At 41.2% G+C, this 72089-nt stretch overlaps 1 protein-coding gene across 1 annotated transcript; it reads left to right on the plus strand.

Moving 5' to 3' along the window:
- Positions 1 to 5600: 5600 nt before the first annotated feature.
- On the plus strand, positions 5601 to 56946 carry pcdh17 (protocadherin 17; the record flags this gene model as incomplete). The annotated part of the gene is made up of 4 exons (XM_079179874.1): positions 5601 to 8096; positions 29114 to 29172; positions 29606 to 29778; positions 56249 to 56946. 4 exons carry the CDS (start codon positions 5601 to 5603, stop codon positions 56944 to 56946), a joined length of 3426 nt encoding a protein of 1141 aa, XP_079036000.1.
- Positions 56947 to 72089: the final 15143 nt, after the last annotated feature.

Raw genomic sequence — 72089 nt, forward strand, 5'->3', positions numbered from 1 at the left:
ATACATTCATCCTGTCCAATCGGCTCTGTAAAAAATAAGCAAAGCATTAGTGGCAGCCTAGGTAAGGATAAATCAGAAATCAACATATGGACACGGTTAAAAGGACACAAAGTGTGCCGACACGCACACAATCGCTGTACATGCAGGGTAACATTTAGTCAACACCTTTGAATAAACCATTGGTTTTTTTCTTGAGGCTTGATGACACTGCTAAGCCGGGTCAGGGATTTCAGCTGCTCTGTTGCAAAGACAGAGCTGGAAGAAAAGAAAGAAAGAGAGGATGCATAGTGGACATATAAATAGATTCCCATGGCTCAAACTGTAAACCGTGACCATGCTCATCAGTACTTACCTCTATTATACCTCTTTCAGACCAACATAATGAGCTGCCTTAAACCTGCCTTGGCGGTCCATCTGGATGGATCAATGCATCCACATCCACATACCAATCGTCCTCTTGATTTGGTTGTTTCAGACACTACTCTGATCTTATGAACAGGAATGACCCTTTCTATTGGCTGTTACTGAGGTGTAAATGACGTTCATAAAGATTTAAGATCTCAAACGACGTGCTTTTGTCTCAAACTCTCTCTTTAGATGCATGTGGACAAGACTTTGTGCATACTGTACTAGTTAATTTGAAGCATAACAAAACCTTTATTTACTAGCGCAAAAGATTAAAGGATTGAAAGACAGAGAAGAAATATCGAAGAAACTCTAAAATCAAGCAACAGAGTGTAAAATAGGAAACTGAAATGAGTCAATTGTTTTGCAATTCGGTTGAGTTCTATGGTTTGGCAGGAACTACAGCTTCAACCATCTCTTTCAGACACCCAAGGATTATCCTGTAATAATATACAGTATAAAAGGTCAAATGCGGGTTAAACTAACTTTCAGTAAAGCGTGTCATATACAGGTCACCTGTAGGAACGAGCATTAATATTAATAGCTTAATGCAGTCAGATGGCGTTATACATACATGCTGTAAATAATGAACAGTACAGAGGGCTTATGCCTTTGAAGAATGAAAGAGACACATCTACTTAAAAATGTCATCAGTGCTGCTGTCTCAGCTTTCATACTATCATAGACAAAGACAAAGAGTTACTCAAACTGTGTTTTCTCTACTGCTGAACCACAGCAAAGTGAGGTAAACAATAAGTTGCTACTCCCCCTCTCCCTCCCCCCAACACAGTGAAGAGTTGAACAGTGTAAAGAAGAACAGAGGCACAGATTAAAATGGCAACATGGAAAAAATGTATGTGGGAGACAAACAACAGGCAGGTAAAAAGTATCTGTGAAGGAAGTGACAGTTTGCTGCCGGAATAAAACTCTCCATGTATAAAAAGTCAAAACTGAATTTGTTTTATTTTTTTTCCGACAGAGGTAATGGAGAAAAAGCTCACACTCAGACTCCACGCGGTCCGTCTTCATGGCTTAAATTTCTTCTAACAGTGTAACATATTTTTATTGCTCGAGGGAAGAAGTGAAATCTGAGAGTGTAGGAAAGGGAGGAAAAGAGAATTAAAAAATGGGTTAAATAGCGTAGGCAGGAAGAGGCCTCCTCTCTCTTATTACCACCTGAAGAAAGGCCATTGCCATTAGATTGAAATTTAATTTAGGAAATCGGGTTTTAATGCAACTGTTCACCAGCAGCCCATTCCAAATACGCTTTCTGTCAGTGCATTTCCTGAGGGCCTTTTAATTGGGCTAATGAAGAAAGCTGCTAATGCTGGGTTTATCTCTGGCAGCACTGGTGACATTTCATCAAGGCAGGTGGTTTTGCAGGCATTGTTTAAGCTCAGTGTAGCACTATGTAGTTGGCGAGGAAAAAGAGCAAACATGTTATTTGGGCAAACGATAAAAAAAGTGGTGGGAACAATGTGGTTTTGAGGATAATACTGTAGATAATTCAACTTCATCGAGAGCAAATGTAATTATTTTTGACACATAATCATATATTCTTTTAAACACCTGGCTCATTGCTACTCAGCATTTTGTCTCAGGCTCTATAAGTCATGGAACACCTACATGACCTGAAGACTTCAGAGGAAGGTTCACTTAGTGAACAAAATATGCATCACATTTGAATAAACACACACACACACACACACACACACACACACACACACACACACACACACACACACTGTATGCAGATAGAGACAGTGATGTGACATTTACCTTCATCAGTTATCATCATCTTGACATTGGTACATCAAACCTGCTGTTTAATAATGAGCTTCGGTCGCCTCCTGACTAACGAATGGTTCTGACACTCGTGTCATTCCCTCCTGTCAGAGATAAAGGTCAGAGGGAAAGTCAAAGAGGTTGGGACCGATGTTTATACATGGATAGACTACACGATTATACCGAACAAAGCTGACATGTTGAAATAGCAATACCAAATGAAGGGCATCGTTAAACTGTGATAAAACCCCATGACAACAGTCAAGTCAAAAGACGACTAAAAGTCCTCAGGGCCGTCATCTGACAGTATGAGTTATGATTTATTTTGCTAAATGATTCAAGTATGGGTGGCATGGTGCCTCAGTAATTGTCAATATTGTATCAAAGCAAGAGGATAAGAAAGCTTTCATCACTGTCTGTACCCTGATGCACTGGCAACCTTTCCCTATGTGATTGATGATTTTCTTTTTAATATAATAATCTGTTGAACATATTCTCTATTAATTGGGTGGCTTCAAAACGCCCATTACAATTTCCTAAGTCCAAGATGACCTCCTCAAAGTCCTTGATTTGTCAGACAAACAGTTGAAAACAAAAATATGTTTAATTTTCCAAAAACATAGGACAAAGAAAAGCTTCAAATCCTGACCTGAGTGTGAAGCTAAATCGGTAATGTTTGTCTTTTTTGCTTGATAGATTTGAATGAATTGATTGCTAAAATAATTGCCAAGTACTTTTCTATTAATCAACTATTCATTTCAGCTTTACTTCCAGTGCTGGATAAAAGAACTTCCTAACGGACAGTTTCTGCTGTTTCTTTTCTTTAGAACAAGAACTATGAAAGACAACATGAAATAAAGTTTCTTAAAGCTATAATTGTGAAAGTATAATAGTGAAAACTACTATGAGTGATATCGTTGTCACTTCGAATCAATCATTTACTCTAAAACTTTCATTAGCTTCCATCATAATTTCCCAGTTATCTAATAACAACATAATGATGCAGGACAGTTGGGACTTAAACGTTAGTTCAAACACAAGTCTCTAAAAGAGATATGCTGCAACACCTTTTAAATGAAGAATACCACTAAAAACGGGGGTGATGTGTGGCACATGCAAACACACACAATCCAATCAGTCCCAATCCTACAGTTAATATTCTTAATTACCTACAAGTATATATCTAAGAATAATCTGTGCTCCTCTTTTGCATTTCCCTCAACGTTCCGTCTCTGCTCTGAACACAGTTGAATGAAGTCCAGAATAAAAGGTTGAGAACTCACACCTTTATTTTGAAATGAATTAATTTCCGTTGAATTCAAACCGTGCTGTCTGTTTGGGATAAATGACCTAACCGACGTTTCAAACGTCTTCAGCCTGGCCCCTGTAGTCTCTGACAAAGCTGCCCAACGCACGGTTTATTGTAAACAACAATGAAGTGTGATATTTGAAAAAACACAGATGCACCACCGGTGAACTGCGAGCTACCAATCATTTGTAGTCTGTACCCGAAGCGGCTTTTGAATCCCTCCTTCTCATCCCACCTCTTCAAATTCATTGGCTGCCAGAGGAGCAGCGACAATGTTTAATGCACCATGCGGTGTCCGGACTTCAGTCAGTGAGAGGAAGCGTTCTGTGTGCTTAGGGCTGTGTTACGTGCAGGGAATACCAAATAACGACTGTGCGTATATATTGAAGAAAATCACCCTTTTTATTCTGACAGCTATAGACAGACTTGTGCCTGAATGCGGGGCTGTTGCTGACCACCTCCTCAGCAGCTGTCTCTCCGTGAGGACTTTGACTGGGTGACGGCGGACAAGGACAAAATGCCACTACGGGAGTCAGTCACACAGCGGTGTTTCGGGACGGGGTAGAAAAACACTGTCCGCCTTTTTAAAATATCCACTTTGGATCTACCTTTCTACACATCTGGATTTTTCCCCCTTCTTCTTCTTCTCCTCCATAGAGTACAGTTTTCCTTTCCTGAAGATCGGTGACTCACTGCAGGGAGAAGGCGAGCCGCTGCATCCTAATCAGACAGCGGAGAGGACTTCAGCTCATTGACATTACAGTCATACTTTTCTGGAGCACTTTTTTTTATTTCCACTGCGCCGCACTGTAGCCTGTGCGTGCAGCAGCGGAGACTTTGTCGCTTTTTTCTTCCTGCACGGCGAAGGGAAAGAGGAAACGGGCGGCAGCCCCACTGAAGTGGTTATAGGGGATGAAACTCTCCCAGAGCCCCGGCTGCAACTGACTGTTTTGGATTTTGACAGTTAACGTCATATCTTCTTTTTTTTTGGACTATTTGACACGCGGCAGTTTCTTTTGGTAAGTTTTCGTTTTGTCCTTTATGTTCTTTATGTGCTGTGTGATTCTTCACTCGAAGCCCCTCCGTCTGTTGCTCATTTCCAAACGGTTGTTATTTCGCATCCATCCCTGTGCATGCGGAAGCAACAGCTTCTTCCGAGGACCGTTGAATCTTGCAGAGAGAGCGAGAGAGCGAGAGACACGGAGGGCATCAGTGGCGAGAATTACACGGCTGTGTTGAGATGCTGGCAGCTCATTTACGATTTTTTTACAAGGCTCATTGTAAATATCCGGATTATGCGGATTTGGTAATGCGTGTAAGAGGCTCATTTTATACACACTTATTCAAATAGCCGCCGCAATAGGCCGTCTTCAGTTGTACGCCTGCGGTGTGACCACATTATTAAAGTTGCCCTATTACATTTCCAGTCGGCATTCTCTTAATGTGCCGTCATCAAGCCAGGGTCAGGTCGTGCATTGCACATCAGAGATTGCTTTTTAAAACTGCATCCTGTCTATAATGGTATGGTGTAAATAATCTACAAGGGGAATCATTATTTCCCTGATCTATGCCGCGCCGAGTGTCTTCCCAAGGTTAACTAATTGACAAGCTTCCCCCATAATTGTGGAGATGAATTACACATGAGCACTGTTTCATTTTTGGCTCAGCGGTGAATCTGATTTCTCACTGGCAGTATGGTTGGTGTACCTTTTTCAGTGTGTTTTTATTTGGGTGACTAATTGACACATATATATATATATATATATATATTATAACAAATATATTTTTTTTCTGTTTTCCTTCTTAGGTGGCATGACAGAACACTTACAATGACTATTCTGTTTGGAGACTGGATTGCGTTTATTGCTCAGATGAGTCTGGGTGCTCAGCTGAATATAAATTAGGTGTTCAGCACCACAGATTGCTGGAAGAGAGAGACAGAGCAAAGACAATCCACAAAGACAAATGCCAAGGCCTCACATGATGAACAGAACTCTTTATTTGATCCCGATTAATAGAAACACCAAATTTGAACAAAATATCAACAGGTCAAAGGAAGCGTAAACACAACACAGATTATAACAGCTTTTACAGAGTGGGGATGTATCTTTCTATTTTCTTTTTCCTCCTGTTATGGGCTCAAGCCCTGACATTGAAAAACTTGAATTACTCTGTCCCGGAGGAACAGGGTCCGGGCACAGTGATTGGGAACATTGCCAAAGATGCCAGACTCGGAATCGAACAGGTTGGGCCGGGAGGACAGGGTAAGAAAGCCAACTTCAGGGTGCTGGAGAACTCAGCTCCGCATCTCATTGACGTGGACCCCCAAAGCGGACTGCTGTACACAAAGCAGCGCATCGACAGGGAAATCTTGTGTAAGAGAAACCCCAAGTGCCAGCTCTCCATGGAGGTGTTTGCCAATGACAAGGAGATCTGCATGATCAAAATAGATATTCAGGACATTAACGACAACTCACCCATCTTCCCCTCGGATCAGATTGATATTGACATTTCTGAAAACGCAGTGCCAGGGACACGCTTTCCCCTGACCAGCGCCCATGACCCAGATGCAGGGGAGAACGGCCTGAAAACCTATCAAATAACACGCGATGACTACAATCTCTTTTCCTTGGAGGTAAAGTCCCGTGGGGACGGGACTAAATTCCCAGAATTAGTTATTCAACGGCCATTAGACCGAGAAGAACGAAACCATCACACCCTTATTTTGTCAGCCACAGATGGGGGGGAATATCCTCGGTCAGGTACCATGCAGATAAATGTTAAAGTTATTGATTCCAATGATAACAGCCCTGTGTTTGATCAGCCCTCGTATATTGTGGAAATTCCTGAAAATTCACCTCCAGGTAAAGTGCTGATCGATTTAAACGCCACTGATCCTGATGAGGGCAACAATGGACAAGTAGTCTATTCTTTTAGTGGCTATGCCCCAGAGAGAATCCGGGAGCTCTTTTCCATAGATTCCAGAACAGGGGTCATAAAGATTCAAGGTGAAATCGACTACGAAGAGAGCCCAGTTATTGAGATTGACGTCCAGGCAAAGGATCTAGGTCCCAATCCAATCCCAGGCCATTGTAAAGTCACTGTTAAAGTGCTGGACAGGAATGATAACTGGCCGTCTATAGGCTTTGTGTCTGTGAGACAGGGAGCCATCAGCGAGTCAGCACCTCCAGCCACTGTCATTGCTCTGGTCCGTGTCACAGACAAGGACTCAGGCAGGAATGGGCAGCTTGAGTGCAGAGTACTGGGTAATGTCCCTTTTAAACTTGAGGAGAATTATGATAACTTCTATACTGTGGTGACAGACAGACCGTTGGACAGAGAGGTGCAGGATGAGTTCAATGTCACCATCGTGGCCAAAGACAACGGCATTCCTCCTCTAAACTCCACAAAGTCCTTCACTGTAAAGATTCTGGATGAGAATGACAACGTTCCTCGCTTTACCAAGTCCGTTTACCTTCTTCAAATACCTGAGAACAACATCCCTGGGGAGTACCTCGGTTCAGTTCTGGCACATGACCCAGACCTCGGCCAGAACGGCACAGTGTACTACAGCATAGTCAACTCCAATGTGAGTGGGGGTGATGTCAACACCTATGTTAATGTGAATGCTGCTAATGGAGCCATCTATGCAGTGAGATCTTTTAACTATGAGCAAATCAAATATTTTGACTTTAAGGTTCTTGCTAGAGATGCAGGATCTCCACACCTGGAGAGCAACACTACAGTACGCATCAGTGTTCTGGATGTCAATGACAACATCCCCGTTATAGTTCAGCCCCTGCTCCTAAACGACACCGCTGAAATCCATGTGCCGCGCAACGTTGGTGTTGGCTACATTGTCGCCACAGTGAGGGCAGTGGATAATGACTATGGCGAGAGTGGGAGGCTCACATATGAGATCTCTGATGGTAATGAGGAGCACCTCTTTGACATTGATCCAGTGACCGGGGAGGTGCGAACAGCCCACCCATTCTGGGACGATGTGAACCCCATTGTGGAGCTGATCATCCGAGTATCTGACCATGGCAAGCCAACGCTCACTGCCGCCGCCAGGCTCTTCATCAAGGCGTCCAACGGACGTCCTCCAGATGGACTGCCACGCACAAATCACAATCAGAACTGGGACATGTCCCTTCCTCTTATTGTAACTCTAAGCATCATATCCATCATGCTTCTGGCAGCCATGGTGACCATAGCAATCAAGTGCAAGCGAGAAAACAAGGAGATCCGTACCTACAATTGTCGCATTGCAGAGTACTCGCACCCTCAGCTCGGGAAAGGCAAGAAGAAGAAGATTAACAAGAACGACATCATGCTGGTGCAGAGCGAGGTGGAGGAGCGGGATGCCATGAATGTGATGAATGTGGTAAGCAGCCCTTCCTTGGCCACCTCTCCCATGTACTTTGACTACCAGACACGCCTGCCACTCAGCTCACCAAGGTCAGAGGTTATGTACCTCAAGCCCACTGCCAATAACCTCAGCGTGCCCCAAGGCCACGTGGGATGCCACACCAGCTTCACAGGCCCAGTCACCAGCACTACAGACACACCTACTAACCGCATGTCCATCATACAGGTAAGATAAATTGCACTCCTCTCCTTCACCGTTATGCCACCATTTCCACGTCACAACCCTCAGAAAGCTCCCATTTTCTATGTCAACATTTGCCCCCTGTTTTGTAAAATGAAAGAAAAAGAATATAAGGACAGGCAGAGGCAGAGAGGCCCAAGAGCATAGAGGGAAAAGAAGGGAGGGAGGGGTGAGCATTAGAAGGATTAAACCGTCATTCTGGTGCTCTCATAGAACAGAGCCAGTGACATCGACACAAATCAGTTGTGCTTGAAATATGTCACGGCAGGCTTTTGAAATCCGTTTTCATGTAGACATTTTTCATTAATCACTCAATCACTGTCATTTCAGTCTTGTGGAACAAAGAGTTTAGCCTGTGGCTGAGTTATAATCAGGTACAAGTTGTTTTTTTCCAGACCAATTCCATTTTAAACTACATTAAAAAGCCCACATCATTTTATATATATGAATTATATTTAATGCTAATGTGATAGGAACTAATACAATATTCAGATAGATTTGCACAACAATTATCCAATGCAATGTTTCACAGCATTTATAGCTACTGCTGATTTCAAATGCCCATCCCTAAAACGGCCTTTAGAATAACAAATATAAAACATGTTCCCACAAAGTTAAACTACATGGTATATTTTGTTGACCTCATAGAAACGGCAGTACGACCTGCTGGCATACTCGTATATACAGTATAAACACAAACAGTGACAGATGCATGTTTACTGTATGAAGCCACCGTTCAAACTAATTTCATCATCGAAGTCTAGAGCTCCTTGTGGTTAATTCTACCGATTTGTTTTAATCCCAGAGATTAGCAGATTGTACCTATTTTCACAGCTACTTTACGTGTCTTTGTGTGGAGTACTTGGCTGTCTAAGCCTCTAACCTGATAACTTCTGTGTCTTTAGCCTTAAGCCCATTAAAAGTCTGTCGTGTCAGACAAGGATTAAGGCCTCCTTAAGACAGTGGTATGTTACACTAGGGATAATGGGCAGTTGATGTTTACCTATTGTTAACATATAAAAATATATGTTCCAACTATATTTACTAGAAATATGAAACAGTACGTTTTTGTTAATAATCATTAGGTTCTGCATATGGCCTTTAACTATTCGGCCCAATTTGACAATGACATTCCTTTCCGTTACATCCCAATGGACCGTAACTATTAGTCTCTCCATTAGGCTCTCTGCTGTGATCTCTATCCCACTCTTTGCGCTGGACGTGGATGTGACGATGACTTTGATCAGATGTGACGTGTTCCCACCAGGGAGGAAGGCCACTGTCTGTTGTTCCCACTCACGGTCTCAGCCCTTCTTCTATTATTATGAGCCAGTTGCAAAGGGCAAGGGTCAAAACAAAGACGGTTAAGGCTTCCTAATCAGAGGGACAATTTAATTGCTGGCCTATTCTGCAGGCTGTTTCCCTGCTAATGCAGTGATGATGAATTATGCTGCGTGAGGCTGTTGCACATCCATTTTGTGCACTTACTTTTCTCACCCCCCACCCCGTCAGACTGTCAAAGAGAAAATAAGCAACAGCAGCAACAACACATCCCTTAGTGTCTTGTTTACAGAGGGACCCCTTGACGCATCAGGCGTGCAGGGTGCTCTATTGTATTATTCAACAGAAACCTGTATAGAGGGAGATGGCCCGAGGCATTACGTTTCCTCAGAATCTGAACAGAGGCATATCACCCCCCCCCCCCTCCCATGCTTTTGCCTCCTCTCTCCGTTCGTGTCGACAGTAAGTAACCTGAGTCAGAGGAGAGTGGCTATGGGAAAAATGTCAGGAAACAAAGACAGAATTCCCCATCCATCGATCCCGAGGCCTCTCAGCCCATCTGTCACTACAGTTGCCACGAGGAGGAGAGGCTGAATAGGAAAAATAAATAAAGAGATGGATAAAGAGGGAGAGCATATCGCCTGCCCGGTCAGTCTCACAAGGGCACCTTAGCGCTGCTGTCTTCATCTGCATCTAGTGGGGCTACTGTAGCTGCCAGCAACTCCCATACTCTCTGCACACTGCTGCTGGCCTCTAATGATGTTTTATAGTGGTGCACTGGTGGACAGTCTGGGCTTGGTCTCGAGCTGGGAGAGGGGAATGATATGAACATATCAGCAGAGCTCTGCTGGCCTTATCATTGTCACCACCGTGCTAGCACCTGGCCCGGTGGTGAGCTTCATTTCATCTCTTCAGAGAATTCCTGGGATAAGGGGATGGATGATACGTAATGATGCCTAATTCCGCTTAAGGCGTTGGCGAAGGGAATTACTTAGTGTGGAATCAAGGTTAAAACCAATCTGCTGCAAGATTCCTCAATGCTCAGGAAGAAGGGATTTCAGTAAATTGCTCCAAAGAGCAAGCCTGCGCCCACTCTGTCTTGAATACATTTTAGGATTTTGTCCCACATTATGTTTAGCTCCAGCAGCTGTGCCAGGCTGTGGCCCACCGACTGGTTCATAAGTTTCTCTGTCGCTACCACCTTTTCTGAGACGCTGCCCTCATTGTTACCAAACATTCAAAGACTCTTGTGTCATTACTTTTAAATGGCCCATAATTTATCATATTGATTTGTTTTGAGTGTGGTAATTTGAATCACCACAAAACTCTAATTAAACCGAATCCTGTCTCGGTGGGAGACAATCCGCGTTAATAAGGTGCAGGTGGTACAGAGACAAAGGGGGAAAGGCTATAAAAGCTGCCTTTAGGTGGCGGCATTCTGCCTTGTGTTGGGTGGCATTGAGATGAGGGTGTCAAGGAGAAAAGGGGCTCTAGTCTCTGCTGACTTGACATTGTCACTTGGTAGGGAGGCTGCTGCTGCTCTAATGAAAAATGTCAGACAGGAATACGTGTAATATTGAATACATTTCTGGATTTGCCTGCATGACACTATTTCGTTAAAGATTTTTAATGACAATCACTGAAGCTGACACGTACATCCATGATATGTAGAATGCGCACACATTTCTGCATGAATTAGAAAAGCAAGGCGGATTTGTCTTGTAACAATTGATAACAAAACCAAGGTCTTTGATGGCGTTCTGAAAATGACTGGCAGCCATATCATATTGAGTGAATTTAAAGAATGCCGGAAAAAGCAGTTAAGAGGCGTGACCTTGATGATTTAAGTGGTGCGTATACAATCTGGGAGATGAAATGTTCACTCCTTTTGATCTGTTTAGGTTGAGCATGTGTATGCCAACAATGTAGCTGGAGCAGATGTTGAAAATTGGTGCTTCCAGGAATGGTCATACTCTGCATAATTTAGGGAGATTGTATACGTGTGTGTGTGTGTGTGTGTGTGTGTGTGTGTGTGTGTGTGGGTGTAACGTCATTGTGTATTCCAGGGATGTGATTTAAGCCTTTAGCTGGCAGGCTCCATGACAGAGCCCCTCTCTTTTATGAGCGGGACAATCTTGCATTTGTCCGAACCTTGAAACACCCTTCCTCAAAGACACAAACACACACACACACACACACACACAAACACACAAACACACACACACACACACACACACACACACACACACACACACACACACACACACACACACACACACACACAGAGATGCACATGTAACCGGGCTTGGGTTGTTTTTAAGGATTCCACCGACAAGTCTTATCAAAGCCTCCGCTGTATATTGTATTGAAATTGCTCCCACACTTCAGTGGCCACTGAGGCAATGAATAGGAAAGCGCTCTTTATTTCATTTCTCTCCCTCTCCCTTCATCTTTAGATAACTGCTTTCCTCTGGAGCTTTCTAGAGAATGAGTTTGGTAAACCTGTATGCACTGAAGCCCGCTTGCTCACAGGATTGAGCAGCTCAGCAAAATCAGTCTCAACAGTCATTTATAGGAATGAGAGACAGTTCAAGTAGCCATTAGTAATTTGTATACTTTTGTCCCCCAGTTGAGCTCTCCTGGGCCACGAGGCCAGATTTGTTTTAGTTGAGCATGCCAGTACATCAAAAATTTAGAATTATCAACTTGCCTTCGGGTGTATCTTCAAATTTCCACAAATAAATCTGTTGCTACTGTACATAACACTACATGCTGAAATTCTGAATTATTAATAGGCAGTTTAATTCTTCGTCTCCCGCAAGCTCATGTGATAGAAACCACTGAGAGGAGGCACAGTCAGACCACACAATGTTGCACTGGAGGTGAACAGTAAATTAAGTGACCTATTCAAACAAAATATAGACATTTTGTCAATGAATGTTTCCTTTATTAGCTGCTATTAGCGCTATTTGAGTTTGCAGAGGGGCTTGTTTCAGTACAGATGCGTCAGTGTGTCTTGAAGCTGTAGCCGAAGAGTAATTCGCAGCACAAAACAGCAGCTATATTTGCATCCTCCTTCATTAATAAATCATAACGTTTAACAAATCAGAGGGAAGCGGAAGATGTCACGATAAACATCAGAGGTCTCTCGCTCCACATTTGTGAACATGGGGGGAAGAGGAGGGCAGTACACAGGGTAAGTGTGAAACAGAAGCTATCTACTTTCTGATATGAGCAGCATTTTCAGAGTATTCATGTACTTTTCTGTCTGTTTGCACTTTGATGATGCATGAGAGAAAGTGGGGATGACTGTGCTAATGTCAAGGAGACCATTCTCCTCTCTTAACATTGACATTTTCAAGAAAAATGGTAGAAATCTTCTCTTGTAGGAATAAAACCCACTGATGTGTTAATATGTAATCTTTACCCTCACTTTTAATGTTTTCTTTGGTCACTGTTTCCATGAAAAACATTAAACGGAGCCAAGCTGGAAATTCTTCAAAGATTTACACAAGTAATAGTTCATTTGCAGAAACATATTATGAGTACCGGGGAAATGTGTTTGAGATCGGGGGCAGCTGTGGAAGTGAATGTTTTATTTATTGCAGGTTCTCAAAAATGCTACTAACCCTGCTAAATATATATATATATATAAAATCATGACTATGCCCACCACTAAACACAAGTTCCCCCTTTAACTTATACAAAAATCCAGTAGGGTCAAAATATAGATAAATAAATAGATTGATAAACTGAAGACAATCATGTATGTATACATTACAATGGTCTTATCGCCCAGCTACTAGAGGTCCTTTCAGCCAGCTGTTGTGCATTCATTTGGAAACAGCACTTATCTCTGCGGCATAATTTCATTATTTTAACAGACTTCCCGATCTGGCAACGCAGGGAAACAAAGCGATTTTTGTTTTTTCAAGTGTAGTGAAAGAGACAGGATATGAGAAGTTGACCTCTGTGATACTATCCAGATTGGCCGGACACATTAAACCAATTTGCTTCATTCAATAAGAGGCAGCCTATTGGAGATGACACGGGCACAATACTATATTGTTATTGTGCGTTTGTGTGTGCATCACTAGGAAGTGGATGATTACAACTTGCAATAATTCACTGGCACCAGAGCTTCAAAATATCATGTCATGCTGTCATGTCATTTAGTTGAGCAGCAAGTGCCATTGTTAGGTGAGCTTTAGCTTCCATAGACGGACTGGCATTTAAAGTGGTTTCAGATCAAGTCAGACTTAGTAATTACTTTTCTATTGTATTCTAACACGGCTCTCGGGAGCCTGACTTGTGTACTTTGCCAGTAATTTGTGTTTGTTGTGTCTGTTTGTGTGACAGTTAGGGCTGCAACTAATGATTATGTTAATAATCGATTAATCTGTCGATTATTTGTTCGATTAATCGATGAATCGGATAAAAAAACAAAAAAGCATTAATTTCTTCAATTATTTAATATTCAAAAACAGAACTGAGCAAAAAATCTTCAGAAAGTGCACAAACAGGTTGCTCAAACATCCCTGAGCTGTTAAAGTAATAATTAAAAAAATAAATGGACTAATATCAGGAGTGGGGTTCAGCGGGTTACCCACGCCTCTCGGCGAAGGGTAGACACGCTGATCCACTCAGTGTGGCGCGCGTGCAGCCCCGGACATCTAAGAGCATCACAGACCTGTTATTGCTCAATCTCGTGCGGCTGAACGCCACATGTCCCTCTAAGAAGCTGGATGCCGACCGCACGGGGCCGCGTAACTAGTTAGCATGCCGGAGTCTCGTTCGTTATCGGAATTAACCAGACAAATCGCTCCACCAACTAAGAACGGTCATGCACCACCACCCACAGAATCCAGAAAGAGCATCAATCTGTCAATCCTCTCCGTGTCCGGTCCGGGTGAGGTTTCCTCCGGCCGTCCCTCTTAATCATGGCTCCAGTTCAGAGAAAAACCCACAAAATAGAACCGGAGTCCTATTCCATTATTCCTAGCTGCGGTATTCAGGCGACCGAGCCTGCTGTGAACACTCAAACATCTCTGCGACTTATTGAGTGGCGTAATAATCGTGCGACACAACGAATCGATAATGAAATTCGTTGCCAACTCTTTTAATAATCGATTTTTATCGATTTTGTCGATTCGTTGTTGCAGCCCTAGTGACAGTGTTTCTTGTTTTCGTGACCCCGCTGATGCTACTAGTTACATATTTCTGTTGCGTTTAAAGTGCACGCCTACGTTAATTGAATCTGTGCATTGTATACCCAATCCTTACTATCCCTACTGTTTTCTCTTTCATCTAAGTTCCTCCAATACACACAGCATTTTTGTAGAGGAAAAAGACGATTTTGCCAAAAATTCTGTGCATGCCCCCGGTACATTTTGAAGCATTTACCTTGGTGCTGCTGGCATTGTGCTCAAACAACTCAGGCACAAGGAGCCAACCTAGCATCAACAGAGGTCACAAAAACAAGAGAACAAAACATAACCTTCACAGTCGAGGAATCTAAGATTCAGCTTGCCATGTCTGTGAGCTCGCGCATGTACGTGCACGCTCACCTGTGCTCCAGCTGTGCTCTGAAGCACCGGTCTCGCTGGTTCTCTCAGATTGGAATGGGCTTCCCTGTGGGGTCCGCCTGCCCCCTGAGGGCTGTTAGATCCCTCCTGGGGTCTTTTAGACTTAACGTTTTGAGCAGCAGGGTGCCGGAGCTGCAGCAATAGATGGAGCTATATATATATATATATATATTAATGTGTGTGTGTATAGGAGTGACCTCACAGTAATGTGCACTGCGATGCGCAGCACACAGAGGGCCACATTGCCGTACATGGCATGGCGATGTATTCTTTGAAGCGCCAGCAGCTGGGTCTCCTTGCTGTATATCAAACACTTTCAAAGTCAAACAAACTGGAACTCGCTCTGCTGGGTCTTGGCGCCAGTCCAACCTGCGAGAGCTTTTATTTCTGCCACATCTTCCTTCACTGTGCCCCCTAGGCATGTGCGGTAGAAACAACACGCTGCTCAAAGAATGAGTTATGTGAATCTGTTCTCACCTTCCATCTCATTAGTATAAGAGAAATGATTTATCCCTTTCTCCCCGAGTCTCTCTCTCTCCTTGTCCTTGCCTTCTACAGTTCAGCACTTCTTCAGCTTCGTCAGTAATGTGATTAATTGATAGGAGAGATATACCATGAAAACCATCTCATTTTCTCTCATTTCACCTAACTACATGTCAAAACAAAGCCGCTGTTAAACGGGCTTCTCTTTCCCCATACATTGCAGTCGCCTAATCCGGAAACAACGGTTTGCTTTGTAATCCCAAACAATGTAATCCTGCCAGTGTATGTTTGTGTGTTTGTGTGTGAGAAGATCCGCCACTCTAATAGGAGAGATCCCACTGTCTCCACTGTTCCTGCTTCTATCTGTAGCGCAGTTTGAAATCAGACTCCCGTGTCTACAGCCCTGTGTGTGTCTGAGGGGAATTGACAGCCATTGTGTTCTGCAGTGGCTGTTATGTTTGTGGCAACGGAGGCGAATGAGTCGGCACTCTCCGATGTTATTGCCTAAACAAAAGGCCCACTAAGTGGCGGGCACACAACATTTGTCATGAAACGTTTGACTTTGTCTGCTCTTCAGAGCAGCATTGGCGACGCTGAGTGCTGATGGCATAATGAAAATGGTATATTTGGCCGATTGCTTCTTTTTCTGTTGTACTACACAGATGTACTCAATTGGCCCCTCGCTGGGTTTAGGTCTTAGAGGAGAAATCTTTTTGGTGCCTTTAGCATTCAGATCAATTGCTGGTTTACTCCGTTCCTTATTGATTTTTCCTCTGTTTGGTACTGAAATACTGTATTTCATTATCTATCGCTCTGAGCATTGTTTAGTAAGAAATAAAGAGGGCTAGGGCTCGCTCGCTTTCTTCCTTGCTTCCTCCTGCTCTTGCTCTGACTCTCTCCCATTTTCGGATTCCCTTTCTTTCTCTCTGGTCTTGTCATCTCAGATAAGCGATGCAATTGCTCATGTTACTGACGACCCAAGCCAAATTCATAACGATGAGATTATCTTGTCAACAGTATAGAGTGTATATGTCTGCCGTATTGATCTGCGCACAGTCTTAATAAATGAAGTACCAGGATGGAAGCGTTGGCTCAATGATAATACTGAACAGATCTTGCAATTTGTACACTCTCAACACTGCTAAGATGATGAATGAAACTTGTGTATTCTGCCCTTCTCGTATTTCTTCCCTTCTACTCTCTTCCTCTGCTCTGCTCTCCTCTCCTAGTTCCAGATTGATGGGGTAAAACAGCCCCTCTCCCCACACACATTGTCTGAAATTCGTCCTCGTTGAGGCCAAGTTGACATGCTGAGTCGATGTACTCCCAGGTGGAGAGACATGGGTGCTGCTGTGGGGGGAGCCAATCAGATAGACTACAGGGGAGGCAGAGCGGGGTGGAAAAAATGACTAGCGCCGGAGCTTGGGCCTGTGTGTGTCTTGAAATTACTTCGGTTTGAAGGGGGGTTTATCAGTGCATTTGAAGAGAAGGTCAGCAGGGTTTAGAGCTTGCGATTATGTGTGATTGTTTCTTCTCTGGGCTAGCTGATTAATGCTAAAGCTGTTCTGACAGATACTTAATGCACCACAGATGCACTTAAAAGAGACTCGGTGCCAACACTTTGACAACGGAGCATTATCCTAAAGCCTTTACTGTCAGTTTTCACCCAGGTGTGTGGACAGTATCCTTCCTGTCTCCTATTCCTCCCTTTCCCAGCCCCTCCTTTGCCTCTATACCTCTGACCTCATACATTTACAGCGGATAGGTCACCTTGAAGTGAAACTACACATAGTCCAGCTGTGTGTGTGTGCGTGTATGTATGTGTTCGCTTGGAGAGACACGGAGGGAGAACCCAGGTGGTGTGTGTGTGTGTGTGTTCACTTGTGCATGTATTGATATTAGACATACAATATGTGTGCTTGCATTCAGTGTGTCTTTGTTTGTGTGTTTATATATCTGCGTCTGGCCTCGGTTCTGGGCTTGGGGGACCTATCTAAAATCCTTTCCACGGAACGGCTTTTGTTTCTTCCATCAATTCAAATGGAATCATTTTAATCTTTTATTGTTTTTGTTCACAAGCCCTCAGCTTCTGTCTTGTAAACCTGCAAACCAGACCACATTTATGGATGGTTTGTTTCAACACTAAATTCAAATTCGATATAAATTTGATATAAATGCTGGATTACAGAGCTTTATAATATCAGTAAGAAAGTGTGTTAAAGATGTGCTTATAACAGCAAGAAAAACAAGTTGATGGCACTCCATATTTAGGATGCAAGGATGCAAACACACTGAATTTCTGAAGAACTTAAGAGTATTGCTTTTAAAGGCAGAATGAGTAGGATTTAAGTTGCGGTTTGTAAACGCAACATTCAAAGCTGGTCCCTCCTCCTCAGCTCAACAACACCAGAAGCACACGCCCCCTTAATTCAATTTAAGGTGCTCGCCAGTGGGTGAAAGCAAACCCCAGATTCACTCTCTCTTTTGAAGGAGTTTTGTCCTCTTGGTGTTCGTCTTGCCATATTTCTCCAGAAATGTCCGCAACACAGCTAAAAATACAGGAATCAGGCAGGGTCATTCTCCCTTTAAATGTTGTTATAGGCTTCTTGCTCAATAAGCATACTACATCTGTGCTTGTTTGTTTGCATTCATGCATGTCTGTCTTAAAATGTACAGTGCGACGGGCTTGTTACCTCTGTAACAGCTCTGGATTTTTGGGCTGAGTTGGCTTTGGATTAATGAGGGTGACGCAAGGTCGTTGCTCACTCAAGACTTCAGTTAACGGCAAAGTTGTTGTAACTATTGATGATCAAGTACTGAATGAATAGTAGCTTACACACAGAGTTAACATGCTGCACCTTTTCCTTTCTTTTTCCTTTTTTCCTCACAGTTTCAACAGAATATGCATAATTTAACAATAATTCAAGTAAAGTCCTCTCTCTCTCTCCCACTCCTCATTCACTTTCTTTCCCCCAATGATTTACTTTTATCAATTATTCTAAAACTGGCCCCAGTTGTAAGATACAGTTTTATAAATACATGTGTTGACTAGAACCATATAGGTTTCTTTGTCTTGCTCTTATCGGATAACCCTTTTTAGTTCCACCTGCAGCCCTTTCAGGGGATTCTAACTATAACCCATTATAAGAGGTTATACTTAGAACCATATGTATTTGGTTCCACAAGGAACCCTCTCTTGAAGTTTGTTCTACTTTCCACTTTGTAAATGTGCTAACAAGAACCTACCAGGCAATTCTTCAGAGAACTCTTTCGTGTTCCAAGGCTTTCATCTAGAACACACCCAGGTTTCCTCATGATACTCCTAATGGGCCAGGACTGATGTGGTACAGCGGAACCCACAACAATCATACTTCACAATCATAAGTTTTGGGGCTGTGTTGACGGGGAGGATCTATAAAAACTAATGCTTTCAATAATCCTTGATGATCTCTATCTTCCAAAGGGGTTCTTTGAATGAAAATGGTTCGTAATTGAACCATTAGTCTTACAAATAACCCTGAAAAGAAAATCAAAGAAGTGTACTTCAGAAGCAAATGGTTCTAGGTAGTACCTCAGCCTTTCAGGCAGAGCCCTTATTTGTAATGCCACGTTCACTCGCCGGGGACCATTTGTGGTCATTCGTGTGAATCACGCCAAACGCGCCGGAGAGGGGGCGTGGCTTATTGCCCTGGAAGCCTTTCAACTGTCCGCCATTTATTTCCGCCATCAACCATGGAAAAAATAACCTATATTTGTGCTTAGTACTTGTTGTGGAAGTCCCAGATATCCCGGGAAACTAAACGCCGTCTTGTCTGGGTTCATAACATAGTCCAGAGGAGCTTCGTGGATTTTATCGAGCTGTATTCACTGTGTCTAGCAAGCCACACGTCAGCTGGTTTACTACAGCTGTATGAACACAAAACAAACTGATTTTGCTGTGATTTGATTGCAATAAACCGATAAAAGGAATGCCGAAATAACTACGTAATAATGCCGATTCGTAAAAAGTCTGAATTCATGTTTTGTTAGTTCTCGCTACAAGACAAGCAAATAACTTTTGAAATACTTATTTTCTCAATGGAGCCCGGATCGATCGAGGCTAGGCTATGCTAACATTGTAGCAGCTCCATCAACACTCCACATAACGTCATCTCAGCGTAAATATGGCAGCGTATTTTTCATTGTTTGTACCATATGGTTTACACACATACATTTACACATATAGTTTGTCCGGTCTCTACTAATATGAGGTATCGTAGAGCTCTGGGTGAACACAGACAGCTACAGTATTTGTTTCCTGATTCAACAACGGCAGGATCTCAACGCTGATAGGCTATCACGTCAAGCGTTTTTTTAAGTTGAAATATTTCAACTCACACAAATTCGAGTCATTTGTGCCGCGTCAATCGCGCCATAGACTTTGTCTGTAATCTATTTGCGCGAATAATTCGCGCCGCGTTTGGTGTGAACGCACCTTAAGAGTATACCCAGCCCAGCTGGTTATATGTGTCTACACAAAACGTCCCAAGTAGTGAGGGAAAACAATACTGCTATTTTAAGAGAGCTACCAAACTGCTGTGTTAGTTTTTTTTTGTATTTGAATAAATATATACCGAAAGCCACATTTATCTTTTACTCCTGGGGCTAAACTGCCACAGAAGTGGATTGTGTTGATAGGAGTACAAATGTGCCTTCTTGTGTTGCCCTTTCTCTTCAGAGCAGAAACGTATTTTTTTCTCTGAGACCTACTGCTGAATAGTCAGTGTTGTATTTCCAAAAGATAATGCTGCTAGAAACTACAGATAAAGATGGGGTCACAACCTCTTCCAGTCAGACTCTTTGTGTCTAGTACACTGTGACTTAGAATGTTTTTTATGTCTAATGATTATTATTTTTTGTCTGGTGTATTGTTGACTGCCAACGCCTGAACAGGCTGCCTCATTATATTGCACTGCAGACATACATATGTAACTGCACCTCATAGTGATGGCTCAGGAGTAACACACATACACACTGTCCCAGACACCAGTTAATTCATGTCATTAAATATACATGTGTGCTGTTCTCCATTGTGTCCTGCCGGTGAAAATGATGACTCTTTATTATTTTCCTTTCTTATTTAAAAAGAAAGATCTGAAAATATTGTTTATTATTGTTTTTGATGGAGAAACGTGCCAAGAAATAATTTAGAAAAACAAAACAAAAAAACAATGCTCAGAAAATCTGAGTAAAGTTTAATGAGCTGTAATTTACAACACAACACCTCTTCATTACTGGGAGATATTTAGATATATTTAGCACTGGTGGAGATTGGCAAAGTAAAGGTCACGAAGCCACGAGCACCACATCCCTATTACTTGTTGCAAATCCAAAACTGATGTATATCAGACAATAGCGCAGCCTTAAAACAAACACCCTAATCTCTGGATGTCACAAAGACAGTGCAACTGTATAATTGTTGACATAGTTTGGGGGATTGTAGCATATACCCATTAGATCATTTGAATTCTCTCTCTATCCAGGTGAAAATATGTTTGTTCTCGTTAAAAACAAAGAGTCTTATATTCTGTCACAAAGGTTTAGGTTCCTCGACTGAAACTCTTGAATTCAGTTTATTTGATTTCTAACCACAGGTTCATTGTAAAAAGGGTCACAGTCAAATTGGTTTCATTTACTTCCAATTTAGCAAAAAAGAAAAAACAGATTCAGTTGGCCAGCTTGCTGTACTATAGTGCCTGTGTGTTTCTAATGTCGCAGCTTATTGTAATCTTTACCCGAGGGGATGTTGGTCAACATCATAACGCTCTATGGATAATATCGTCCTTTTTTAGTTAGATAAGGATGATACATTCAACAATAGCATAATCAGTCCATTAATAAATCAATTACATGGATATGAGTCAGAAAAACGGATTACTATATATTTTTTATAATTTGTCCTAAACCGATTATGCTGTTTTACTTTATGCTTATTAAGACAAGCCTTCTGAGCCATTGTGTTTATGCAGGATTCAGTTTAGCCCGTCATTTGATTCCTCATGCATCATGAAATAGGCTAGACTGTATGATATCCAGCACCTGTAATGGTATGTGTGTGTGTGGACTGTGTAAGTGAGGGAGAAAAACATGTTCAAGGATATGCGCACTCTCAGGAGGTTTGCATCTTGTTTTGCATTTTAACAATGCTTTGTTGACCAGCTCTCCTCTCGACCTCTCGACTCAATGACAGACATTATTACAAAAGATAAATCTAGCTCCTATTGCAAACCCCCCAAAAACCCACACAGACAGGCTCTTTCATAGCTGTTTAAGGAACAGTGTGCAGGATTTAGGGGGGTTTACTGGATATAATATTCATAACTATGTTTTCATCAGTGGATAATTTCTTAATACTAAGAATTAACTTGTTTGAGCCGTCTATATACATAGCGAGCGGGTCCCTTCCATAGAGTCGTAGTCATATAGCCATGTTGCACCGCCAGCTTTCTACAGTAGCCCAGAACGGACAAACCAAACACTGGCTCTAGTGATGGCCTTTCCCGTTTTTACGTTAACTGAAGGCCACCGTAGTTCCCTGACACCTTTGGAAAAGGAGGGGTATTCAGTTGGTTGTAATTTGCAACTTCATCACTAGATGCCACTAAATCGAACACATTGGTCCTTTAAAGGCAATTCTAGCTATCTCACTTGTACATAATGTAACTACCTTAGAAATTTGACCAAAGTAGTCATTTGTAGACAAAAGAGAAAATTATAACTATGCTTGCTCGGGGTCTTCCTCAAAAGGAATAATAAAGTGGCAGTAACCACACAGGTTGAAGGAAATCAGCTTTGAAGTAGTGTCTCGTCTCTCTTGATGAAAAGAGGCAAGCACAACCACCTCAGCCCTCCCCTGCCCTGTGCATCCCTTTTTTCTGTCTTTTCTCTTTTGTATTTCACCTATCGAGGATTTCAGTCCCCTACCGAGTGTGTGGTTAGAATGTCAACTATTTAATTTGTGTGCCTTTTTCTCACTATGAAGTGGCTATGTTGAGACTGAGGGTGATGAAAAAACAGAATAGTTGTGCCACAAAGACAACTTGATGCTTTCCACTAGGCTGCTAATAGACATCTCTAATGACACTGTATGGTCAGGCAAAATAATAGGCTATCACTGTGAGTGGCTCCATATTAATTATGAATATTGTGTCTTTGCTGTTGAGCAGTGAATATGCAAGAGAGGTCATGCTTTTTATACAACTGTATGTTAAAGCCTCCAAAGTGCTACTTAGCCCTATTTAATAAAGGGAAAAAATAACCTCATTCCTAACCAAATGAACATAGCAAAATGAAAAGAATCTGGCCATGAATCTTGGCAAAATGATTAACAATATGAGACTATGAAGTTGGATTAGAGCTGACTGCTTCATAATAAGCCAGCAATTCTTACAAACAGCCCATAGTACTTCTACAATAAACACTGTCACAATATGTCAACTCAGTGACAAGTCTAACACATGTGTAGATTCTTTATTCAGCTTGAGTGGTATTTAGATTTGTGGTACTGTGTTCTAGTTCAGCATTAGAGATGGGGAAAAGAGGAGAGACCTGGCCCTAAGAGAGATACTTTAAATTACTTATCACCGGGGATGGGACAAATAATCGATGCAGTCTGGTATAGTCTCCAGTGATATGTTATTATTACACTGGCACTAATTCCTCAGCATGATCTCTTGCCTTACAGAGGTATGTCCTTCCTTTCCTGCAGACATTTCTGAAATATTCCATGGTAGATAGTGTCCTATCCATTAAAAATAAAAAGCAACCTTTTCATAATGCCAGACATTGTACATGCATTAAGTCCATTTAGGGCCATCAGTCACATGGAGTGTCAGCTCACTCATTCATGTGACAGTTATGGTTACCAGCAATCCTGTGATAAACATTGTGGTATAGAGGAAAATCAACAAAACGTATGCAGGTGACTCACTGTAGCCAATCATTCTGCACAAAACCCTGCGGCAAGGGCTTCTTCATCGTCTGTTGTGGTGAGACCAGTGAAGAGCATTTGAAGTCAGTCAAGGCACCCACTGGGCGTTTAATTCTTTATCTCAAATTATTCCATTAACGAGGGCTGTAACTCAACATAAAATACCAGTTGAATATGCAGGTTTCAGGGTCAGGTTCCAGTATGTTTTTCCTTACCGCTAGGAAAACAAAATGCAGATTTCTTTTAATTCATTTTTGAAAACACTAAACATCGGCCCATGGGCCATCAATCCCGCTGCCAAAGTAAAATAAATGGATGGGTCTAAGATCTCCAGCTGAAACTAGCGGAACTAAAGCTGTATGGTTCAGTTGAGTAACCCAATAGACAACTGTAGGTGTGAATGCTCCTTTGCTGGTAAATTCACTGGACTGCAAAACTAAATCTTTTATAGTCTTTTTCTTAACTTTAACCAGAGCATGCATGCTCAATTCCATTTATATAGCTGCACTTTATTTGTTATACTGCTAATTTGTTATTTGTAGGTGGACATTCTTTGAACAAATTGGTGCACAGGTTGCACTTTTTGTACCTGTCTTACCACATCTTTCTTTGCAGGATCATTTGCAAATAGTGTGCAAATGATGTGGTTCAAATACAAATTATCTAATATAAGCCATGTATATTTATCCTCTAAATAAATCAGACTTTTTGGGACAAATGGCGTTTTTATATTTTTGGTGGATGACACATAAGTCCAAGTGCAGTACACCATCTCATTGACAACAAGGGATGTTCTTTTCCCTCAGACGAACCACTTCCTCCTCATATGAATATGATAAAGGCATTGATTACATAAATATTAAACAATGCCCAAAATATCCAATGTCACCTTGAAATCCAAACTTGTCTTCAAATCAAGTCTAAGGCTTGTTTACGATTTAAGTACCGTCCAGAATCATTAGCAAGGTGTCCATCTAGACTGATAAGACCTCACCGTGAAATCTGTCTAGTCTCCATTTACCGGCATCAGTGGCACTTCCTTACTTCTCAGGAATTCATTTGGACCTGACCTCTTGTAAGTTATTTGGAAGATAGTGGAGGATATTTAGCAGGCAGTAGACTGTGATGGCTTTTAGTTCACTTAAGCCTATTGATTGATTGCTCTGTTATCTCCAGGAAGATGTATAGGACCAGCTAATTAGATTTGATCACTTACAATTGCTACTCAGCCACTAGATAATCAATGCAGTCTAATTATTGTCTAGTTTCTCCACCCCTTTTCCCTTACTTCCTTTATAATCCTCTCTGTTTGCCGTTTTGCTCACCTTTTTTTCTGTTTTCTTATTTCCTGCTCATGCGGCATCCCACTTCACTGGTGGCATTTCTTTCCATTTAAGCTCAATGTCGCTCTGTTTTATCCTTTACCCACCCTTCCCATTTAGCTGTTGCTGAGCTACTTTGACAGTTTTCCAAGAGGAATAATCTACACGCACATACACAACAGAGACATAGTTTATCAAATTAAAAACTGCTGTCCAGATCTCTTTGGCTTACTGACAAGGTTATGGTGGATTTGGAACGGTTCACACCTTCCGACACGGAGAAACGCATGCACTCATACATACACACAGAGTGAGTGGTGCTATGTGTGTTTTTGGAAGACAGTAAAGGACAAATGCATGCATCATGCCTAGCAGAGTAGGTAGAGGGAGGGGGTGTGCTCTCGTTCTTGTGAATAAAAGAGAGCTGTCCAATAATGTGTGAAAGAGATGCTGCAATTTGTCCTCTTTCACAACCCATACCTAAGATATCAAACGCACATGTACACATAACACACAAGCAGATAAAACACAAACATAGCCACGTAGAAATGTCCAATGCCCCAAAACGCACCAGCAAGGCGTGAGAGTAGAATAGCAATATGCTCTTCCCATTTGTCTCAATCGGCCTTCTGTCTGCCTGGTCAGTCTTAGGGTCTCAATGGGAATACAGAATAGAGTGCAGCTTTTTACACTTACTCAGCCTCATTGTACTCAGTATCTCTCTGACCTTTGTGGCCTTGCTGCGTGGACTTAAACACACCATATCATTCATTTGGCCTACAATTCAACAACAGGCTTTTGCACTTCTCATCCACACTACCAATGAAACTGACCTCTGCTGATATCTACACAAAGTGCATTGACCCCGAACCGCTGGATTCATCTTGTGATGAATAGGTCCCGTGCTTCTCTGAAGCTCTAAGGTCAAAGTCTCAAATTTTGGGTCCATATGTAAGTCAGATTCTAAAGCCTCGGAGGCCAAAAACACAGATTCCACAGTTCGGGTCCATTCAATTTAGGTCAGTTTAGTGCAGCTCAATTCATTTCACTCTGGTTTAATTCTGTTCAGTTCATTTCAAGAAGTCCCACAAGGGGAAATTAGAAGGCCAGAAGTGCAAGTGTGCAACATGAAATACTCAATGATACTTGCGATGCTAAATGAATTTATGTACTGTATAATTCAGTGTCTAATATTAATATCAAAACTACTGGATATCTAGCCAGGATGTATCATTCCCCTCTCAAATTATCCTGTATTCATTGTTGGCTCTGACTGGCTAAGTACAAAGCAGTCCATACTGGCCATTATCGATCCATTAATTGGAAAGTGGCCCATTGTAGTCAAAGGGCTGGGCAGTTATAGACAGAAAGGAAGAGATGGAGGCTTAAGATCAGCCTGGACTCTAATTGACAGGAAAGAGGTTTCTATGAAGTGGCGTAATGTGCTTTTTATTGGCTTGTAGAGCTGGTGGCCGGTAGATGGATGTAGAGCACATGCTACTTTACTTTTTTTTCTTCTCTTTTGGTAAGAAAAAAACTACAGCTGTGAATACCATGCTACAGGATATAGAGGTGCATATTAATTTAACACTATCAAAGTACAGCAGACCATTGCCATTTCAAGTTTAGTTCATCAACTTTAGTTGGTGCACATTATATCATTTTGATATTTGCTCTGTGTGTACAACTGCGGAAAATATATTAAATCCTGTAACAATCAAACCTGTTTTTCTAATTTCTAATGTTCTTTCATTCCTTGCCAACAGTGCTGAGTTGATTGAAAAGTGCGTCCAAGGACGAGTCCCTGGTCATACAAGTACAGAAGGGGCACATTATTATAAAGACTTCCATCTCCCCTTTCTGAGAAAGGCTGTTATCATTTCAATGCCAAACAATTTCAAACATCCATTCTTCTCTTTCTCCGTGGTCAGATTCTAGCCTTTGATATAGTCAGTGGGTGTATTTTTAAAATCTTGGTGAAGGCTGAGTTGGAATAGAGTGTTTAGATAGTAATAAAGGTGTTTGCAAAAGCATGGAAGGTCAAAGTACTGAGGTGGCCTGTCTGACCTTCTCAGACACTCTTTCAAACTGAGCCACCGCAGAGCACGGATGACATTGAAATACTCTATTGACTGTGAGTCAAGCTGTGCATGTGAAAAAGCCTGGCTCAGGGACACATTACTCACTAAACATGACTTTTTACTGCCATCAGTTCAGGAAGCCAATTGTTTTCACCTTTCCTATTAGGGATGGGTAATATATCAATATTATATCAATATCGTCATTTGAGACTAGATATCGTCTTCGATTTTGGATATCTTGGTAATCTAATATGGCATGTGTTTGTCTATTCCTGCCTTTTTGTTTTTCTTAAAGGCTGTACTACAGTAAGTATCACGGATCAGAGTCACAGATCGGATTAGCACAAAAGAGAAAAGGGAGCAAATATTACTTTTAGAGACCTCTGATCACGTTTTTTTACCACCAATACTAATTGCCAATCATTGAAAATCGATATTGGCAGATACAGATCTCTTTGTTGTTTGATTATAGCAGCTGGTCTACAAGGCTCTAAACTATTTTCTTTTTTTTTGCCACCGTCTCTGAAGTCAGTGTAAACCATCAAAAATTCTAAATGTTATCCTTTTACTTTTTTATAGTTCTTACGTTTACGTTTTACGAAATTACATGTGAACACATCAGGATAATGTTATAATTTGCCTTTGCCCCAATACAAATGTTAACTAAACAGAGCCTGAACGCATCATAATGTAACTGAACGGAACCTTCGTTCGTTGACATTAGTGGTGCTGCCATCGTTGGCTCTCCTCCGATAAACGTAAACATGAATTTGTTGTTTATAATGAAACATTATCAGAGATTGCCGACTAGAAAAGCATGAATGCTGATGTCCTGATCGCATATTTTACTAATAATTGGCGGATAACGATTGTCAGTAAAACTTTATTTCACACTGTGATGGTTAACGTTAAACTTTGTAATTAATCCGTGGTTCACATGCATGCTGAATCACAAAGGGGGAATCCGTACACAACACGGATTGACATTGCTCCATTACACCACTACAGTAAAGTAATGTAATTTTCTGAACTACTAGACTCGTCTAGCTGTTCTATTAGTTGCCTGTTGTTTACCCACTTAGTCATTACGTTCACATTACTGATGATTATTTATCAAAAACCTCATTGTTTAAATATTTTGTTCAAGCACCAAATGTCAACCCTACAATATCGTTGCAATATCAATATCGAGGTATTTGGTCAATGATTTTTCTCCATATCGCCCACGCCTACTTCCCTTCTCTACTCAACAGGGACTTTGAAATATTCCTGGAATCATTTTAACAAAAGATAAACACATTACTTTCTTTCTACAGAAGTTATTTGTGGTTTACAGCAAAGTTTATACACATGATTGCTTTTACATTAGTTGTTTTCATTATTAGTTAGATTGACAGGCACTTCTGTAAATGCCAGGAAGAAACTGGGATCTCTGTGACCTTTTAGATCAATTGACATGATTAAAAACTCTGTATTTTGAGAGAGACAGTACATTCCAGTGCCAATGTGATTGATACAGTTTGTGATGCACTGCTGCATACTGTGCTGAAGATTGAGCTGTCTTTGTGCAGTTTACGCAGTATAGACTTTGTACCAGCATTCCATTATAGTGATGTATTTTGTCATACATGCTATACGGTTTCTTTGTGTGAATGTATGTGTTGGACATTACTGTCTTAGTGTCTCTTTCTGTGTGCACAGGCGTGTACAGTATGTGTGTTATTTCTATCGAACAACATAGCATGAAGCCCCTGTGTATGTAGCCCCATATTGAACTAGCACCACGTGGTTCAACATGTACAAGCCTCAGTTCCTCACAAACAATTTCTCAGTTTCTGCAGCAAAAAAAATACAATGTTGTGGCTCAGAGTCAACAGATTCTCACAGTAATGTTGTGTAAGGAACTAGCAAATTGCATTTTCATTTCTGTACAAATAGTGGTGTAATGTTGTTAGTAGATGTTTAGCGGACACGTTTTCCATGCTCATCAAGGCTTTTCTCCAAGCAGTTATTGATTATGTCTGCCAGATTTGATGCTCAGCTCTGCGGTTCACTCTAGAAAGGCTAATTAGCCTGCTTTATGTGGTTAATGAAATGCTCAAACCTAAACAATATGGAGCTCACATTCCCAGTATTGTATTGCCCCTACTCTGTCCCCTAACTCTTTTTTTTTTCCTGCACAATTAATCATTTGTCACTGGGAGATCTTGTTTCACAGCAGCACTCATTCCTTTTAGAGTCCACTACATACCTTATTTCTCTCTCTCTTCCTTCCCCACAGACGGACAATTTCCCCACTGAGCCTAATTATATGGGTAGCAGACAACAGTTTGTTCAAAGGTAAGAGTTGGGATCTATAACAGTCACTACATTTCAGATTGTTGTTTTCTTTTCTCCAATAGTCCCAACACAGTACTATAGCAACAGTAACTAAACTGACAATTAATTGTTTTGTGTCGTAGCAGGGAGGTTACAATTGTTCACTAAGTGTATTCTCTATAATCACACGCAACATGCTCAGCTTTTTTAGTTTCATCTTTAGTCTCCTTTAGCAGATAGTACTGCTGGTACAGTATTTTTAGAAGCATTTTATTGCATTCTAAATCCTATTATAATATATATTTTTTTTGTTTTACTTAAGCATTCAGGGACACTCATCAATGTTTCATGTTGTGTCTAAACTTTCTCTGAGGGTAAAAAAGGCCCTTTCAAAAGGCTCTTTCAAACACACTAGTACTAATGTTCTTTTTTCTCTCCGTTTTTTTGTGTATAGTAGTTCGACATTCAAAGACCCAGAGCGAGCAAGCCTCAGAGACAGTGGTCATGGTGACAGTGACCAGGCTGACAGTGACCAGGACACCAACAAAGGCTCCTGCTGCGATATGTCTGCAAAAGAAGCCCTCAAGTTGAAGGCTACAGGCGTGAAACCACCACCTTTGGAACAAGGTGAGACCTCAACGGCAATGAGCGTTGCCGTGAGAGCCAGACACATTTTAATCAAATGACTATCAATCTGTTTTTTTTTCTTTTTTCGGTGCTGACGTTACCTATGTTATCAGCGACTGAGCTCCTGACTTGCCTCAGCGCTCACAATCTGAACTTTGTTCTTGGCTACTTTATTCTCCCCTACACTTTTCTCATTTAATGTGTGTGTGTGTGTGTGTGTGTGTGTGAGAGGGTGTGAGCGAGTGTGCATTCTGTACACGTCCTCAGTTTATCAAAGCAGACAAGCCCATTATGTTTTTATAAGCCCAACTTCTTCAGCCTCTCCATTTAGTCCCCCTTCCCTGAGCACCCGTCTCTGAAACTTTGATAATGGAACATGGAAAATGACTTAGTGAACGGCAGGAGATGTAGCTTCGTAGTGTGGTGATTAAATATGAATAATCATTCTAAGCGCTGTGGGTCGGGCAGATTACACATGACATGTGTAGAACAATAACTCCCCAGATATGGGTTGTTGCAGTCCTCCCTACCCCAGCCACCTCACATGATTACTGCAGGGTCAGGGGAGGCAAGAAAGCCAAGATTATACATATTGACGGAAGGAATAGGACAGGAGTTGCTATAGTAAATTTCTCACTGCAGCCTCATCCAGTCATGTACCTCGGCGTGGGCCATTACCTGCTTGGCAAAACAGATATTCCCACAGAAATACAAACTCACTAAAGTCCTGACACCAAGAAGTATGAATCTCACTGACGGGATCCAGAAGTACAGTGCGGTATACTGAACATGGATTCTGTGTAATGGTGCTATTAATCCAGGGAACAGAAGGGCTGTTTTTCTCTTTTTGCGGAAGGACAATGACAATTTGTGCAACACTCTGTGCTGCAATATGCATGTCTGAATAGATAGCTTTTTTTTTTTTTTTTCCTTTTCATTGGTTTTTCGAATGAAAAAAGCCACACACGTTGGCAAGAGAAATTGGCCAATTAAAAGGCTCCATATGTTTCTCATTTTGAAAATGTTACTATTTAATTGTCCGTGAGGGACTGAGAGAATCACATGTATACACACACACACACACACAAAGCCGTGACAAACGGAGCAAAGAGTGTGTTCGGCAGCAGTCATTCATTAAAATCTGTACCAATACAACATTGCTGGTGGATGTGTACTGCTACCGCCAACCACAGCCTGTCCATCCACCTTTCGGTTTTCTGTGTGTTGTCTTTGATCAGTATCCTTTTTTATGGTCTCGACCAAGAGAATGTCGTACTCATGCACCAATAGACACACACACAAGGCCGGTGGTGCTGGAAACTCAGACTGCAACCTGCTTTTGCAGGTTCCTCCCTCACCGCTGCCCTCTCATTTATTCTCACACTCCACTGTGTTTTCACCCCCGCTCCACGACTTTCGTTTCACTTCTCCACCTCTCCTTGTTTGGGGAAATCGATTGATGCGAGATTAGACAGTTAACTGGCTGCAGCTGGCTGTGTTTAGCCAATAACATGGGGGCTTAGCTAAGCTGTGGGGGAGGCCAGGGGCAGGAGGCCAAGGCATGGTGCAAGAGCAGTGACGAGTGAGGGGTGGTGAACATCGCTCTGGCAGTGTTCCAGTGTGTCTTTATTAAGTTGCAAAGATACCAGTTGAATGATCCAAAGCAGCAAATCATCCCTCACTTTGAGTTGATTTTGAGAAGACAATACTATGGTGTGACTGTATGCCTCTTAAATTACAATATCATCTGCCTAGAAAGGTCTGTTTTACGTCCTCCTGCTGTTTAAGATGAATCGCAAGATGGTCACCTTGTGCCTGGTAAGTCCCATCTGCTACTTTCTCTTAAGCAGTACAGCTCATGTACAGGTAATTTATTATAGTAATTTTGTGGCTAATTAATGAGGCTGAGTAAAAGATGAAATAGTGAATAGAGGGAAACTGAATCGTGAGCTATTAGAGGAAGTGTGTGTCTGCTTCCAGGTATTGATGTCTGTGGTTAAAAAAAAAAGCTCCATACATGCACACTCATGAGCTATACACATGGAGGCACACAGGTATGTCTATTATCAGATGGAGAAAAAAAAAAGGAAAGGGAGCTTGTCATTGGTCACTGTCCCTGGGGTTGTTTTCCTGCAGGCTTATTTTCTTCACATCTCAGCACTTAGCATCTACTACCCTCACCACCCTCCTTTCCACCCCTTCATCCCATCTTAAGTCCTCTGTTTCTTTCCCAGCATAGCCCTCCCAATTACTATCTGTAGCTCTCTCTGCTTGCCTGCCAGGACTCTGCAGCCTCATTCACTGGCTCAGTATAAACAGAACTACAAGTGCACAGAGCATGTAGTTCAAGTCCCAATCAATCCCCAACCCTGTTTCAGTTCTTAGCCTTTATAGTCTCTAGGTTGTAGCCTAAAGTGTAAACACAACTGTGTATCTCTCTCCTTTTTTTTGTTTTTGATCGTGCCATCCTTTTCGGGCTTTTTCTTCCTGACTTCTTCTTCTTTCCTCATGCTTGCTCTCCTGTGGTCATAGGCATTGATAGAACAAACATGCAACTCTCATGTCCATACTTGTAATTCATCTTCTTCTCTGATATTCCGTACAGTCTTCTTCCAGACAACATAATCTGGACATCTTTGCACTAGGGACCGGTCTCAAATTGATTAATTAGCCCTGCAAAATTGGTAGCAACGTATTAATTAGGCTGAAGTATATCAAATGCATTTCTTTTGCCACTTTTAAACGGCCATTAATTGATGCTCCAACACGTCTGCAGCAGACGTTGATACAGGCTTGTCTGGCTCTGGCGGAGTGGCTGGCAGCACATCGCTCGCCTCTGTGGAGATGACTGCCGTAGTCGCTATCACGAACAGACAGGCGGCAGTGGTGTAGGGAGATGTTACCCACTGATATGGCTGTCTGAGGAAATGGAGAGAGAGGGATGATGGAAGAGCACGGAGGGACCCCGTGTCTGACAGGGATACAGTTTGACTGTACCAGCTGACCTGTCATAATTAGCTGCGATGGGAGTGTGATAATCAAGCCGCCTTACTTGTTTTAACAGGGAGGCATGTGTGGGACAGAGAAGGACGTGATACTACAAGGAGAGCGTGGATACAGGGAGGGGAGACAGCATGAGATGTGTTCCTGTATGACAGCGCAGTAGAAGGCGGTGAAATTGACTTTTCCCCGTTATTTGCGGCAGGGTGATAGAAAACCCCACACCCACATCATCCCTCATCTTGTGAGTAGCTTAAATAAGGGAAGTGTCATGCCTTGTCAATTGCTCTCGCACACTAAAACTATCGACACACACACACACACAAACAATGATTTAAATGCACACAGAGACATATATACTGTACACAAATAAAGGATGGTGTTATATATTTAATCCTATACTCCTATTATATTTATATGAGGCTGGTCTTTGCTGCAGGTGTTTTTAATAATTTATGCTGCTGAGGATGTCAGTGAGTGCACTGGATCTGAAGGCATGTACAGTATATATTTTCCTAAGACATGTTGCCTGTTAATCTATGTGTTTGGTAGCAGGACATCATAAACATTATCTAAGATATTTCAGTGTCTCAAGTGTCACAATGAAGAACCAAAAAGTCCTTGGTTCGATGTGACACTTTCATTTCAAGCTGTTTCGACTAAGAAATATCTTCTATTTAAATAACTAGCATGTAGTAGCATGTATTGGGCCATGATAGAGCTCTTGAATGTTTTGTAGTTTATCCTTTATTGGCATTTCTTTCTGCAGCTGCAGTTGATATTCTAGTCAATATGTAATCATACAATATTGTCTCTCTTTATCCTACAACATGTCACATCAAATATCTCGTGTGAATAATCCGGCTGGGAACAAGGAACACCCATGAGAGCCCCGTTATATTTAGATATAACTATTATTATACTATTATGCTTATGATGAGCATTTTCAATTAAATAAAATCTCCAAAACAATAAATATAATTGGTTCAATAAAATAGATGTTTGATGCCCCTTGTAGCGTTTTGACACTTCCAAGCAAGGAGAGGGTGCGACTTAACATCTATTCCTCCGTAAAATCCTGAGAAAATGAAGTCTTTATCTGTTGTTTTGTTGAATACTAGGTTTTCTCTACCAGTCCACACTGCAAACTCAAACCAAGCAAACTCAATATTCAGACTTTAATCCATCTTAAACATTCACCAATCTTCCCTTGTGGCAGTCTTAATCTTAAGACTCTGGCATTACTGTACTCTTTCAAAGTGTTTCAAGTCCCTACAATCTCTTTCCTTTCTTTCTTTTTATCCGCAGCAATTAATTTTGAATCACGTCTGAACCTTTTGATACAAAAATGCAATTCCAAGATTAATTGACTGGTCAGAAGTCAGATCAGATGCCCTTTTCACACTTGTAGCCATGACAACCTCTATCCTGCTCACTCTTGCCTTCAATAAACCTTTATCTTCCTTTTGGAAAAGGGCATTCCATTCAACGCCATTCATATTTCATGGACAGATATATACTGACACATTTACATAGATAGGTAGATGCGCATTACACCTAGAATTCAAATCATTCTGAATTTGTATTCAAAATGCAGCACAATGAGCATGTTATGAGTTCAATGTTGACATGTTACTTTTGTCACAAATAGTAAGTAATACATTAACTGTACTGGCCTTAGTGCACTAATGTATTACTTCTTACTTTTCTGGCTGCGTTTGATAATGCTCGTATATGTCATTTGCTGATATCAGAAGTATAAATTATCAAGTGATTTCATCATGGCTGACCATGTTCCCCTTGAGGGGTTACTTATTGTTTATAATGTGAAGTTTTCAGTTTAAGCGAGAGAAGGACAGAGACAGGCAGACAAAGAGAGAAACACACTGTTCAGACACAATAGAATGTCAAAAACAAATGAACAAAGCAACACAAAATCTGGCTGAGCAAAGACAGGCTGCTTGAAGGCGCACTTCCTCTGAAACATTTCCAGTGGGCATTGGATCCCAAAGGGATACGTGATGGAGCCACGGCCAGAATGTGACTCAATCATGAAGCTGACTTTTAGACATTTTTTCACCAGAAGAGGACAAAAGACACCAGTTACTGCTGTTATGCTTGTCTTAAAACAGCTGGATCAGTGACAAAGTTCCCACAGATTATTCTTAGCTGTGATATACAGAATACATGATATTAAGATGTATGATATATATATATATATATATATATATATATATATATATATCATTCCATACCCTTTGGTCTTGTGATCAAGAGGCTTTATTGCAATATTGCAGAAATCACCCCCAGTCCTGTATATATCATTGGTGACAACAACAAATATAACACAATCATTTCTCATTGATTTACACTTGAATGAAAAATGTGTTGAAAAATGTACCTTCATCGCCCCATAAATCAGTACAGCCAGAACTTTAATTTTCAAAGTTAAAAGCAGAACCAACAGTACTTGTTATATAACACCTCCTGTTCGCAAGTTAGCGAGATGGATTACATTTTCGCGGTGTCCTCTCCGGTGCAGAGAGGGCATTGTTAACGTGAGATTCTTCACACAATGTTAATTGTTCTGCAGGTTAATGGACAAACGCATTGTAATTAGTTAGTTTACAAACATTACTCCGAACAGGTAGCATATGGAGGAGTCATGGTTTCATGTGATGCCATCACATCTGTCTGTTTAAACATGATTAATTAAGGCCATCAGAGTGTGTTTACAGCCGTTGTTCCGGTGGAGACATGCACGTGCGTCGTTCCGGTGAACCCTCTCATCGCAGCGTGAGCTGGACTTTCAGAGCTCCTCTTCGCCCACAACCTTTACCGCTTGTTTCATCTGTCATCGTTATTCACCAAATTAGGGGGTATTTTTTTGGCTTCTCTTTGTGAATTGTCTGTTGTGTCGTAAAACCTTCTATAAAAGTCTGTAGCCTGATCTTGGGCGGCAGATCACAAAAAAAACAAGCAACATCTGAGAACCGCAGCCAGATGCTCGGTTTGTGCTAGCCATTGGAAGGAGAGGATTTGTCTCCGAGCCTTTCATCTTTTTTCCTGCGCCTCATCTTCTCGGCTCAACATGGCCCTGCCCCTGGCCGGGCTGATAGCCTGATTCATGGCAACATCACCAGCTACTTTCCTGGTGTGGAAAATTAGAACCATCAGCAATCTGGACCTCTCCAGGAAGCATTACTCAAAGTCAAATAAGATTTGTGAGTGTGTGTGTGTGTGTGTGTGTGTTTGTGTGCCCATACACGTGTGCCAGATCATGTGTTCACCCCATTCTTAGCGGATATGGCGGTATCGCACAGCAGTGAGGCGATTTGCGGCTAAGCTAGTGGAATCCTGTGGAAAGCCTAAAATCTTGTGGGGTGAAGGGAGGGGGAAATATCACAGTCTTTGGATTTCTTCTCTCTCATTATGGACGATTTATAGGGATTAGTCTATTTCCTTTAATACACAAAGTTTTATTAAATCCCATTGTTATGATTGTGGTTCACGAAGGGTAATGTCCATTCTTGTGTGCTCCCTCATGTGCTTAGTGTGTGTGATATTGGGCTAGGCTGGCTGTGGGTTTTGTGATTTCCACCTCTAAACCTCAGCCCGCCTGCATGGCGGCTCACCCCCTGATCCTCATTCAGCCAGTGGAGCCTATCTCAAGCACTGTGGCAGCACAGCGTTGGAGAGGATTGATGAATATCTCGGACTCTTACCAATTGGGCTATAAATCTCTGGCATTATCCCTCCACCCTGGTTGCCGCAGTGAATAATTATGGCATGTTTATGGAAAAATATGTCTTATTTCACTCTAAGCACTATTAGGACCTCCCATCATAGCATGATTGTACTTTCATCTTTAAAAGATCCCATTGAGAGCGCTTTTCTCCTGCACCTTCCAACGAGGGCTGCTGCCCCTAAATGCTCACAGCTGGCCAGCCCTTTCTCCTCACACCGCTCTGTAATGAGAACATTACAGGGTATTAATCCAAGTGTGTGTTCACTCATATTAGACGTTGAAAAAACACACCGCCATGAAATGCTGTGGAAATGCTATTCAAGGCCCGTTAAAACACGAAGGAGCACCGAGTATGGAGATTAGTAAGATTAGTCCAGAGTCATGGAGATTTAGAGTTAATCACTCTTCAACCATTTTGGTAAAGTTTCATCCACTGTTGGGTCCAGTAAACCCTCAGTGATATTGTAATTCTTTTTTGTCAGTCTCACTCCCCTCTCTGAAAAGCAGATGCTACATTCACATTACTTAACCCGTTTTTTATGTCGTTCTGTCGATCGAGCTGGAGATGCTTTTTTGTAATTGTTCTCTTCAGAGGCCTCGTCTGCAGAGGAATTTGAATGTGTTTGCTTCAATGCCTCATTTGTGTGTAATAGAACTCAGAAAGTGAGGCTAGGCGGTTTGATGAGTTTGCATATTTCATGTTTACAGTTTATACACGCACACAGACTTGCTTGCTGTAAACACACTAGTAACCTGCAGTATCCTCCAGAGTGTATGTTTTCACACAGGTAAAAAAAAAACCTGCCAATCTAGTTCTACCACACACATGTAAGATATTTTCCCCGACCGTCAGCAGGAGAGAAAATCCAGTGTATTTATCAGCTCCATCGTCACAAAAGATATGCTTCTGCTCCCAATTGTTCTCTTTCTAATCACATGAACAACAACCTTGTAGATGTGGGTCTGTGCTATAAATGAAATTAATTAACATTGTGTGCCTGAGCCCTATGGCTGTGCAGCCTACTTGTTTCTTCTATTTGTTGTTGTTGTTTTTCCAGGCTTGAACCTCTCGTTGGAAAGCTTAGTTCAATTTGTGATTACAGCACAGGCAAATAGGTTGTTCTAACAAATTGTGATAGATATTTGAAGATAGAAGCTCTGACACTGGATTCAGAGAGTGGAGATGTTGCTACAGTTTTTCAGCTTATGGGCGGTGCCAAGTGAGCTTTCACAGAAATCAACAAACCACCTCAGAATCTGAACTAGTGCCGTGCGGCCTTGTGTTTGTGTCTGTGTGTGGGTTAGATTCACAGACTAACAAGAATAACTCCTGTGGGCAATCCACGATTGATTTGTAAAAGGCTGAGTGGATGTGTTGCAGAGAATGCTGCTGCTGTGCATTTGCACTGTCCTTGGGTACGTCTGTTTGCTGCATAGAATCATGGTGGTCGTGGGCTGTGAAATGACCAAGTTTCTCGGGTTTGAATGAAAGGGCACTCATAATGCAGGTTAGTTTGTTGTCACAGCAGCACTCTGAGAGAATGTGTGACCGAGCAGCAGAAGAGCTGTTCCAGTGTCTGCTCTCAGTGGGGGAACCATGTTGTCCGGCACAGCAGTAGGGAGAATACTACAGAGCAGATTATAATGATACAGAACATCGTCACTTCCTGGACCAGAGCCACTCCGTGGCCATCTGTCCTCTGTTCATGGACAGCCGGGCATTTGTGCATGTGTATGCTTGTTTGTGTGTGTGTGTGTGTGTGTGTGTGTGTGTGTGTGTGTGTGTGTGTGTGTGTGTGTGTGTGTGTGTGTGTGTGTGTGTGTGTGTGTGTGTGTGTGTGTGTGTGTGTGTGTGTGTGTAACCACACTCTTGCACCTATGCTTTTATAGCGTCTTTTACTTCCTACATATCACTTTTCAGCCATATACACATCACCATTCTCATCTGTTTCAGCCTTGATTTATGTGTCTTGAAAATGTAATAGTTACCAAATTTTGATGATTTGTATTTTCACTTGAGAAATAGCTTCAACAAATATACGTATTGCAAAAATGTTGATGAGAATAAATTAGTTGGTTAATTGGTCCTTATTTGCTAATCTTTCACAGGCAACTAAAAGTTGAGTTGATTAATGGGAGAAATAAAATGAATCGATAAACAGAAGTTGCAGCTCTACCGTCCTTGCAGACTTCTGTCGGTATTGTAACAGTCAAAGCAGTGCTGCCATCTGTAGTTTTTGTTTCTTTAGTTGGATCCATTTCAGTTCAGACTACAATACACTAATCTGCTAGAGTCCATACATTAAATGAAACATTGCAAACAACTGATAATGACACATAACAGTTTAGGGTTTCGTTTTTATGTTCCAGGTTTTAAATAAAAATGATTGCTCTGTGAATTGTACTTAAATGTAGCGTTTTTTACATGTTCTTGTTTGCAGTAAAATGCTGTGGAACTGGTATTTTACATGGAGTTGCACAGTATTCGCCATTCCTTTTGTATTTTAATGGGCAAAAATATGATATCAAATCAAGCAACTACACCATTAGACTCATATACAATAGTTATATATAGTAATTATATCTGTCAAATTCATACCTGTAGCCCGTTCTTGCAATTAGAGAAGTGGATTCTCTCATCAGCTGGTATAACAATATTGTGGGAGGTGAAATCTCTGGCACAGATATTTTATTCACACAACGTTGTCTCTGATCTCACCAAACACATTTCCCTCGCAATCCCACTGCCTGCTTATTATAAATTTTGTCTTTTGAGTGCTTTTGTGTGTGTGTGTGTCGGTGTGTGTGGGTTTCATCTCTACATTTTACTGTCCTTTTTCAGTACTCTGAAAGCAAACTGGTTGGCACACTTATATATTTTGTGTTACTCAATAGCTGTGTTCTCTATCCTCTACGCTCGGTACAAGTGGCATCTTTGCTACTGACAATGTACAATTCACAAACCTAGATCCAGTAGGAAAGTGGCAAAAGTAAGCATGCCGTTATGTTATTATGCTTTTGTATGGGTTTGGTGGGACAGCCACAATCAGCTGATTCTTTCTGAGGTTTGGATCACACAATGCTGACGTTTGTCAAATATTCTGCCCAGTATTGCTATATTGTACGCAGCAACATTATTAATAAAAGAATAATAAGATTGTTCAGCTTTGATTATGTGAAAATGAAATGCCTGGTAAAAGTCTCCCAAGACAGTCAATTCTGCACAACTTCCACTGAATCAGTAAGATACAAGCGAAGGGCCGCTTTGTCTAGTCTATTTCCTTTTCTCATGTGAATGAATATTTGTGGTGCCCTGGGGCATTGTTTCTCCATGTTACACTGCATCAGGAACCAGAGAGATAAATGGGCCTGGCCTGTCTAAGGCATCAGGACTTCTTCTCTGCTCAACCATAACTAGTAATGTCCTTTCATCCACCGCCGGCAGTGCTATAGATAATGGCGTATTTATTTGAAGAAGAGGAATTGCTAAAACAGAGAGAGCGGGGATGTGGTTTATGCGATTACAGTTGATGGAATGCTCACAAATGTCAAAAAAGGAGACAAATTGGATATATGAAAAGGTATGTTGACCAATAGTGACAGGGCTCGCATGAATTAAACAAATACAAACTCAATTGGTGGATTGAAGGAAAGAAAATCAAGGAAGGAAGGAAGGAAGGAAGGAACATTGCAACCAGTTGATGAGCGATCAGATGAGTAGAAAGAGCTCATGCGTTGATGGGTTAATGAAGAGGGGCGGGACAGCAGGCAGGCTCCATGGGAGATTGGCTTAAGTAGCATTGTGCCTGGCTTCCTGCAGTCACTGAGCCACCAGTTCAAACAAAAGAAAAAACGGTCAACCGAAACACCTACCCTGCTAAGACACGCCTGAACCCAGTCGCATACAGAACCCACACTCGCCACAGTGTGTGCAAGTATGTCATTAGGCCAACCCCTGCAGGCAGCTGTACTGGATACAGCATAAAGCAATGAAGCATTTGCACCATAAATAGTCCTTTGCAGTATCTGTGAGGATGGCAATACACGCTAGCTGTTTGAATTCTTCAAATAACTGTATTACACATGTGGCACTGTACCATAGTGACGGTGAATAGGAGTGAGAGAGAATGTGTGTGTGTGTGTGTGTGTGTGTGTGTGTGTGTGTGTGTGTGTGTGCCATGGTGAGTATGTGAGGATGGCGACTGGGAGTGTTTTTCTCAGATAACCTCAGTTTGTTACTTTTTGATCCTGCTAAATTAAGATAAGGCGCTTGGTTAATTAAACTGTCACATGGCAATACCTTGAGGAATTGCGAGGCCAACACAGCTTTAATTGGGTGGCTGCTATTCTCCCTGCGCTACCTCCCATCCCGGGGAAGCAGCCCCACAGAGGGGCGAACGCATCCTCGTGGCTACTGGCAAAGGATGGAAGAGTTGAAGGAGTGATGAGTTTGAACATTTCAATGAAGAAGGGGGAAAAAAAACAGGGTGATCTGATCTTAAATGTGTAAAAGAAAACACGGTGGACCCGCTCAAACTAAATATAATTCAAGCCACTCAATACATGATACACAGAGCTTGTGATGCCTACAATGGCTCCACGACAGGGTGAAAACCAGGTTTGACTTAAGATGAGGCGTTTAAATTGCTTTTTTAACATGCATGAATGGGAGATGTGTCATTTTCTGAGCATTGCAGTAATCTCTGCAGTGCATTTGTTGCAAGGCAGGTCTCCAAAGCCCCACGGACAATGTCAGCAAGCTTAAGATGCATCTGTAATTACCAGCAGCCAATTAACAGCTGACCTCACCATCCCACCCCAAACCACAACAAAGATCTATTATGGAGATTTCGAAAGCTTGCAGTGTAAACAACTAAGTGTGATGGATCTTCATACAGAGCTTATGGGTGTTTGCACCTCCTCCTTTGGTTTACTCACACACGCACTTCATTGAAATTCAGACCACGGTGAGGTAGACGTTTGGAAGTGTTGCAGATGTGCAGTTTTTTTTTTTCTGTAACAGGCTTTAAAGAGAACACCACTCAGAAAACCACTCAACCTATATATATGTTACTCCCACTAGTATTCACTTGATTCACTCATGTTTCTATTGCTGCCGTTAGTTGGAGCAAGTTGAAAATATTTATTAAAGCGTCCTAGAGTGTAGCAATGCATTATTGCAGCTGCATTTTATTACACTTTAGATAAAATGCAGCACATACATTTGTCGGAGTTACCGCACAATGCATCATATTAATTGAAATGTCGGCAGCTGTATCTGATATAGTTGGGTTTTTTTTAAACAGTTACTGCGATTACTATGGGGGATTTCTTAGGAACATTGTGAAGTTGTTGCTATTGGTGGAAGTTTCCTCGATAGCATAATGCCCATTCCGGGAGGATGTTTTGAAAACAGTTTCCCATCTGTCCCTGAAGGTGATGAAAATCTCCCTTGATTAACAAGTGGGAAATCTGGTTGATGGTCCCCTGTGCTGCCTCTCATCCCTTCCCAAGTGGGGATCAGAGAGGATGAAGTTTCGAGCCTGGGGATAATCTAGTTCCCTAGATTGTGATAATGCTGGTCAGGACGATCATGTGGATGAGAGCTGGTTCGGCTGTGGGTCCGTACTTGCGTATACTTGTGTGTCTGTCTGCTGGTGCGCCAAAGAGAAGAGGCAAGCGACGGCAGAGAGGGTCAGTCAATTAGTACACACAGACAATGGCAACAAAAACACCCTTTTTGCTGTTGCTGTATCCAGGCAACCGCATCAGAATTCAAGACATATCAAACAGGTGATTGCCACCATCTTCCTTTTTCAGCTTTGAGCTGTAAAATTATGAATAAGAATGCAACCATTTTAAGACGGCAAAATTAGACAAATCCTACAGTATAAAGAAGCTTATTTCCTTTTGTGCATCTTGTTTACTTGAAAACCCATTTGCACTGTAGTCAGAACGTTTGAATGCAGCAAATTTCTCGCAAATAACTGAGACGTAGCTTTGTTTGTGTACTTTGTGAATTTTTCTGAGAAATGACAGTGAGCTTAAGCTCTGCTAAATCTCATTTTAGTTTTCCTGTTGTTCCGCATGGTCTCTTCCCACCCTGATCCGTGTCTGGTGTTGGTGTCCAGCTGTTCCATCAGCACGACAAGTGGTTCAGGAAACTCCCTCATTGTTCACTGACCAATCGCAAACACCAGAATGCTGTCACCGAGCATTTTCCACCCAGTGGTTTGCATTTGCCTGCACCTGTGATTTTAGCCCAGAGGGCAGGGGATGCAGGAGGAGGGTGGCAGAATGGGGAGAGTCTGGGCATTGGGGTGGAAAGACAGTCAGTGTTGGGATTAGGCTGTCTTTCTGTCTGTCGAGATTAAAGGAAATAGATTCATTGTGCGTTCCCCCATTATGTCGTGTTTTCCTCCAAATGCATCAGAGGACAGCTGAGCCTTACCACCAGAATTTGCATTTTTGTAATTTGCATGAACTCATTGGAGCTCGGAGGCAAATTACGGTTGTGTGTGCACGTATGCATGTGTGTGTGTGTGTGTGTGTGTGTCTGGGCATGTGCTTTGTAATTTGACAAGCAAAATAAAGAACTTGTCCAAACAATCTACCACGCACGACTGGATAGAGCCTGCGCTGCTTTCACGGAAATCTAGCTCTCGAACCACCTAGACAGTCGAAGCATTTTGTTTTCCAGCATTTACTGGAATGTTAATAAATTACATTAACTGTCTTCACTGACTTACAACATGTTGTAACACAGTGTCATGCTGCAGTAGAGAGTCTACCGTGGAGAGTTACTAGAATAGATATACTCTGCAGTGCTTTGCTAGCCTGGGTTGTGAATCTTATCAGGCGGGGTTTTGGTAGTGGATTTTGTGTGTGTGATTGTGTGTGTCTGTCTGTCTATGTGCCTGCATGTGTGTGTCCAGGCCCCTCTACAGTCCATTAATCCCAAATCTAACAGACATACTGCAGAGACATCCTGTGATGTGTGCTGAATTCCTCTCTGGAATATTGGATGCTTCTTCCGTAATATTCACTTCCCTTCCTCTCATCAGGAATACATTGCTTCACCCCCCCATCCCCATCCCCCATGATGCCTGGACTTTGTGGCTGATGCCGAATTTGTTTACAATTCAGGTGTGTTTTCAGCAGTTCTCTGATCTGTAATTCTACATCTCTGAGCTCTTTTAATCCTGTTCTTATCTTGTGTAAGCCTTCTAATCTTTGACCCTAATCTTAAACCACCACATAGAATGGGGCAGCGTGGATTGAGTTGTTTTTCTCACCTTCCAATTCAATGCACGCATTTGTCAAAGAGAGGGAGAGAGAGCTGGGGTCCTCTAGCCTTTGGGGTTTCGTTCTCACAAGCTCAATCCGCTGTATTTATTGCTATACATTTCTATTTATTTGTGTTTTATTGCAGTGCGCTGGACTTTAACTCAGTCTATTCTAAAGCCTTTTGCTGATAACCCAGTCTCAGGAGTGAAACAGATGGAGAGGCAAGGAAAGTGTAAATTAGATAGTGAGATGGAAAACGCATTTCTATTTGAAATGATTATCCCTCCTGACGGGTACACTAATAGACCGTTATTGCATTTCCGTCGGTTTCTTTTAATCTAATCATGCTCATAAACAGACGAGGGAGAGTGTTAGTGTGTGCACATGTTTATCCATACAGAGACGCAAGCAACCAGTGTCTAGACGGCAAACACCAATTTGGCTGTGGAACAGAGGAACATCGATGCTAAAGCAATGTTGCTGAAACACTAGGCATGTTCTTCAGTCTTGCATGGAGTGGTAGGGACAGACAGACGGCGATAGGAGGAGGAGGAGGAGGTGCAACAGAAATGGAGGAGAGGTTGGCAGAGCTCACTGTGGCTAATACATCCAAAGTGTGTCAGTTAGCTCTCTAAATGTGTTAGGCCCCGGGGCTGAGAAAGCCAACACCATCGACTCAACCTACCTCTCTCCACCTTTCCACTTAGCCTCTGTTCAACACCCGCCAATATCCTTCGGGGAGCTACACTGCTGTTCATTGGCACAATTGATCAAATGCCTACATGCTAAAGTGTGCCGTTTTCTTATTGCATGTATTAGTCTCATGAGTGTGCTGGAGGATTCATTTAGAGCGGTGTGCCGATATGCGGCATGGCAGGTAGCTGTACAGGTTGTGTGTCTTCACACCTCTTTCCCTCTCTGGGCAGATGTAACAGGCAGTCAGGCTGAGGGCGCTCCAATTTTATTGCAGTAAGTGACGATACTAGTACTTGATAGTTCGAGACTTCACACTGTATCAGTGGCATGAACTGGACAAAGAAAAAGTTCTGGGATTGAACTTTACTGTAAAAAAAAATTTCACATACATAGATAACGGTGTTTATACTTTGTTTTGCCAAAAAACGTGTTCCAGCATGGACAGTCCCCTTCATTAGCCAAATTACATGTAAATAGTGCATGTTTCCATGTGATTTACACACAAATAATATACACAGTGGAAATTCCTGACTTGATACGCTCCAGTCTTTGGAATAGAAATAAAAAATATTTGCACACACTAGTAATCAGGCTTGGTCTGTCTGTTTGAAAACACTGGACTGGTGTCACACTATTTTTACACAGCTATGTTTCTGTTAGTTTAGCTGAATCAATGTGAGAGTGTCACAGCTGTTCTCAAGAGAAATACTGGTGGAGGTTCTGGTGGTGGTGCAGTACAGTATGTATCACAATCTGCATAATTGAATCTGAAAGGTATCATTGCAAATCCTCGGCACATCGAGCTTTTCCTCCAACCACAGGCTGGATTCTTTTACTAAAGCACATTACTCCCAAACCCTGGTTAAGAATTTCGATGAGTTAGTTAGTATTTGTGATGAAAACATGATTTCTGCTATTTTCTGTATTGGTTTGTGATGTCTGAAACATTTTACGTATCCCCGAGTCAGCACCATCCGTGACGAATTCATTCTTCTAGGTTCTGGCCCCTTCTTGGATTGCATTAGGCTCGAGTGTCGAGCCTCTTGACATGTTTCACCTACACACTCTGTCTTTATTGAGTTTGACCTGTTTCAGCCAAAGGACAGCTATTGCTCGTGGCAGCAAGCTGTCAAATAAGCATAAGGCTTTCAGAATTGGCCTTTCCATCTAGTTTTGCATGATCTTGATGAATTTATATTTTCAGAGCTTAGTTTTCATTCTGCATACAAACTCTAAAATGGCCAAGGTTGTGTGATACCGCAGAACCCTGATGCAATAGTGAGGACAACACGATGCCACTGCATACTGTAAGTGTATGTATTGTTGTATCACACTGATCGTTCTGTTGAGACGGAGAGTCAGAAACACTTTCCCTAATCCTGCTAAAGCAGCACACGTGGGAATGATTACTTGCACAAAGCCATGACACCCTGAGTTGTTCAAATCCCTTTTGTTCAAAAGAGAGCGACAAACAGTGACGCAGACATAGAGGGAAAGAGACAATAAAAGAAAGGGATTTAACTCAACAAATGTGAAAGCATTGTATGATGTCTGGTGGATCTCGTTATTGTTATGGATCGTCCGAATGAAGCCTCCGCAATGTTGGATTTGTTTGTCCTTGTTGTTTGAGGCCAGCTATCATATCAGGACAGCGCCTGATTGTAGGCGCTAAATCAGTTAAAGGAGAGATCTAGAGTATTGTAAATAGCATCATTGAAGTAATATGGCTAGAATGTGGAAAGAAATTGCTGGAGTGAAGTGCTTCAAAAGATGACCCAATTAGCAACAAAAGGTTTCCCCTCATTCTTTCCTTAATGGGGTGTTTTAAACCTGTTTTCTCCTTGGATAGAAACAGGATTTCTGTAATGAGCTCGTGAGTCATAGATTCTCTCGGCTGATTTTTTTTTTTTTCTTCATCTTTTTCTTCCCTGCTCCCTCCCTTTACTCTTTCTCTTTCCTTCTCTTTCTCACTTCATTTATTGCGAGCAGTGTTTCTCTAAATGGGCCAAGGCAACTTTCCTTGCCGTCTACTGGGGGAAGGAAGTAGATTAAGGCTATTAACACGCACAAGGATGCTGATCAGCCTTTCTGGTCTCAACTCTGGTCCATACTGTGCTCCCTCTCCTAAGGCTCTTCAGTTATAGCCACCCTTTGAACATGGTGTGTTTGTATTTGTGTGTGGTGGAGTGTTGTTTGACTGAAACAGCCCATTTGGTTTTCCGCAAATATAATCTAAGGGTGTCACACAGCGACCAAAGCAGCAAAAAAACAGTGCACTCTCGTTCACATCTCCAAACCAAAGTATTAGTGAGTAGAAATAAAACATAGCGCAGGCATGCTGCGTCTGTTTATGTTGCTTATGAGTGAGCATGCTGCGATGCGCACACAATAAAGACACAATAATGCTATATTTAGATGACAAACTTCCATAAACCCAAGCTAAAGAGAGAAGAAATAAACAAAAGAGAAGTGGAAAAAAGCAAGGCGGTCCAGAAGCATCCCCTGTCACGGTGCAATCCCCCATGTCCTAATTACACAGGCTTAGCAGAAACGGAGGATTAGCGACTGATTCAGCATGCTGCTCTCCTCATCTTCTAATAAGTCCCCTTCTTGTCGCCTCGCCCTCCTTTGTGCCGCCCTCCATGTCTCTCTCCAGGTAAAGGTAGCCAGATACGATTGACCTATAGCTTTTTGTGTCCCTTTGTTCCTTTTAGCTTGCATGTCTGCCTCAAACAACATCACCTAATCCCATTTTAAAAGTGCAGCAGGCTTGTTTCGTTAGCGCCTCTCCTCACTTTATGTTCAGTATTTGGATATAGAACGTTTTTTTTTTTTTTTGCATCAGTGATACATATAGGCTCACATTGTACACTGTACATGCTTCATTTTGTACGTATGCGTTTCCATGTGCCAGTGCAGGTGGTGGCACTGTGTACAGTGCGCCTGTTAATTATAGGATGAATGTGTTTTTTGTTTTTCTTTCTTCACTAGTCGTGACTAGTTGGTGAATACATTGAGCACATTTTGTTAACAGCACAGTAACTGTATTTATATATTATGTAGACATCTACATAATTATGTTGACATTTCTGATATTGGGCTTCCACGCGATATCTCCCCGTATCTTTTTTTACAATGTCATATACTTTAAATGTAAAAGGCACAAACTTCGTTGGGATCAAATTTACACGTAAATAGAGTGTATTATGGCTGTATTTCTTACAGTTTTCTGCTGGGGAACAATATTTTATGTAAACTTCAACCCGTCTATAATTATTTTTTGCGTGATTATTTGTGAAGATTGGTACATTTTATATTTGCTCTTGTGTAATTTTTCCTGTATTTTGGGTTCTTGGCAGCTTTGTACTTTGTTGAATTAACCCAAATTAACCTGGATTAATCGTGTTGGTTTAGTTCAGCTTTCATATTAGTTTCATGTCTTGATGGCAAAGTGCAGGATATGGTAAGAATGTATCGTAGCTGACGGTTCTAAATGTCAATCATACAACATATGCTACAGTATACCGCGCTTGATATTTATTTTCTTCCAGGTTATAGCTTTTCCATGTTAAGTGTTTGATAGGTATAAATAGCTTGATTTTAGCAGGATGATGTAAGGCTTGTTCCTCTCAGACATCTATATCTAATAGCTTGCCCGTGGCTGCTCTGCTGCAATCGCTCCACCATTAGAACACTTAAGGAGTGAAAGAAAGTGGGGTTGAAGAGTGAGCTGTAGCCAGAGGAAATGTGAATTATACAAGGTCTTAAGTCATAGGTTGGAAAAGAGGGTTTTGGATTGGCTGAAGCAAGGATCTTCTTTGACTGACCTTGCATTATTTATTGAGTGTCTGTGACTGCTGTGAACAGTGAATGATCCGAGTTTTCTGAAAACACAATGAAGAAAAAAGAACAAAAAAAAGTTTTTCTGTCGCCAGCAATAAAACCGACTCATTGAAGAACGCTTGGAACTTGGTTGAATAGGCTACTTCAACACGGCAGTGGGAATGTTCTAAAGAGTGTTGTCACACGTCACAGATGTGGTTCCAGATAAACATTGGTTTGCCTGTTCTCAGCACTTTTTGGCCTTGGATGGGTTCCCATGGCCGTTCATTACAGTTGAACCTGTTTGTTGAGGTGACTAGTGTTTTATTCTGAGGTCTGATTGTTAACAGATAACAGAGTTACACACAAGCCGACCTTCACCATCAATTAAAGCTCAAAGAAACCCTTTGATGATTGAGATTATAGCAAGCAACACATGGCTAAACTGTGAATGACAAGTTTGTAGCATGTAGTGAAAACACACTTAATGCAATGAAAAGCCATTCATATTTGAATATCTTTTAATATATATATATATATAATGGTATCTTTAAATGAACTTCATAAAAAAACAAAATCAATATGCCCTGAAGTTGCAGACCCTGGCAGAGTTTACGTGCACATTATGTTCTGCTCTATTCAGACAGAATCCGGCAAACACACACCCACATATGTACACGTGTACACGCATGTGACGGCCTTTATATAACCACATGGTCACTTGCAAACTAATTTGTATTTATAAGGACCACATTGTGCATTTCAGGGCCCTCATTTCTGCTTTGTGTAAAAGGGAAAGTGCTGTTTGAGAACATCCACGCGGCTGTCCAGATGCCCCTCATCTCTACAACCCACAGACCTTTCTCGTCACCCACAGCACACAGCTGTGCTTGCTCATCATTGATTAGGCTTTGTGTGTTTGTTTTTGTTTGAATATGAGCTTATGCTCCTCTTCCTCCTCCTCTTGGGTTTTTTTATCCCTCACTCTCCTATGCATAAATACTCTCTCCTCAGGGTGTTCTTTGAACAACTTAGCCAGGCATTAGTTGACGGAGAGGCCTGCAGTTTGTGAGGGAACGCCTGAAGAGAGGACGTGTTTGATCCTGCGATACATGTCCTTGTTTCAGTCTCGGCATTGCCAGCCACCGGGCACCCCCACCGCTGCTGCCAAGCTTTTCCTGATATGCGTCGGTATTCTCTTGCCTCCCACTGTGATAAACGCTATTACACTGGAGAGAAGTATCCTTCTCATTGTGCTAAGCCACCCACTGCACAAAACAATCCAAACCTGTTCCCCGAACGAACAGCTACACTCACAGTAGAACTTTGAATCACTGATCAGACGCTAACCAACAATTAATCACGTTATATTATGGAATTGTTTTATCTTGGATACTGCTATATTATCAGAGAATACAGATATATTACCAGAGAGAGCTTTACCAGAAAGAAAAACTATTAATGCGTTTAAAAATGCACTTTACTCCAAATTAGCCTTTAAAATCACATCATGGGCACCAGTAACTGCTGTTTACTGATTACATGGCGAGCAGTAGGCCGGTATACGTTGCAGGTCTCACAGCAAAGTATGGTGAATACACCGAAAACAGCATTTTCATGGAAATACTATTGTATTGTAATCTCTTGAAATAATGTTGACAAAACAGACTTGCCAACTGTAGAGAACAACCTGCTCTCCCAGCACCGCTCTGCTCTAGAATCATAACAATATCAGATTCAGCAATACACCAGAGTAATGTGCTCAATTTCACCACAGCAGTGCTGCGCAAGGACAAAGACCTATAAAATAACTCGCTCGATATCTGACTTGATGAGAAATATAACATGTTGATTTCTTTGAGTCTGTGTCTAGGTAAAACTAAATTCACAGCAGAATAAATATTGAGTTTCATAATAAAATAGCAGCTCTTTTATTCAAAAATTCAAAAAAGCGGCAACTGTGAGATGCATTAATAGAGAATACAACATTCTTTTTTTTTTTGTATTTCGACCGGGAAAATGGGTCCCTCCTGTCTTAAATGTATTGCTTAGAAAACAAAATCTGAAATTTCCAACGCACACTCCGTTTACACACACCTGAAGTTTTTTTTTTGTTGTAGACTGGCAACCTGAGAAGCCATAAGATATTTACTTAACATTAGGCTCAGTCAGAGTGGAGACTCTCATCTGTGCAGTTCAAATATTTAGTCACCCTGATTGCAGGGGGGGGGGGGGGGGGGGAGGGGGGGGGGGGGTCAGGATCAGCTGGGCTAGATGGCAGTAGGCGAGGAAATTAAAAACACAATAACACACACATGCATGCACACATAAACACACACTGTGAGCTCCCTCAGGTGAACAGGTGCAGTCATGGTCTGTCACAGATGCTCTGCGCAATTCGTCAGCTGCCTTTCCTCCTGTCCACCTTGGCTGGGTTGGGGGATATTCACGACAACCCAACCTCGACACACAAGTACACACACAGATGCATTATCTTGGATCATTCCCCATTCTTATAGGCCAGGTGTGCATGATGGTTAAAGGAATCACCACCACTGTGATGAGTGATACATTATTATTATGTGTTTATTGCTTTTTTATTTAACTTTCCTGCACCTTCTTTTTAAACGTACTGAACACTCTGCCACACTACGGCGGTTTGTGTGTTCAGCTCGCTGCTGCTGCTTTGCTAGCAATACCCTGTGTGTACAGCTCTCTCTTGGTTCCTCTCTCCCTCCCACCACAGGAACCACAGTGTGTGACAGAGGGACATTAATCACAGGGCCGGGTAATAAAGCGAGGAGGGATGGGCATGCAGGGCCAGGGGGGCAGGCGTCTGGAGGGAGAAAAGGGTGTTTAGGGAAATCACACCGTGCTTTATGACACACACTGATACACAGGCACATTTTTACACTCACAGGTTTAGGTGCACATCCTTCATGCACTGTACTGAAAGCTTCCACCCTGAAAGTTTGAAAAATTCAATCTAGCAGAGGAGGAAAAACAACAACTCAGGATTCAAGGAATGGTGACCAGTTGCTTTCTATTAATATGTGTTGAGGGAGAGCCTCGTGCCTTCTTTCCCACCTGTGTGTGTGTGATTCTACGTGGCCCGTGGCCCTCGTTAATTAAGTGTTAATTTAGTAAAAGCCTTTTTTTGGAAGGATAACAGAGGGGCACTTTTTTTAGAATGTGGAAAGAGATGAGAGGCGTTTTATGGCTCAGTAGAAGAAGCATCTTGTTGAGATGGCTGCGGGAGCTTTTCATGATACTGATAACTCTCATGATATGAGGTGAAATAAAAATGTGGCTGTTTGTACATGAGTACGAGCTAAATGACAGCAGCACACACAATTTAGTGGTCTGCTGGGTTTAACTGTATTAGGTGTTTGGGTTTTTTCCAGCATTTATTCCTGACCTCTTTGGGTTATTGGAGTTTTTTAATATCAACCTCATTCCATCTTGACATTTTACAGTGGACGCTGGGTTTTGTATCATATCAAGTGGAGTTGTGATAGTGGATATTGAGTGTGTGTGTCTGTGTGTTGTGCATTTTTCTCTTGCATCTGCACTTGCATGGGTTTCCTGTTCTTGTAAATCAACCAACTATAACAAAGGCTCACTGCTCCAGGTGCTAAAGATCAGGGCATTCAACTAAGAGAAAGCAGAGACGACAACATTGTGAATCTGACCTTTTTTTTTTTTTTTAACAAAAGAAAAACTTTATATATTTTCAGAAATGAACTCATACATACACATCCAGTGTCATGCTTACAGATACAATTTAAATTCACAATAGATGTAGCTCTCTGTTGTTTAGTCTTTGCCTTGGGAAAGCCATCACACACTACATTTTAGATGCTCTTCTCTGCTGTTAAATGGAATTCTTTATTCAAATTATGCATAGTTTATTCTGCAAGAACTACCTCTAACAACGTCCTAGTCACTTAAAAGAGATACATGTAGGGACTGTTTTTTTCCTTTGCATTTTGGATGAGGCACCTCATTGGTTCAGAAAGTAATTACAACAAATCCTTCATTCCTCTATCTTTAGTTTTCACTAGTCTATCTCACCCCGGGTGCTGTTACGAGGTGCGGCAGCATCTGATGTTGACAAATAGCACGGTGAACCCAGATCAATTACTTTTCTTCTTCTTTTTGCAATGTTGCTGTATTAAGGGACTTTCTGGATCCGTCAAGATTTCTTTGTGTCCTTTTGCTATTTCGCACGGATTTCTTAGAGCAGCGTAACTACTTTTATATCTGTTTCATGTGCTCTTAGCAGTAAAGATAACTGGCAGCTACATAGCCGTCCTATCTAACTCATTGTTATCCAGTCTTGCTATTCTGCCCTAAAGCAAGGCAATTAACCCTGCCAGAGAGGTGGTAAAATATCTCTGGTTGCTCACTGAAAAGAAGTACAAAAGAGTGTGTGGAGTTAATTACACGTTTTGGTTGTCAGTAGAGGTGTAATAAATATCTGATTTTAATCAGGGATCCAGGTCAAGTGTCTGCAATAGAAATTCAAAGATACAAACTCCTGACCGGGCAATTCAGTCAGAATTTCAGTGACACTTGACTTGTAAATGAAGCCGAATCTTGCCTCGGATGTTTTGGTCACAATTTCCTATTTGGTTCAGGGCCAATGTGCTTACAATATGTACCCTCCTTTTCAAGCCTTGTTTGGAAGAATATAGCTTTTTCTTTGGCCGTACAATATCACTGCCCAAGATCGTAAACATGATTTAAAAAAAAAAAAAAAAGTGACCACTGAAAGATAAAAAACTGCGTGTCTGTTGTAAACACAGATGGATATCTTGTGGTTCAAGGTATCTTGGGGTTTTGATTTTACAAAAAGTACTAACAAATAATTTCATCTGAAAAATGAAAGCAATAATGTCACAAAAAAAAGAATGCAATGATAGATTGAGGGCATCTACTAAAAGGATATCAACATAAAACATAAAATAGATTTGCAGTATAAGCAGTTCTTAGGTGATGGAGAAATATAAACGCTTATTTGCCAACAGTTTATATGGTAATATGATTATTTTTCTCAATGATTTATTGCTTATTCAGATATAATGAATAAAGCTGATTATTAGTGTGCTTCATCATTGTTCCATATCAAATCATTGACCGTGATTGCATGTTTGAGTGTAGCCATCAGTGTAATTTATCTTGGACCATACACAGAGCTGAAAGAGAAACTGGACAGCAAGCAACTGAGCCCCGTCCCTGGTAGCCAAATTATCACAGGCAAATGTGTCCTTGGTGGAAGCTTCTGTTGCCCGTCCCAGAGAGCTGGTGGAGCCATTGTGAAGAAAGACAGGGAGGGAGGAGGGGAGAGAGAGAAAGAGAAAGGGAGGGACGGAGGGAGATGAATGTCACCCTTGCTCTCATATGTCATATTGTTAACCATAGATACGAGAACGCCTCAAGGTTGAACGTGCAGCAGAGACATAAATAATCTATCAGAGGTTTCCTCCGACTAAATAGAGGGAAATATGTCTGCATGGATTATTTATGCTTTAATATGCACACGGTGAATGGACAATCACCTCTGAGAGCATGAAGACATTGTTGGGGCCAAGTTAATTGTGTGTGTCTGGAATGCATGCGAGATGGGTGTGTTTGGGGCAGTGGTTGTCGAGCTTGGTTACACGTAGGGTCTATATTTTGTGGCTTGGTGATGGATTATGGCGTGCTCTGCTCGGAAAGTGTATTCAGGTTTGTATTATTCATGTTCAAGCTTCCGTCCGAATCATCGATCTTTGTGCTTTTGACATGTTCGTTCTTTCTCACTCAAATCTCGAATCACTCGTGCGCAAACACAGGCACACACACACACACACACGCAAACGTGCTTCTGAGTGTGTGCGGATGAATTCCGTCACCCCCCTCTACACCCCCCACGCACACACTATTTAAATGTAGTCCATCTCAAAGCGGCCTGGTGTCCGCTTTTCCAGCTCACCCTATTTCCTCTTCAGATGACTGCCTCGACATAGGAAATGTCAGGCTCTCTTTGCCGGCGCTGTGTGGCTTCTTCAAACATTTGTGAAGTGTTAAGCTCATCTCTACAGCTTAGGAGGGCAGTCTCTCAGGAATCTGGGCTGCCGACCCGCAGCACAGCAAAGACAGCCGAGCCAAGTGCACTCAAGCACGTCCACTCTGCCCGCTTATTTGCATCAATGCAAGATTGTATTAGTGCCGCGTTTTGTGGTCGTTACAGCGGCACACCCGCCGTACTGTAAAGGTCCAGTCCAGGATACAGCTTTGAGTAGCCTCATTCCTCAATCCTTGCATTAATATACCACTCACAATTTCAGCTACTGACTTTGGTTTCAGGCTTCAAACCACAACAGGCTTGTTACATGAAGACAAATTACACTGATTTAATTTGTGGTGTTGGTCTTACACTCAATACACGAGGACAAAGATTCATCATGAGGAATCTAGGTTTAAACCATTACCAGCAGGGGAGAAGAAAGCTGTTTTCTGTTCATTACAAAACATGCAATTGCGAAACATACGACTTTGTTTTAGCTCAAATGTTTTAGTCGGCCACTTTTGCTATTGACACTCTATATTGAAAGTCGACAATGCCAGATTTAAGCTCCTATGAATAGACTTGCGTAATTCCTCTCAATAAAGAAAGCTGCCTCAGTTTTCTTTCAGTTAATGTTCCAAAAAGTGTATTCTAGCAAACAAACAAGTGTTTGTCTTCACAAACCGGCATATATGCATTGCCTATCTCAAAACAAATAGGCAAATTGGCCTGAGCTGCTGCATTTGTTTAGAAGACTGTGCAAGCAACCTTTGGATTTTACTGGAAAACATTATTGAATGCTGCTGTTTTCTTTCATTCTTGGGTTTGTCTAGCCTGTACCTTGTTGAGTTTACACTTTTTTAACGTGATGGAATGATTGATGGATGTTTGTAAAGGCTTCATACTGAAATGCTCACACGCTACTGCAGAGCCAAACACGCTCTCTGATATGTGTGGATGAGAATGAGAAACAAGGAACTAGTTGCAATTTCATTAGTTTAGTCCCAACTGTTAGAATCCCGTCTATTTGGGCTCTCTTGGTTTTCTTCTCTTGGTTTCATCCCACCTGGCCAATGGAAGAATTCCATTTGTGGGACAACAGATGCTCTTTCTTTTCTCTTTTCTTCACGTCACGCCCGAGAGGAGAAAATAAACGGGCTCCTCTTTTTTTTTTTAATTATTATTATTTTTTAATCCAAGTTTGGGATCTGTTTGACGCAGGCATGAACACTCCAATAATCAGCCAGAGTGTGCATCTCTCTCAATAGAGATGAAAGAGGGGAACACAAACACACACTTATACACACATGCATGCACACACAACAACAACAGGAGCACACAAATAAACAGGCACAAACACATGGGGAGGAAGCACAAGCCATTTGGCACAGGCTCTCTGTCTAGGGAGGTCTTCAAAGCCCACTGACATGAATTTATGATAACGCCACTATGCCTTTGCCAAACCTCAACTGTTGTTGTTTTTCTCTCGCTCCCTCCCCAACCCTTCTGTATGCTCTGCCAGCCCCTTGATCAGAGCTTTGAAAAATGCTAGCAGGTGTCCCCCAGTCCCTTGGAAAGGTGTGTGCGTGTGTGTGTGTGTGTGCGTGCGTGCGTGCACATGTGTATGCATTTGCATGTGTGTTTGGAATGAGACATCCTTGGCTGGCTCTTCCCTTTTTATATCATTTCATTAGATTTGGCTCCGCTTAACTTTGGGCTCCAACTCTTTGTACAGTTCAGTTTCATAATGGCAGTATGATTCTATTACCCTCTCGCTGTGTGGCTTTACACTTTCCTGTTCTACACTGCTGACCTAAATATCTCTTTCTTCTCCATCCATCCCCTCCCTTTCTTTCTATCTGCAGATGAGGACTGTGTGAATTGTACGGAGGAGTGCCGGGTACTGGGTCATTCTGACCGCTGCTGGATGCCCCAGTTCCCCGCTGGAGGAAACCAGGCAGAAGGTGTTGACTACCGCAACAATATGTTCGTGCCAGCGGGCATGGAGACTGTGCCTGAGACAGAGACCTACGAGACTGTCAACCCCAATGGCAAGAAGACGTTCTGTACATTTGGAAAAGAGAGGCGTGACCACACCATCCTGGTCGCCAATGTCAAGCCCTACTTGAAGGCGAAACGAGCCCTCAGTCCACTGCTGCAAGAGGTACCTTCAGCCTCCAGCAGTCCTACCAAGGGCTGCTCCACCATGTCTCCCTGCTCTTCAGTCAAAAGCCCAGCTGACGGAGCTGAAGGCAAACCGCCTCCTGCCACCTGCTCCGGCCACTACGGGCCTCCTGATGGTCAGTACCTGTCACCAACCAAACAAAGCAGAGACCAGGGGGTCTACCCACCCTTGCCTCCTTCAGACCCGGTGGCCAAGGTGCTCGCAGAGGCCCGCTCTAGGATCAGCCAAGAGGCCACAGGGGAAATGGAGTGTGTTCTGGAGCAGGTCGAGCCCGACGCGAACCGTGATAGAATGGACGCTGACCAGGTGGTGAGAGACATCGACAAACTATTGCAGGACTGCAGAGGAAGTGAGGCCACTGGAACACTCAGGAAGTGACACAAAGGACTGCAAAAAAAAGAATTGTGGAGGTAGAGAGAGGAATATAATGCTATTCTAAAAACTCTCATGCCAAAACTGTTACCAAAACAAATGAAAAAGGTTAAACGGCTCTTCTGTTAGAGTTCTTTTCACTGTATTTGTTGTTGAAAAATGCCAACTTTGGATGGACGATGGGAACATTTATTATGTCAGTCATTTGGCACCAGTTTGGTGCTGGGATCCCTACCAACAAAAAGGAACTGGGTGACAAACATCTGAATTCTGCTGAATTTATATTTTGTTTTGGATTCTTAAGCAAATTGCAGAGGCTTATGCCTCTGGCACCTCGCAAGCTATTATCTAAGTGCCCACCAGCTCATAAGTGTGTTGTTTATGGTCTCTTGTGAAATCCTACATATCTAAGTGTGTGTAGGTGGATTTCTGTTATGTGTGATGGCCATAGAATCTGAATGAAAAAGGACTATTTATGGTCAGACATGACAATCGATGCGAAAACAGTGAAACAAATTCTTATCCGTTTTGGACAGTGAAAGACCTAAATACACAAAACAACCTTATCTCTCTTGACTTAAATATAGGTGTTTAATGTGTGATGGATACTGTATCTGAATATGAAGCGATTGGTTAATCAGGTGTGTGTTCGCAGGGATTGGTTATGGACTTGGCTGAAGGAGAATTATTAACAGTGTAACCATGTTTCACTTGTCATTTGTAGCCACATGTGTAAGCTGTGTCTGTCTCACGCCTCTATTTAAACATTCATGTTGCTGACTGGTGTAGTTGCATTCACCAATTGTACACACATTTTACACATGTGCACTACACTTTGCTCATACACGTGCTGACACACTCACATGCACTGATGACCCTACAGACACACACATACACACTAATGCTTACACACAACTGGCCATCTGTGTAATTGTCTTATACATGGACATCATCAGCTTTCCGTCCCTTGTGTACAGTGAATTATCATGTGTGTGACTATGCCTTAAGGCAATCACAGGTTGTATAAATAGGGACATTCTTTCCTCAACTGTGAAAAGATTAAATCTATATGATTATATAGATGACTATATGTATGAATTCATGTATAGTGTCCAAATATTAACTACATATTTATACATTTTATAAGAAAAAAATAAATGAGGAATCTCAGTAAAAAGTGTCCTTGAGTTAAGGTCAAGTGTGGGGTATTAACTCAAAGAACTGCAAAGGACACTGCCATTGTTTCGAAGACAAATATCCAAAAATATAAATAACAAGAAATTGTCCCTTCACATTATCACTATACATAATATCATTATATGTGTAAATGTATTCAATTTAGATGTGTTTACATAAAAAAACTGACATATTTTTAATGATTTTACTGCAATTTCTGTGCATTTGAGCCAAATTGTTATGTGTACAAAAGCTATATTGTGTATTTTATTAAATTAATATATAGTTGTGTTGCAATATACATGGGCTTATATTGTATTTGGCAAAAGTTGCCTTAGTAGCTGTCGAACTCTGTGAGTTTGCTTTAGTTTGGGTTTTGGTGTTTCTTTTCCTCTCTATTCTGCGTCTTTGCAGGCTGGCTTCAGTGCTTTTGAGATGTCGCCTCTTTTTACCCGAAGGTCCAGCTGGATCAAATACAATAACTGTTGAAGCTTAATGAGCCAGCTGATTTAGAATACAATTCAAACCAACAACAAAAAGCAACAACCGCAACATAACAGTTTGAATATTTTTACTGAGCAGATTTTTACCGGGCAGCTATTTTCTTTAACAATAACTAGTATGCGTATCTCTTGTGTCACATATGTTTTTACTTTTTTTTTTTCTCCAAAAAAGAAACCTGCCATATTGAAAGTGGAGTGGTTTCCTTGGTGATCATAAAACTGCCTTACTGTCTCTGCGGAGAGCTTGTTGTATCTGTGGAGCTTGTGACTGCTTATAAAGCCCTGGTCCACCAGAATGTGCATTTTCTATTAAGGACTAAAAGGTTCTTTTTCAGTAGTCTGTGTTGTTTATGTATGTACTCTTTCCTTCTCGATACATGTTATAATTCTCATATTTTGCAGAGAAACTTGACATCTGAAATTCTATCAAAAGTTACTTTGGATTTGATGTCTTAGCTGTTTAGGTACACGGTTTATACAACCAAGTGTCTTCACATTCAGGCTTTCTTAAAAGAAATGATACAGACATTTATTTTTGAAAATTTTGGCACATTTCGGCCACTCTCTGAAATAAGGGAGGTGCTTTTTCTAATATACTCTGATAGTAAAAAAAAAAAAAAAGCAGAACAGTAGGCTATTAGACTAGATGTGTTTTGGAAAATATGACTACAATCACCAAATCTATGTTAGATGCAGCCATGAGAGGGAACAGGGACTTGCATTCATATGGCCCTGGTGTGTTTATCGTAAAGTGTTTCTGAGCTGAGTTGTAATCTTGACAGCAAATAGAACGCATTCTATCTTGCAGACATGTCACATGTGAGTATTTTGGCATTTCTGTTCTTGCTTCTTTTTCTTAATCGAGATACATGTTTGGACATTCTGCCATTCTTCTGTATCTTTTGCCTACTTGCCATCTTTCTTCATTTCACTATTCATTTGCTTACATTTCTTCTCTTCAGCTGTTTGCTTTCTCGCCTCTAAGGGAGCAAAGCAACTGTTAGCTTTTCTCCTCTCTTTCGTCTGCAAAGTATTTGGTTTCGGTTTACCCTTGCTCTTTTCCTGGGAGATGGCAGAGGCTGTTTTTAGAGAGGGCTTGGAAGAAGTAAAATATTTATGGTTATTTTTGAATTACACTTTTTTTTATTATTATCTCTCTCAAATATCTGGATAAATCAAGGAAGTCTGACTTTCACGTCATACAATCAGTTAAAATGTGCTTTTCAAAGTGTGCACTGCGACTGTGAGCTTGACAAAAATGCTGTTACATGTGTGCACATGCACATGCATGCACACAAACACTTGGGCACTTCAGCAGCACACTGCCTTTCATTTAAATGCATAGCCCCTTAAAGGTAATGTGAAGGCTCAAAGAGAGGTCAAAACACTACCCAAACAAATGGGACACTTGCACTTTTCTTCACGGTTTATTTTCTTTTTATCTCATTGCGCTTAGTCTTCATGCTGGATCAAGCATTCTCTACTGTGTGTGTGTGTGTGTGTGCTTGATGCGCTTTCATTTCCCTTATTGTTTGACTAAACGATTCCTTTCTCATGTATTTCTGTTACACATGTACTCTAGATTCAATTCCAACTCACAGAGAAATGATATTGCCATGGCTTATTTGGCCATTCATTAAAACAAAGTGCAGAGGTCACCCCAGGACTGTGTCTTTTGCTCAGTCTGGCTGCCACAAACAGCCACTGTCACACTTCAGGCACATTTAAAGTGCTGTCCCCTTGAATGGAGATCCCCTGGCCTGGCTGCTGTCTACCCTCGCAAACTGTGGGCAGGAAATGAGCTGGGTCCAGTGGATGGAAGGTGTTCTTTAAAGCCATGGCCCCTCTCTCAGGCTATTTGCTGTCTAACATGTCAACACATAGTTGGAGATTGAGCATAATGCAAGGCCTCTCATTATTGTCTAATTACACACTGTTGGCATCATACACTGTTTGCAGTGCATTACTCAAATCTAGAGTTGGTTATTTTCGCCCACTTGAGACTGTTGATTTTACCAAGTGATTAGGACAGGGCCTTGCTGAATGTGGCTAACCGCCTCTGGTCTCTGACTGATGCAGGTGCACACAGACAGCCACTGCTTTACACATATAGAATCAACATGTCATTTTGGTTAGTTAAAACAAGCACCCGATGTTTGTCAGTGTCGTCCCCTCACCCCCAAGCCCACACTGATAGCATAGGGCTCCATGCTACAATGGGCAACTGGTTTAAAGACCAGAGACATTCATTTGTATGGATTATTTCAACTGCTATTGTCTAAAGGCTGTGTTCATTGTGATCAATCTGAAAAAAAGATGAAAAGATCAAATAAAAAAGCAATTACTAATAATGTTTGCTCTTGTCCTTGTATGAGTTGGTTGAGAAATGGCTAGTCATGTCTTTGATTTCATTTCTCTTCTCCCAAGAGATAACCTCGAGCACCTGATTTCTTTGTTCTTTCGAGCATCTAGGCAGCCAATTTTGCCTTGTCAAATAGGATTCTACTGTTTACTTTCACAGTGCCTGGATAAGATCACGAATTGGCTTTTTCAATTGTGTTTAGGGTTTTAAATGGACATGTGCATGCACCTTCTACCCAACCAGACACAGACACACTTAAAATGTTGCTTATTATTCTTCATTCATTACATTAGATCACATTTTTGCCACACAAAAGATTACTGCTATGGCTTTCTTTCCCTCCTGATTGCTCAGAGGCAAACAAATTGGTGCTTGAAAATATGTGTACTAATGTTTCTCAGATAAGATGTTGCACTTCACCCTTCAGCTAGATAAGCATTCAGAGACCAATTTGAAGTCTCTTCAATACTGGCCTGTGGTTAGAGAGATAAACTATATGCTTCCCATTTGCTCAGTGAAATGTGGTTTGCTTAATTTGTAATTAATGGTTATTAGGTGTTAGATGCTCAGAGTGGAACATACACTGGCAGTGGCAGATGTGACCTCGCTGATGGTGTTTAGTTCCTCATGAAGAATAGTGAACAAACTTTTTGGACTACTGCTTAATGTATTAGTGCTTTGAAATGGGTTTTAATTTCCTTTTTAGTGTTTTCCAAAACAAAATGACAGAGCATGGAAGCTAATGGAACACCATTACATTTATTTCAGGCAACTATTCCATCATGATTGCAGAAGTACATATGTACGTATGCTCTTGTGACTCCACGCATCAATCGGCATACTGCTGTCTAAGGATTAAAGTTAATTAATTTCCCAGACTGCAATCCTTCTAAACGCTCATTCAGGACTATCACATCCTAATTACACAAAGACTTCCTACAACATACAACTGGATAGTTTATTGGCGCTGAAGAGATTTGTTTTTATTTATTTATTGGTTTATTTGATACGGGACAGTGCACATTAATAAAAACATTTCTGTAAATGTGCCTGAGTCAGCCAAAAGGCTATTTTTCATCTGTAGTCCCAAGAGGCAAATAAAATAAACCTAAAAACAGAAAATAAAAAAGAATATTAAAACTAAAATATTCATGATGGATAACTCATGTCCGTCGTGTTTGTAGTTGTCTCAAGACCCATCTTTACACACTTGGATTTTCAAAATCAACTGGGATGGTATTATAAGTGCTTTATGTGTACAAACATTCAGTACCAAAAGAACCCATTAAAATGCATCAATGAACAAGAATTATTATTTGAAGAGGACTCAATCAAATTCATTTTTATTTTGACCATGGAGGGAATGTTTTACCCCATACTGGTATACACCAAGGCTTTTTCTGTTTGTATCTAACTAGTCACCTGAAGTCAGATATTAATTAAAAAGATAGCAGAGGTTTTCTCTTAAAAAACAAAAAAAACAAATTTTTGGCGTACTGGTAAGAGTTTCCATTAAACCTACAGCATACCTGCAAATAAATAACAGGCTGTCCTCTTGTATGTGTCAATCACTGTCAATAGTCTCTCTGAACATAACGGATCACATAACTTGGAAACTGTTACAAAGTGTGAAATATTAATGGTATTGTAGACTGCGTGGTAGGTAAAGAGCAGAAACAAGTTCATAATGGGACCTAACCTGAGCTAACACACAACCTTAACACAGAATAATCAAAGTCGATTTGTATATGACTGGCAAAACGTGACAGAAATTTGACACCATGCATGAATCTGCAACATATTTATGCAATAGAAACAAATGTCATCATGACAACATCATATATGTTAATTATAAAATACCTAGAAGAAGATTATTTGCATATAGTTCTGATGGATACTTTAGTCCACTTTCCATTTAGTTGTTTAGTCACAGGCAAATTGAATTACAGATTTTAGAGTAACACTACATAGGAAAATCATATTTTTGCATTTTTATCAAGGTCCTTGATTTAAATACCAGTGCTAATGAGATTTAATCAAGTACTGTTCCATATTGACTTTGCTTAAAAGGCAAACGGAGAATAGATCTTTTCATCACAAAGAGAAGGTATTTATCATAGTGAAGGACAAGGGTTCTCCCTCCATTTGTTGTTGAGTTCAACAACGTAGGCAAATTGAAAACGTGCATGTGTGTGTGTATGGTTGTGTAAAAGAGACGTAAGAGACACAGAGGTTGGAAATATGTAAGTATGTCTCACAACCGGATTCAGGAGTCACAAGTGACAATTTTGATTTGACACAAACCCCCAACCTCCACCACCAACACACACACACTTGTCATCAAACAGAGGAAGAAATGATGGTACATAATTTAAATAATGCCTAAATAATAATGCATGGCACAATGAATGTGCCATAGTGATAACAGCTTTTTTGCCTCTCTATGTTAATGTGCATCCAGACTCTTTTGAAAGTTAGCTATCCTTTAGCCTGTATTAACTGGAAACTGTTTGTATGTTGTAAGCTTTTGAGGACATTTGAAGACACAATAAGCATGGGCTTATTATATTGAACCATTCAACAAGTTTGTGATTGCATCTCAGATTTTCATTTCACATGCAAGCCCTTCAGCAGTCACCTTTAAGAGATGCAATGTGTTAACTATTCAAGTATCAGAATAGAAAGCACTGAAATAATGGTTCTAGACAGCTTCTGTGAAGGAGCCAGTTCACATCATGAGGGCTGTAATAAAAGGTAAATAACCAACACTGGAAAAGTAGACAGTAAATTCCATCACATGAATTAGAAGCCCTGGCAAAGTGCAAGGATGACTGACACTGCTGAATCGATCACAATTAAAGGTTCAAGAAGCGATGAACGGTTCCTCGCACTTTCCCATGCGTCGGGGGTACTGACAGATGTGGGATACCCCACACCAATGAAATAGGAACTCTCTGTTGAGTGCAATGATGCCTCCCACAACTGTCTACGACAAACTGTTCACGGGTTATGAAAGTGGGAGAGGCTAAAGTATAGGGGGGGCGGAGATGACCCACACCAATGTTCTGCTGAGTGCCTCCCACAAGACATAACTACAACCTGTTCATGTGTGTCATGAAAGAGGTAGGGCTAAAGTGTAGGTGGTGTATCCCAAGCTAATGGAACAGGAACTCCACGTTGAGTGCAATGATGCCTCACACAAGTGTCAACAACAAACAGTTCATGAGTTATAAAGGAGGGTGGACTTAAGTGCAAGGGGTGGGGAAGACATATCAATGAAACCGGTACAGTCTGCTGAGTGCACTGATGCCTCCCACGGGAGTCTATGACAAACGGTTCATGAGTTACAAAAGAGGACTGGGCTAAAGCTTAAAGGGCAGGGTTAGGAGTCTATGAGACATGTAAATGTCCTCAAGACTGGAGGGCATATGATGCTTGAGAAATTTGGAGCAGATTGGACAAAGTATGACGATCTGATTCAACCTGTAGGCTGAGTTCGTTAAAGTACAGCACCTGTATGTAAAAGGCTAAAATGGCATATTAAAATCTAAATGGCTGACTTTGTGTGTGGTTTTTGTTATGCATCCAAGAGGCTTTTTTGTGCGTCTCCACATGTTATACCTCTCTACCAAATGTCATACATGTAGGTGAAACTTCAATGAGGGGCTCAATTTTAGCAACAGTGTGGGGGGCGCTATCAACACAATTGGGCCACTTAATATCAAATATCTAGTGTTTGAGACACTCAAGAGCTAAGAGGACCCACATTAGGTGTGTATTGGATGGAATATTCAAAGCTAGTGGGTGAGATAACAGCTTTTTTAGGTCAAAACCTTTACTGTGGAAACAAACAGACTTAAACATTTGGTCATGAGACCCTGAAAGTGACAGGAACTCCAACTGCCCCACACTCAAGTTAACAAAACAATGTCACAATAGGATGACATGGAAATAAGATCCGCTCATTACATTACATTACAGTCATTTAGCAGACGCTTTTATCCAAAGTGACTGACAATTGAGATTCTATCCAGTGGCGGGCCGTGCATTTTATACCTGGGCCTTCTGTGCTGTCCTACTGTGGCGTCATAATGACGGGAGCCACGGTGATTTGTTTCTAGGGGTGTAATGATACACGTATTCGTATTAAACCGTTCGGTACGAGGCTTACGAACCGAACAATACGTTTGAATAATACTAGTGCATTTGGAAAATGCAGAAGATTAAATTGTGGGAAATATAATGTTTTCGGTGGACTGCGCTCACGTAACAGACAACGGGCTGTGTGACCCTTTGATCCCGGAACAATAACAAATAACAGCTGAGGCCCCCCATGTGTTCAGGGAGGCTAAACTAACTAGCTTAGGGGGGGATCAACAGTGGCACACAATCTATGAACTCTCCCCACAGCGTTTGGCTGTTCCCTACTGATTCGGACAGGGCTAAAGCAATCGCCACATAATCCCCATTTCTCCAGACCATCATGCTTGCTTTGTAAAAAGAAAACAACAACCCGAACGGATTCAATTGTCCGGAAAATAACCCCGCGCATGACGGGATGCTTCGTAATTAACGTACAATGCATATAGTCCAAATCAATGTAATTAACACAATGACAAGAACAAACTCACAAGAACCAATCACATATATTTATATGACAACAAAGCAACAAATCAATCCAGCAACGCTGCAGCACGAGCCATTCATATTATTCATAAAGACGACACGATAGACAAATGAACACAGTAGTAACACTACTGCAGATGTAAAAAAACAAAAGCAGTTCACTTACCAATGCTGCCTTCACTTAGACAAAGTCCATCCTCCTTTCTTTGTTAACAAAGTCAGTAGCAAGTCACGGTATAGCATGTCATACAATTGTATATAGTAAAAAAGTGCAATAGATTATTTCATAGAAAAATCATAACATTTTTTATTATAGTATGCCATGAAAATGAAAGAGTCTAAAATGTTTTTGTTTTTTTTAATCATCTTTGTATAGGATGTCAAAAAATATGATAGTATAGTATGCCACAAAATACAACTACAGCATATCATTAAAATCATTAAAATGTCGTACTTTAAATATGCCATAACAATGTTATAAAAAAGTTATATATTATAGTGTTAAATAAAAATGTTAAACAATAGTATGTCATCGGAATTTTAAACAAAAAATCAAAGTAAAGAGTGCTATACAATGTCATTGTATGGTATATCATTAAAAAGTCATAAAAAAGTTGCACATTTTGTAAAGAAATCCTAGAAAATAGCAAAGAATAGTGCCATTCAAAATAGTACCAAATTGGTATTCAAAATAATACCAATGCCACAAGTGGGGGTTGAAGCATTTTGAGTGCAACTGTATATGTCTATGTCTATGTGTATGTGTATGTTTCAACATACTATATTATGGCTATTTTCAACATACTAGAGTTGGATTTTTGAAATGCAGGAAAAAGCATGAATTTGATTTGATTGGAGTTATACTCCATTCAAACAATAAAATTCCACATAATTCATATAAGGAGTTTTATATAACTTATATTAACCACATTTGTAAACACAGCTGATTGAGATTTCCTAATTTGAACCACCCATATCACTCCTTCATACTCCTTCATCTGGTTCCTTATCCAAATGTAAGCCAGCAATCCAGTTTAGCATCAGCCTTTCCACAACCAGCATTCCCACCACATTTTCTTCAGAGATTGCCTTTTCTATTAATGATTTGTAATCATAAGAATTTGTATTTAGTTTACCATCCATAAGTTGATTTAACAAGTGATTTCATTGTTGAACTTTGATAACTTGTCACAGAGACCATCACAGAGAGAGCGTGTATAAGAGAAGACAGATACCTAAATGGCTGTCCAAATAACATCCTGTTATTGTTGCACAGAGGGAACAGGAAGGTCAATATTACAGTAACAGAATATGACCTTGGGGGCAGATTTCTTACATTGAACCTGTTCTCCTTTGTCAGTGCTGCACCATTGATCCTATCATATCCTATCAATTAGCTATGCCATCATTAACTGAGCGATACCACAATGTCATTATGAAAATGTTCTTTGGGATATATCCTGAGCTAACCATTTTGTCTACTCTATACATAAAATTATTTGAAAAGGGAAGCGTGTGAAAGTGTTGTAAAGTCATGTTAAGGTCAGGCCTTAAAGCAGAGTTTGACATCTTTGCATGATATGCCAAATTGAAAGATTAATTATCCAGTCTGAGGTCAATGCAACTCAATACAAACAGTGTGTTGTGTTGTTATGTTAAAATAATTGTCACTCATATCAGTATGCATGCTGAAATGTGAACACACACACACACACACACACAGAGAAAGAGGCAGACATGCACCCCCACAATCACCAATTACTTTTGCTGCATGATAAATCTCATGATAGGAAAAGTAAATTAGAGGGGCAGATAATTGAATTTACCTTAATAGCTTGTGCTCTTTATCTGCCATATTGACTCTCTTTGTTAAAATAAGAACATAAATTACATTTCCAAGCAATTATGTGATTCAGTGCCAGGAGTTCTGTCTGTTTAGGTTTCATATCATCAGTGCAGCTGTCGTCTGACAGGTTGTGTCCAGTGAGGTAGAGAAAAACACACCTGCATCACAACATTAGACAAGGATCCATTGATTCTTTTGTAGATAATTCAATTCATAGTATTCTACACAAGTGTTTCTTACAAAAGCTAGAAATTGCTACTTTAAAAAAGAAAGGAAAAAAAGAAACAGAACAAATATGCTTTATAATCTCTCAAAGTTATCCAAAGAAAAAAAATGCATGTTCAAATTTGTAGATGTTTTTCAGAAAACATATTCCTTTTATTCCCCTAGTTCTCCCACTAAAAATAGGATTTTTAATAATCCTTTAGAACAGGGGTGCCCAATACGTCGATCGCGATCGACCGGTCGATCGCGGAGGTAGTGCCGGTAGATCGCATGCCATTCAAAATAAATGTGATGTCCTCATGGCATTTGCCACTTGATTGACGTACAGTGCAGCCAGTCTGAGATCACGTCTTTTCTAACACATGAGTCATCACGTATGCGCGGTCAACAACGTGAGCTACTGCAAAACCCCGCGAGCTAATTAGTTAGCCTTCCAATTTATTTCTACTAAAGAAGCTAAAGCTACAGCGCCATGATTTGGGGAACTTCCAAAACCTCGCGTCAGAGCTGGAGACGCAACGGAAGGCGTGTACGCAACTTGACAGTGCGCGCTACACAGAGCAGATCGACAAGTGTCTGTCAGAGTTTGACAAATGCTTTCAAGACTTTGCTTTACTGGAGCCAGTCGCTACATTTATGTGCTGCACATTTCAGGAAGATATTGAGGTTGATTCACTCGCATTAAAAATGTCAACACTGTCATGGACAGTTTTAGTAACCAAACATGAGGAAATGTGCCACCTTCTTGACTGCATTATTCGGCTCTACTTATTTATGTGAGTCAGCCTTTTCCCACATGAAGAATATTAAGTCCAAATATCGTTCCACCGTGACTGATGATCATAGAAGTCTGCTTGAGGCTGGCTACCAGCAGCTACTGTCCGGAATATTTAAACCTGGTTGATTCCATTCAGTGCAAGTCATCAGAGTAAGGTAATGACCAAAAATGTACAGAATTGTATTGTGCCATAAGGGTTCATGCAGTTATGCAAGGTGCGCCAACATATATTGTAAATATAAAGTATACTCAGTATACTATATATATATAGAAATAAATAGATATTTAGCATTTTTAATGTAGGTAGATCATTTTGACTTGGTCATTTTAAAAGTAGCTCGCAAGCTGAAAAATTGTGGACACCCCTGCTTTAGAAGAAATTTAGATATGAAAACGTATTGTAGTTTGTTGCAGCGCATGAAAGGTTTGACATTTTGAGAAGGGTTGAACACATATTGTGTTCAAGGTGAAAGTGTCGACATTTTCTATCAGCTGTAGTGAAGTTATGACGGCTCATACAGAGGCTACTTGATTGAAATGCCTCTACCAGAATAATACTTCACTTTGAGGCTGAAGGCTTGGGATTTATTCAATTGACCACAACGTAACTCCGTGAGACATTTGTCTTTTGGACCTTTTCAAAGAATCAGTCTTGGGCGCACTAAACATTTGTATACAATGTCCAGCAATGGCAACTGGCAGCTTTTAGTCAGATCAAAGACTTGTGCATCTGCTTTCCTCCCTTTGTTTTCAAATTGTATGCGTCTCCAGTATGAACACAGCAGTGGGTATCATGTAGGGATGCCGGCCCCCTCTCAGAACTCAGAGACATGGCTGACAAAGGCGATTAAAGCGTCAGACAGCATGCCTGCATGTGATTAGACCATTCGTTCGCGCTGTGAACCCCCACCACCATCCCCAACTGTTCCCCAAACGTATAAACTTAAACACTAGCGAAACAGTAATACGGAGTCCACATCAATGAGGAGTGAGGAATGGAACGATCAAATGGGAATCAGCAAGGGAAAAACAAACAAAGAGTTGCTAAATAATCTGAGCGACATACAGAGGCCTTTTCCTCGGCTAATGGCTAGTGCAAATAGAATGGGCCTTGAGGGATTTAAAGTGCTGCGGCTGACAGTTAAAGCAGTCTAAAGCTGATCTACAACAAAGTGAGAATGTGATGCATCCGCAAAGCACCAACCTAGACAGGATGAGAGGGTGTAAATAACAGGCACTCCCCGGAGATGTGTGCCACATACCACAAAGACTCCCTGGTTTGGGTGTTTGATTTGTTTGAATGCAACTATCTGACATTTACCTAACTAGCATCAGGGATATTATCTTTAAGGATTCTCAATTTCACTCAACAATGGTACAAGCTGTCGCTCTTTCGCCATTTGAGTTGCCACTGCACAAATAAATCAGTACTATATATAATACATTAGTATTGCATTCAATTTTGCTTGTCCTCTGTATGGTGCAGTAATACAACCTTATATAGAAAATCACTGTGAAATCATGCCAGCGCTATGCGCTGGGGGAAAAAAAGCATTCCATTTCTATTCATGTCTCTTTCTGTTCTTATCTGGTCCAACATTCCTGCCATCACATCTCTGTTACCTTAATGGAAACCATAAGAGATACCCTTCTAATGTTTCCCCCTTCAGATATACTGCTCCTTCTCTGCCTCTCTTTGTCTGTCTCTTCTCCTGGACCACACAGACTATCACAGCGAGTGACGACAGTGTATGTGTGAGTGAGTGTGTAACTGTGTGTGTGTGTTGTGAATCTGGGCTATTGTTACAGCTCAGATCACAGCCCAGTGCACATCCTGAACACCCTGTTTTCAAGTGTCAGTTGAGTGGCAAAAGGACAGTGACAGTGCTGTCTCAGGTGTGTGACAGAATGCGCCTCACACAGGTTTACAATAGGGTGTCACAATGTGCAGCAAATAATATGGCTACAGGCAAATTAGTCAGGTTGAATGACTTTTTTTTGGAAAGTCAGTTGGAGATGTTATTTGATTGAGTTATTAATGTATCGATCAACTGACTGCTCAAAAGATTAAGCTATTGATAAAATAATGTATTTACTTCTCACCAGTATCATGCACCAAAGGTGTCTAATAAGACATATCCATATTTCATATCAGAACTGGAATGGATGTTCATTCAAAAAGGAGGGACTAAAAAATCCTTAAATGCTAAAAACATAAACTGCAGCGTAACAATAGTATTCTGCCACTAAACATCTGGAAACCCAAAAGCACGACAAAGAGACAGAGATACAAGGATTGTTCAGTTTACTTAGTGATCAGGCAGGTTCAAAACTAGGAGATCAGTCACTCAGGCAAACAAATCCAAAAGTGGCAGGCAGAAAATCCAAAGTCCAAATGGGCAAGCAGGGTCGGAACAGGCAGATCATCTTCAGAAACTAGAAGTACGCTGGATAGCTTAGTAGTAACACACAAGACAATATGGCAGGGACCAAGTGCAAGTGGACTGATATAAATACTGAGGGACTAATGAGAGAATGGGCTGCAGGTGAGGGGAATGAGTGATTGTATGGTGTGAGTGGCAGGACCTGAAATGATGGGAGAGTTAGTGAAACAGGCAGGCCAGATCAACACAAACTAAAAAAGTAGTGCAATTTATGACACAGGGAAGGGTTGGTGGGTGATTTGGATGGATGAAGTTTACTATATTGTAACCCTAGTTCTATAAGCACGATCGAAGCCCTCTACTGGACTACATGGGTAATACTATCCTCTAACCACGAGCACACACACTGAAAATGTGCTTAAGCGTAGCCAGCCAATCAGGAAGAACACACTGCTGCTAAACATCCACTTCATCCAACCTTTTCAGCGAGCAAGTAGGAACGGCGGTGCCTCTTTGGTGAGGACTCCGCCTGTGTTGATAGAACTTGGGTTAGAATATAATTTCCCTTGTTTTAACTCACGCAGGCTCCACTCTCTACTGGAATCTATGGGTAATAAATCAAGTAAAGAGTAGGGCCATTTTCTCATAGTCTTCCATACAAACAGACTTCCTTCTGTACATACTGATATTTCTGTGAAATCACAGCTTTTCAGTGACACCTGAACGACATGTGTAGCACACTAATATGTGCTATCAGAGTGCTTCAGCACCTCTGATAGCACATATTAGTGTTATCTTCTCATCCCGCTGCCTCTAGGCGGGGCAGAAACGACGAAGTGAGTTTTAGAGCTATTGCCTGGTGTTAAGATTTATGGCAGTGGGCATTATCTTTACTTGCACGTAATAGGTGAACATGTTTAAATTACGAAATATGTCACTGGTGCTTAATGTCTCAAACTACTTAATGACATGAGCTTTGCCTGTTTACATTCATTTGTAATAGTGACTATATATGAGTTTTCTTTTCTCTATGTTTTTTCAATTTCAAGGTTTTTCAACTTATTGGCTAACTGCCTAATGACTGATGAAGAAACTAAACTGCCGAACACACCAAAATAAAAAGAGGAAAAGGAAAAGTTTGGTCAATGAGTGGAAACCAGTTAAAAGTCTTAGGGTAGATGCATCAATCACTTGTTTTCTTTAATTGTTTTAATCAAAACACTTAAAATGTTCCACCCAGTGAAACACA

The sequence above is a fragment of the Pholis gunnellus genome (genome assembly GCF_910591455.1).
Source record: "Pholis gunnellus genome assembly, chromosome: 1".
Lineage (NCBI taxonomy): Eukaryota > Metazoa > Chordata > Actinopteri > Perciformes > Pholidae > Pholis > Pholis gunnellus.